We start from the raw sequence: 72,089 nt of genomic DNA, 5'->3' as shown, positions 1-72,089 counted from the left end.
TAAATACGGAGTGCAATTTGTACCCATGGGAATTCCAATATATTGTTGGAATACCTGGTCTCCAAAAACCACATAGATATTTTCAATCAGAAACTCAAGCATCTTCTTGATGTCAACTTCAGAATACTTATGTGTGCAATCAGAATCTGTTTTAACAAAATAATTTTGCAAATGACCAATGACGAGGTAAGTAAATTTACGAGTTCCATTTTTATTGAAGAAGCAGCTGTCCTTGATATCAAAAAGCCTGGATTTTAATTTGTCCTGGGGAATTGTTGTGTATTAAGTTGAAAAGTCGTAAGTTTTTAAGCTGTTGATTTTTGTAATGTCCTGAAATATGTATTTCATGTGTTATTGCATGGTTCATGTTGTGGACGTACTATTTTCTTTTAATGTTTGTTTTATTTGCATTTTGTTTCGTCTCAAGAAAATGCTCAATCCGACTTTCGCTTCCTTTCCAATCTGACCGAAACGAAGAGCCTCGATTTCATTTTCAAAATAACGAATCCGATCCAAAAATTAATAATTATGATGACTTTAAAATATTAGATAAACGTTTTGCTTTTAATCGAATACATTAACCAGTAAATTATCTGAAGGTAAAACTCGTGTTCATTATTACCCTAGGGGCCATGCTTTGACAAATCTTAATTGTGTCATATATTTCTGTGTAAAACTTTGATCATCCTTTGTGGCCTCGCCCTACCCACGGGGATCATGGTTTGAACAAACTTGAATCTACACTACCTGAGCATGCTTCCATATAAATATGATAAATTATGAGGATGTCCCCACATAAGTTTCAACTTTCCTGGCATAGTGCTTCTTAAGAAGAAGATTTTTTTAAACAAGAGGCCCATGGGCCACATCGCTCAGAATGATGTCAGAAGTTTTGACAATTTTGTTCTTTACCAGATTTCCCCCTTGTAATACATATTGAGACCCCACTCTACCATACGATCATAATTAAAATATTTTGAAATTAACACTACCCAGGAATGCTTCCATGTGCACATAAGTTTCAGTTTTTCTGGCCCAGTGGTTCTTGAGGAGAAGGTTTTCAAAGATTATCCGATATATTTCTATGTAAAACTTTGATTCCCCATTGTGGCCCCGCCCTACCCCCGGGGATCAGGAATTGAACAATTCAAATTCTACACTAACCCAAGGATGCTTCCACATAATTTTCAGTTTTTCTGGACCAATGGTTCTTGAGAAGAAGATTTTCAAAGACTTTTCCTATATATTTCTATGTAAAACTTTGATTCCCCATTGTGGCCCCGCCCTTCTCCTGGGGGTCAGAATTTGAACAATTAAAATCTACACTACCTCAGGATGCTTCCACATAAGTTTAAATTTTTCTGGCCAAGTGGTTCTTGAGAAGAATATTTTTTAATGACCCCACCCTATTTTTGTCTTTTCTTGATTATCTCCCCTTGTGAGGGGACTTGGCCCTTCATTTTTACAATTTTAATTTCCTAATTAATGATTTTTCCTATATATTTTTATGTAAAACTTTGATTCCCCATTGTGGCCCCGCCCTACCCCTGGGGATCAGGATTTGAACAACTTAGAATCTACACTACCCCAGAACGCTTCTTCGTAAGTTTCAGCTTTTCTGGCCTAGTGGTTCTTGAGAAGAAGATTTTCAAAGATTTTTCCTATATATTTCTATGTAAAACGTAAATTCCCCATTGTGGCCCCGCCCTACCCCTGGGGATCATGATTGGAACAATTTAGAATTTACACTACTCGAGGATGCTTCCACATAAGTTTAAGCTTTTCTGGACCAGTGGTTCCTGAGAAGATTTTTAAAAAATTTTCATATATATTTCTGTGTAAAACATTGATTCCCCATTGTGGCCCCGCCCTACCCCTGGGGATCATGATTTGAACAATTAAGAATCTACACTACCTCAGGATGCTTCCACATAAGTTAAAGTTTTTCTGGACCAGTGGTTCTTGAGAGGAAGGCGAAAATGTGCAAAATTTACAGACGGACAGCTAGACAGATAGACGAAACGACGGACGACGGACAAAATGTGATCAGAAAAGCTCACTTGAGCCTTCGGTTCAGGTGAGCTAAAAGTAATTAAATTTTCACTATTTCTTAATTGTCTCCCTTGAATTTGGGCATGACCTCTTATTTGAACAAACTTGAATACCCTCTGAGCTTTCAGCTCAGGTGAGTTAAAAATGGATACCTGGATTTGTATGTATTTTTTGGTCTAATTTCATTGAAAATACAAATAATAAATTTCTAGAATATGAAGAAATCGTAAACCTTACACGATGTTCTAAATTCTGCCTCTCTCAGACCATCCTAATTAATCTATACAAATACTTTTCACTTCAAATCCCATTTTTGCGAGACTTTGAATAAAAATTTAAAAATAACGCAATGATCGAACTTTATTCATTTTACTCATTTAAACATGACTCAAGTTGTTATTTTAAATTTTTTGACAATTTGTTTGTATCATCTGTATTTTTAGTTTCTGTTTTTATCATCTGTCCTTAACATAATTTTGAAATCCCCTCAAATGACAAGATTTTCAAAGCTACGTGGTTCTATGTAAGTCAATGATGAATTGAACAAAAGGCCAATGGGCCACATTGCTCACCTGAGCATTGTGGCTAGGAAAAAATAGAAATTGGTTTATTATTATAAAGTTTAAATCCAAAAGTATTCCCATGACCAATCATGGCTTTGCTAAGCGTGAGAAGATTATTTTTAAAAATATTTCTTACATACCCCCGGGCTCATAATTTGAACAAAGTTGAATCTACATTACTTGAGTGTGCTTCCATATAAATATGATCAATTATGGCTTTGCTATTCTTGAGAAGAAGATTTTGTCAGAATTTTCTTATATGTAAATGCTTTAAAATCTTCTATGTAAAATTCTGATCAGTCATTTTGGCCCCGCCCTACCCCCGGGGGTCATGATTTGAACAGACTTGAATCTACACTACTTGAGGATGCTTCCATTTAAATATGATCAATTTTGGCTCTTTGCTATTCTTGAGAAAAAGATTTTTAAAGAATTTTCCTATATATCTCTATGTTAAATTTTTATCGGCCATTGTGGCCCCGCCCTACCCCGGTGGTCATGCTTTGAACAAACTTGAATCTATACTACCCAGTTATCTCCCCTTGATTGAGGTCATGGCCCTTCATTTAAAGAAACTTCAACCCCTTCACCCAAGGATGCTTTGTGGCATGTTTGGTTGAAATTGGCCCAGCAGTTCTTGAGAAGAAGTTGAAAATGTATCAGATAGCCTAGACCATTTTTGACAGTTTCTGTGAATATTTGTAAAAGATACTTCTACTTTAAAATGCGTCTTTTCGGATATGTTCTGGGATTTTGACAAAAAGATCCACACTATCTTCTTCGGGGAGAATATGAATCAAAATATTTCGTTTCATAGATCTTGATTTGAGATCGATTATTTCCATTTGATTTTTAATTAATGTTCTCTCCAGATTAATCAAAATGCATTTTTTTCTCTGAGAGACCTGTTCTTTTTTCCGAGTTGCTCGTCATCTCCATCTGCTTGTTGCTGTTTATTAGTTTGATTCTGTGATCAAACCCATCTTGTTTTCACAAGTCTTTCTTGATCTATGTCACTTATTTCCTCGGTGAAATTTCTTATTGTCTTAAGTGAATCCGTTATTTTTCCGAGGCTAGTTTGAAGACTAGGGAGTGAATGCACAACACTTATATTTCTATGTCAATATATAATTTATTGATTTATGGAATACCGAAGGTAAAGTGTTATCTTTTCTTTTTAAATCAATAACAAACAAGTTGCATAATTTACCTATGATCACCCATGAAAAAAACCAGTCTAAAATCCAGATAAACAGTAATTTAATTCATGCTTCTTGTGTGTGATTCTAATAATACCGGATTACATGTCTAATGCATTGTGGGAGGTCAGTTATTCACAAAGTTTCGACAGAAGAACAAAAAACTGGATTCAATGTTACTTGTTTATTTTATTGTGGTTGAATGCGTGAAGAAGGATACGGAGGTAACGAACAGTATTCAATATCAAAATCCATAAAACAATATAAAATAGAGCAATCACGGACCTCCGAAACATCAGAGTTGGGATCAGGTGCCATGGAGGAGTTAGGAATCCCCTGCTGACCAGTCACACCCGCCGTGTGCTTCTTGTCATGATCAGGAAATAACGGAAAAATCCGTCTTCAATTCAGTGTATAAATAATGGACTAACAATAAGTATGAAAAATGTCAGTCAGCATTTGACTCAATATTTTCTCACAAGGTCACTGTGTCATTGTATTGACCCCAGAGCTTACGAAATGATGACTTCCATTATTATAATACTTCCGTAATTATAAACGAGACTGCTGATATTCTTATTTCACCAACTTCTTGTGTTTCATTTCGTTTGCAAAACTGTTTATAAGTAGAGCATGCTCTTGCGTATCGAATAAACTGAGATATTTAAACTCCGCATTAACAAGAAAGACATCAGTCAGAATTTGGATACACCGTGAATAAGTAAAATTGTGCTGGTATCTGAAAAAAAGAATCTCAAGACTTTGAAAAAAATAAGCTAATTTAGGGAATCGGTATCTCCCGCTTAAGATAAAATAGCATACATGTATGCAGATCATATGCAGATATTTGGGAGGGGGGCTTTAAAAATGGCATGCGCCTGCAAGGTCAAAGGGAGTTATGAAATAAAATTTTATTGCAAAAACTAAAGAAAGTTCTTGAGACTTTCCAAGGAAATGAGACTTTAACACAGAGACAGAATTATGAATTAACAACCTTGACCTTTTGACCTCAAATTCAATATCAGTCTTCCTTACGCAATAAAGAAGTTGTGGTATAAAGTTTCACTGCAAAAGCTCAAAGGTTGCTCGAGACATCGCTTATATATCACAGATAGAATGTTTGAATTTACGGCATTGATCTTTAACCTTTTGACCTCAAAATTAATAGGGGTCTTCCATAGTTCATTTAAAATTGTTTTTAATTTTATTGCACAACCTCCAAAGCCTCTAGAGATCTCGCACGGAAAGGAAAGTGCTACAGTCAGACAGAAGTACATCTAGACAGACAGACCAAAATTAATATCCCCAACTTTCACTAGACTGTTTTCTATAAAAGGGGTGGGGGTCACTAGACTGTTTTCTATAAAAGGGGTGGGGGTCAAAAACAGGAGAGTAATTATCAAGTGAGATAATCTAAAAATAGCATGCAGTACGTCAATACACTAATTTGAAATCATGCCTGATTGCAAAATAGTTTAAAAGTATGTCGACGAACGTTCCTAAAAGTGACTTAATTTTATTCCCTACCCCATTAAGGTGGCTCATTACATCCACAGTTTATTTTAGATTTCAATACAGCACCACCTGTAATGTAGATGTCAAATATCCAGATGGGGGTATTGATATCATAAATATTTTTTTATAGAATTTTTTAGCTTTTGTCTAATTTTAGCGAAATGTTTTATTTCAAGTTTATTATTAACATGCTTTCAGTGTCAAATGATGAGGATCTTCTAAAGACAAGTACACACAGTGAAAATACTTCATAATACCTAATGATAATTTTCTTAGAAAAAATAATTTTCTCCTAAAAAACAATTAATGTCATTATCTTTTTAATCTATGCATAAAACATTAAGAAAATGAGTTCTGAAGAGACAAGAAATGTATTTCAATGAATTACATGAGTCAAATTGAATAAAGAATGTTTAAATGAAACGAAAAATCCAATTTACTAAAAATTTAGTATAAAAAGTCCACTTTCAAGACTTATCTTTCCTAATTATCCAAGACTCAAAACACTGAGGAACATTTGACATTACATCTATAATTCAGAATAAAGCTTTAAATTGTCAGAGTATACATTTAACTCAATAAAGCAAATATATAAATTAACACCAAAAACAGTAAATAGTGCAAGTAAGTAATTTTTATTTCAACAAGGTTGTAAATTTTAACTCGAATTTCTTCCATACATTGTTACGAACATGTCATTGATTGATAGAGCTCACTGCATGCATCGCAATGAAATTGACATTACTTGTTTGGCGAAGATTTGTTTATTCCTGTTTTACTGTAACAACCAAAATTAAATTTCAAAAGAATGCACAATATGATATTTTGTATAGGTAGGACATGATCCACTGGGAATTTCCTATATGCTCTCTTTAGAACCATATCTTTTCGACATAGCTGGATCTGCGCCTCTACGACAGCAAAATGTTAGTAGACGTCAGGAAGTGAAAAATTCATCAAATAATGGTACCCATTAGATTAAAATAAGGAAATCTAAGCCACTGAAAATTTTATATTAATATCCATCCGAAATTAAAAGAAAGAAAAGCAAAATGGTTTATGAAAATTAAACTCAGGAATTTTGATAAACATTATTTTCATTCGGGAACATTCCGTCGGCGAATAAACTATTGGTAAATAGAAATACAAACCTTGATCAGAAAACTTCACTTTTGTAATTCTGCCTAAAAGTCCACTGGTGTGCTATTCAATTGCGCAATGAAATCTTTTTACCTTGCAACATAAGACGATTTTGATGATATTTAAAAGTATCTTTGCTAATGTCATAATTGTCCTGTCGTGCATCTCCTTTATTGTCCCAGGATTAACTAATAATACAAAGGAATCCACAAAATTGTAAAATCTATTATAAAGTTTTTTAAAGGAAACTGACTGAATTATTTTCTTATAAACTATGTCATAGTAACAGAGTGATTGAAAACAGGCTATCCGAAAAAATAAGCCAAAATACATACATATTCATGACCAAACAGTTTGAAAGCTCCCACGCCATTTCTCTTATCTTCCATTGTCAAAAATATTTCTGTTTTATTGATCGCAGAGTACCAAAGATAAAACGTTATCTTTTTTTTACTAGTAAATCAAAATCAAACAAGTTTTATACTTTACCTATAATCACCTATGAAGAGGAAAAACAGTCTAAAATCCAGATAAACAGTAGAAACCAAATAAAATATCAACAATTAAACAGTTATAACAACAACGTAAGGACTGTCCCATTGAGACCATGCTTCTTCCAAATTCATTACTGATCCTGATAATATGCACTTGTAATGTAATGTGGGAGGGAAGTTTTTCAAGATGTTCGACAGAAAAAAACCCGGATTCAATGTTAACTTGAATTCTTAACATTTTTGTCAATCTGTTCCAGAACACTTGGAATATTAACTGTTCTTACACTGAGATTTTTCTTAATTTTTAGTATCTTTACTCTACAGCAATATGAGCTTCAACTTTCAAGTCAGAATATCTGTTGTAAAATTGTGATTAACTAAAGGAAAAAAAAAACATTTATAAACTTCCGTTGTTTATATATTTGCAGTGGAAGAACTATTCATAAGCTTTGCAATTGATTCAAACAAAACTACACTATTGTCATCCTGATCTCTTATAAACTACTTTATAACAATTTCATCAATGAAAAACTGGAAATTATTCATTAAATCAAAGTGATATTCTGTCATAGTGTCAATTCTATCAAAATGAGATCCTTTCACAGTGTAACTTCAGGGGCCCATTTTACAAGCGAACTTAAAGTATACTGATTACTTTCCCTCTTACACGGATTTTCTTTTATAAAAGAATTCAACAAGATATTTTATGGGACGAAATTCTTACAGCATCATTATTTTTGCAAAATTTTAAAAACAACATAAGTATTATACATATCGAGTCAAATACTGACGGACTTTTTTCATACTGATTTACACTTTGAATGGTCTATGAATTTCCTTTTTTAGTATATCAAGGAACACACGGCGGATATGTCCGTTCAGCAGGGGATGCTTACTCATCCATGGCACTGATCTCACCTCTGAAGTTTTAGAGGCCAGCGTTTCCTCTGCTCCCAATTTTTTTTAAATAAACTAAGCCTAAATACTATACAATTATTGCCGTTTTTGAGGTTAATACAATGATTTAGCCATCTTAGGAGTATAATATTGTACTTTGAAGATGACTGAATCATTGTATTGATCGAAAAAAAAAAACCAGCAATAATTATTTTATCATATGATTCATTGATAAAATTATACAGCTCGATACTTATTTGCATTTAATTCAGTCCTAGCCAAATACAAGAGAGAAGCAAAATTAAAATGTATATCAACCTTACTAGTCGTAGCAATTTGAATTTTTTTCATCATTTTTTTTTTTTTTGCCATGAAAATAATTATAATGTCAGTTTTTTTTTATAGGAAAGATTTTGAAATGAAGGAGTATTATCAGGGAAAACTGACGGCCAAAAAGTAAAAATTGTTGTTCAGTAAAAGGGTTGGAGGGGGTCCCTGCATCCCCTCTTACCACCCTCACCGGAAAATATATATTCTCTTATGTTTTGTTCACATTAAAAAAATCATAGCTTTTCAAAACGATTTGCATCAATTTGGAATTTCCCGATTTGTTTTAAGACCAATGTAGGGGAAAATCGTTGTATTCACAAGGAACGTTGCGTAGCATTTTTCTAACATAGTTGAATCTTGAATAAAAGAGATGGAAATTATTCAATCATATAATAATGTTCGTTATCTTCATATCATGAATAAAAATACATATTAACTCTCATTTCTCTCTGCAGACCAACAAGAGCGTCCAAAATATCCCTGTCTGTTTGTCTGTAATGTATAAAGGAGTATATAACGAGCAGTGATCGATCTAAAAAAAACTAGAAACAATCTGGGAACAGAACATAACAGGGACCCATATAAATTCCAGGGGTGGGATGAGGTGCGTAGGAGGATTAAAGATTCCTGCCTTGAACCTTATTTATTGATCAAGTACATGGAACACTCAATAGTCAATTCAGTACAAAGTTCTATCAATTGGATTGAAATAGTCAGCAAAACCACTAGCAAATTAAAGTTTATGCAAGATAACCTTGTCGTTCTACAAATCTATGTAAACTCAGTGTGTTGTTGGGGCATGATCCAATCCAAACAAAAAGATTTTTTTCTCGTCATCCAAACCCAATGGATCAATCATCCCATTTTCTTTTAATGTTAGAACTGACAGGAGATAGCCCTTTTTGTCAATCACGTGTATTGCGTGGTCCGTTTGACTACAGATTAGGATATTTAAGAATATTTACATTTCCAATGTCTTTGTCCGAGATGAAATTACCAAATGGAAATGTACTTTATTTCCCCATCAATGTTTTGTCGGGGTTCCAAAAAAACCACGTGCAGGGCGGGATAAACAGCTAGACAGAAGCAGCACTTGGAGTAAGTGGATTGGCGGAATCAAAGCATGTAAATATAAGGAACGACTGTCAGATTTTTCAATTTCATGAAGATGATCAATCGATTGGCTTGCGTGATAATTTTATGCATAAACGCCTTCGGCGTTTATGCAAATTATCACGCAAGTCAATCGATTGCTCACTTCATGAAATCGAAAAATAAGACAGTTATTCCTTAAATATATCTATACAGATTCCACTTGGAATAAAATATCTTATTAATAAAAAATGATATTTAAATATAAATATGAAAAATAAAATATTTTAATACGTTAATTTTCTTGATTTTTATGAATTTATTTCACAATGAAATGGAAATATAAGGAATCATTGTCTAGTTTTAAGATAAAAAAGCATACATGTATGCAAATCATATGCGGATATTTGGAGATGGGGAGCTTTTTAAAGGGCATGCGCGTGCAAGGCCAAAGGGAGTTATGGAATAAAATTTCATTGCAAAAACTAAAAAAAAAGTTCTTGAGACTTTGCAAGGAAATGAAAGTTTAACACAGAGACAGAATTATGAATTTACGACCTTGACCTTTGACCTCAAATTCAATAAAAGTCTTCCTTACGCAATTAAGAAGTTGTGGTATGAAATTTCACTGCAATAGCTCAAAGGCTGTTCGAAATATCGACTATATATAACACATAGAATGTTTGAATTTACAGCACTGATCTTTAACCTTTTGACCTCAAAATTAATAGGAGTCTTCCTTAGTTCATTTGAAGTTGTTTTTAATTTCTATTGCACAACCTCCAAAGCCTCTAGAGATCTCATGCGGAAACAAAAGTGTTACAGTCAGACAGAAGTACAGCTAGACAGACAGACCAAAATTAATATCCCCAACTTTCACTAGACTGTTTTCTATGAAAGGGGTGGGGGTCAAAAACAGGAGAGTAATTATCAAGTGAGATAGTCTAAAAAAGCATGCAGTACGTCCATACACTAATTTGAAAACATGCCTGATTGCAAAATAATTTAAAAGTTTGTCGACGAACGTTCCTAAAAATGATTTAATTTTAATGCCCTACCCCATTAACTAAACATAAATTTTATTTTCGCTATATTTTCATCAAAGTATGAACTTTTTATTCCTTTTTTCCTGTAACAACCAAAATTAAATTTTAAAAGAATGCACAGTATGATATTTTGTATAGGTAGGACATGATCTACTGGGAATTTCCTATATACTCTCTTTAGAACCATATCTTTTCGACATAGCTGGATCTGCGCCTCTAAGACAGCAAAATGTTAGAAGACGTCAGGAAGTGAAAATTCATCAAATTATGGTACCCATTAGATAAAAATATGCAAATCTAAGCCACTGAAATTTTTATATTTATATCCATCCAAAATTAAAAGAAAGAAAAGCAAAATGGTTTAAGAAAATTAAAGTCAGGAATTTTGATAAACATTTCTATCATTCGGGAACATTCCGTCGGTGTATTAACTATTGGTAAATAGAAATACAAACCTTGAACAGAAAACTTTTTTTTTTTCTATTATTTATTCAATAACATACAATATAACAGTGAGGTAAAACTTCCGCAGAAGCCCTCTGATAATACCTCACCAGGGGTGCCAGGGGCTCCCTGGATCGATATAGTATTATGTAATATATCTCCAAAATTTGAACAGAATTTTTTTCACATTATGCTAATATATCATTATTGACGCTTCATTTTCATACATATCTCAAAGCAAATTAGCACCATTTTTATATATGATAACAAAGTATACGTTTAGCACCATTATACTAATATATGATTATTGACGCTTCATTTTCATACATATACATGAATATCTCAAAGCAAATTAGACCATTTTTATATATAATAACAAAGTATGCATTTAACAGCAATAGAAATATGACCCTTGTTGCAGTGGAGATTGTGTGGAAAAAAAAGAAAGAAGTCTATATCAATCTCACTGTAACTAGTATTTAGGGCCAGGTCACCCTCAAATACGGGTCTTTTTGTGTTTTACAGCCTATAAACAAAATCAATATGCAGAGTTTTGTGATGATAAAATTAGATTATAATAATACATCAAAATGAATGAATTTTAGAAAGACATGAATATTTTTTCCTCACACACATACATGTAGTTTGAATCTGGCATTACACTTTCATTTGATGATCTATTAATTTATTCACTTTGAACATATTTTAAACATAATGTTTCCAGTTACATGAAAAATAACATAGCAAAAAAAAACAAAAATAGTGTATAGTGGACTTAAAAGTGTGAATACATGTATATATAGTTTATCACGGCAGCAGATAATACCGAAAAATAACAAAGCAAAAAAAAAAAAAAAAAAAAAAAAAAAAAAAAAAAAATCCCAGTGTGCCTTATAGTGAATTAATAAATGTGAATACATGTATGTATAGTTTATCACGGCAGCAGATAATGCCAATAACGCTATAACTGCATGGTATTAGAATCCCATAGAATTTTGAAACATATGATTTATTTTCTCTTTGAATTTTGTCAAATCATGTGATTGTAATAGTAAAAAATTCGATTTCATTTCATTTTTGAATGCATTTTTAATACTGTAGTCAGTTATTTTTAAATTATCATATTTAATTTTATTTCTTGTTTTCCATATAACCCATTTATAAATACATATTAAAATGTTAACAACGGTTCTTTGGGTTTGCGGTTCCTTCAAATATCCTAATATTATTGTTTGTTGGTCAATTTGTAAAGTTCCATTTAGTTGTAGTACATTTTCAATTATATTTTCTAGTAACTTGAGTGTTGTTTTCACTTTTGCGCAATGGAAAAAGAGGTGTTGTTGATTTTCTTTATGATTTTTACACAAGTTGCATAAACCATTGGATAGTCCGATTTTACATAATTTATCTTCAGTATACAATATGTTATGCACGCATTTCCATTGGAATTCTTGAATTTTATTTTTAACTTTCAGTTTTGAAATGCTGTCCCAAACTAGGCCCCACTGTATGTTACTTTGATATATATTTTCCCATTTTTCTTGACATTTTGGAATTATTGTCTTGTTTAATATTTTTTCTATGTTCTTTAACTTGATATCTTCAAAGGTTACCACTTTATTACTATCTCTTTTTATGAGTAAATTATTATTCAATTTATAAGAGAGTTTTATTTCGCTATTAAATACTGAGTTGTTATTTTTCAATATTGGATAAAACTGTTTAGGAATTGCTGATTTTATTTTACTATATTCAAATATCCAACATCTTTTGTCTAATAATTCATTAAAAATGGTGTCATTATATTTAAAACAATTTTCCGCATCATTCCAAATGTCTTTAATTTTTAATAAACCACTTTTAATAAATGATTCCACATATAGGCTTTTCCATTGGAATTGTATAAGTTTATTACCAAAGAGTGATAGGTTAAGTATTTCCTCTCGATTCTCTGAACTTCACTTTTGTAATGCTGCCTAAAAGTCCACTGGTATGCTATTCAATTGCACAATGAAATCTTTTCACCTTGCAACATAAGACAATTTTGATGATATTTAAAAGTATCTTTGCTAATGTCATAATTGTCCTTTCATGCATCTCCTTTATTGTCCCAGGATTAACTAATAATACAAAAGAATCCACAAATTGTAAAATCTATTATAAAATTTTCTAAAGGAAACTGACTGAATTATTTTCTTATAAACTATGTCATAGTAACAGAGTGATTGAAAACAGGTTATCCGAAAAAAAAACACCAAAATACATACATGTTCATGACCAAACAGTTTGAAAGCTCTCACGCCATTTCTCTTATCTTCCATTGTCAAAAATATTTCTGTTTTATTGATCGCAGAGTACAAAAGATAAAACATTATCTTTTTTTTTTTAGTAAATCAAAATCAAACAAGTTTTATACTTTACCTATAATCACCTATGAAGAAGGTAATACAGTCTAAAATCCAGATGAACAGTAGAAAGCAAATAAAATATCAACAATTAAACAGTTATAACAACAACGTAAGGACTGTCCCATTGAGACCATGCTTCTTCCAAATTCATTACTGATCCTGATAATATGCACGTGTAATGTAATGTGGGAGGGAAGTTTTTTAAGATGTTCGACAGAAAAAAAACCCGGATTCAATATTAACTTGAATTCCTAACATTTTTGTCAATCAGTTCCTGAACACTTGGAATATTAACTGTTCTTACACTGAGATTTTCTTAATTTTTAGTATCTTTACTCTACAGCAATATGAGCTTCAACTTTCAAGTCAGAATATCTGTTGTAAAATTGTGATTGACTAAAGGAAAAAAAAACATTTATAAACTTCCGTTGTTTATATATTTGCAGTGGAAGAACTATTCATAAGCTTTGCAATTGATTCAAACAAAACTACACTATTGTCATCCTGATTTCTTATAAACTACTTTATTACATTTTCATCAATGAAATACTGTGAATCATTTATTTAATCAAAGTGATATTCTGTCATAGTGTCAAGGATATCAAAATGAGATCCTTTCACAGTGTTATAAAAGAATTTAAAGTATGCTGATTACTTTCTCCTTTACACTGATTTTCTTTTTCTTTTAGAAAAGAATTCAACAAGATATTTTATGGTACGAAATTCTTACGGCATCATTATTTTTGCAAAATTTTAAAAGCAACATAAGTATTATATATATCGAGTCAAATACTGACGGACTTTTTCATATTGATCTACACATTGAATTGTCTACGAACTTCCTTTTTTATTATGTCAAGGAGCACACGGCGGATATGTCCGGTCAGCAGGGGATGCTTACTCCTCTATGGCAGTGATATCACCTCTGAAGTTTAAGAGGCCAGCATTTCTTCTGCTCCCAATTTGTTTTTTTAATAAACTTAGGTTAAATACTATACAATTATTGCCGTTTTTTTTATGTCAATACAATGATTTAGCCATCTGAGGAGTACAATATTGTACTTCGAAGAAGGCTAAATCATTGTATTGATCGTAGAAAAAAACAGCAATTATTATTTTATTATATGATTCATTGATAAAATTATATAGCTCTCATAGTGTGGGGATCCGATCATATTATTCAGACCAATAAGAGCGTCCAAAACATCCTTGTCTGTAATGTATGAAAAAGGTGTATATAACGCGCAGTGATCAATCTAAAACAAAACTAGACACAATGCAATTCTGTGAACAGAGCATAACAGGGACCCATATAAATTACAGGGGTGGGATCAGGTGCCTGGGAGGATAAAGCATCCCTTGTTGACCGGTCATACTTTGCCTTGAACCTTATTTATTGACCAAGTATACGAAACATTCCGTAGTATAATTCAGTAGAAAACAAAGTTATATCAATTGGTTTGAAACAAGTCTGCCAAACCACTAGCAAATTAAAGTTTATGCGAGATAATCTTGTCGTTCTATGAATCTGTATACACTCAGTGTGTTGTTTTGGCCTTATCCCATCAAAACAAGATGATTTTTTTCGTCATATGCCAGACCCAATGGTTCAATTATCCCATCTTGTTTTGTTGATAGAATTGACAGGAGGAGACCATCCTTGTCAATCATCTATATTGTTTGGTCTAATCGACCAGATATCAGGATATTTAAGAATGCATCTACACAAATTCCACAAGGCATAAATATTCCAAACGACAGTCCTTCTGGTGGTCCTGTGTAAGTGAAACGATATTTCCCTTCAGGGTCTGTGACCACCACACCATTTCATACATCATATACAACAATATCCCCTTTCCCGTTTTCCGTGATGTAGACAGGATCATGATATAATGGTTTGCCTGTCCTATGGTATTGGATGGTTTGAATTGGTTGTACAGTTCTATTATACGGAATGACTTTCACATCTGATAATGGTATGACGGGTTTTTTGTATCATATCTCATCATGACCAGCAAATCTCCAGTAGAAGCAGAATGACAGATACACCATGGTTCCCATAGTTCTGTTCTCTTTATAAGTGTCGACTTTGTAGTATTGTCTGCACTTAGTTTGTTAATGTTCAAGTCTTTGTCTGCATAAATCAGCTCTCCTGCGCTGTTTACTGTATGTGCACCACAGTATTCACTTACATCAAATAAACGATGTAGTTTGTTACCTTTAGAATTTGTTAAAATAAGACTGCGTCCATCACTGACCCAAATTTTATCTGGTTTTACAAGAAATATGTGAAGACCTTGAAGTAGGTGCGATACAGCAACATACTTCTTTAAGGTACCTTTCTGCATCAGCTTTAACATTTTTTCCTTTCTTACTTGTCTTTTTTCAGCCTTTATGATTTTGATTTCAACTAATGAATCTAGAACATCCTCTGTTTCTATTACTCCATTTAAGTTATACACTATGGTATCAGGAAGGTTTGTTGTTTTGGGGACAGGGGTTTTCTTTATGAACAATATAAACTTTACAGGCTTGTTTGCTAGTTGCTCGTATCTATGCACACATTCCTTCGTTTTTCTATGCTTCAATACAAAATTCACATAAATATTTATTTCATGTAAATCATTCTGTGCTTTGCCATGTATTTCGATAAGTTTTTTCAAGTTTGCAGCATTCATTGCGAGCTCTTGTTGTATGCTGAAGAGTTTTGCTTTCAATGTTTTTACGTCTCTTTTGACGTCAGATTTGAGACCTGCTAGGATCGCACGATTGTATGGGAGACTCTCACCTCTTATCTGAATAATTCTTTCCCTAAGTTCTTGTCTTCAAATCATGCAGGATAATTTGATATCCAGAATTTCATGTCCTTGATGTTCATCAATTTGATCACAGATGGGACATTCACAAGATTTGCACCAGTTTTTAAATTTGCAGTCTGGATGTTTATAACATAACTCTGGTGTTACATGTATAAAGTCACTATGTTTTAAACGGTAAATAACGACATCATGGTCTTTGGTATCGAGATACACAACGTGCTTCTGCTGACAATACATAGTTACACAGGTTTTCTTTGCATGGCCTGCAGTAGAATTCTACGTCATTCTGACACTGACAGCATTCGAGCACTTTAATTTGTGTTGTGATATCCTTATCCATTGTGTTACTTAAATATGTTTTTTTTTCTTTTAGGTTCAAAATGTCACTTCAGGGGACACACTACAATAAAAAATACAATTTTTTCAGACATTATATTTCATGATTTTTAATCCCCCCCCCCCCCAGTGGAATAAAAAGTTATCCGGGAAAAAGTCAGAATGCAAGTATGTTATAATCAAATAATTTACAAATATTTATGGCATTCAATGTCAAATAAATATTTCTGTTTTTTTTAATTGACCAAATAGGTTTATTATAAACTATTTCATAATAGAACGAGTGTTTGAAAAACAAATTATCCGGAAAAAAATAAGTGAGTACAATAATGCAAGTATGTTCATGATCACATAATTTGAAAACATTTGCGCCATTTTACCTTATATTTCTATATCAGTTAATGTCTCTGTTTTTATTGATTGTAGAGTACCACTGGTAAAGCTTATCTCTTATTTTCACTGGTAAACCAATTACACACAAGTTGCATACTTTACCTATAATCAGCCATGCTAAAGAAAACTGACTAAAATCCAGAAAAACAGTAGAAACCAAATAAAATATTCACAATTAAACATTATACAACAACGTAACGACTGTCCCATTGAATTAACACTTATTCAGAATTATTTACTGATCCTGATAATATACATGTGTAATGTAATGTGGGAAGACAGTTACTCAAGAAAATTCGACAGAAGAAAAAAATCCGGATTTAATATTCGCTTCTACTTTCCCCACATTTTTGTCCAAATGATCCTGACCAATTTTTTGTGGTTGACAAATTAAGTGTCCTAAGACTAAATACTTTCTTTATTTTATAGTTTTGGTATCTTCATAGTAATAACAACTGCAACTTTCAAGTCAATTAACTAAATGTCAGAAAAAAAGGTTAATTAACTTCAATTGTTCATATTTGAAATGAAAGAACTATCTATAAGTTTTGATTGAAGCAAAATTACATTATTCTCATCCTAATTTTATAATACACTATCATATTTTCAACAGTGAAATATTGGCATTCCCTCATTGAATAAAAATGATATTTTGTTACATTGTGAAAGGATATCAAACAAGAGGCCCATGGACCACATCGCTCACCTGAGCACTGTAGCTTGGAAAAAAGCAGAAATCAGTTTATTATTGAAAATTTTAAACCCAAAAGTGGTCCCAACCAATCCTTAAAGGGGAGAGGGTATGATTTGAACAAACTTGAATCTACACTAACTAAGGATGTTTACATATTTCTTTGACTACCTGTGGCTTTATTGCCCTTTACATTTGAACTTACATTATGGCCCCGCCCAACACCGAAGGGGTCATGACTTGGTCAAAATTGAATATGCACTACCTGACAATGCTTCCATATGAATATGATTAATCAATGCTTTGGCATTCTTGAAAAGAAGATTTTTATAATTTTCTACATATTTCTATGTAAAACTTGGATTCCATGTTGTGGCCCCGTCCTACCCACAGGTGTCATGATTTGAACAAACTTGAATCTACACTACCTAAGGATGTTTCCATATAAATATGATAATTCATTCCTTTGCTATTCTTGAGAAGAAGATTTTTAAAGAATTTCCCTATAAATTTCTATGTAAAACTTTGATCGACCCTACCCCCCAGGGGTCATGATTTGAACAAACCTGATTCTTCGCTACCTGAGGATACTTCCATATACATTTCATCTTTCCTGGTACAGTGGTTCTTGAGAAGAAGATTTTTTAAAGAATTTTCCTAAAATTTCTATGTAAAATTTAGATCGGCCATTATGGCCCCGCCCTGCCCCCGGGGGTCATGACTTGAACAAACTTGAATCTACTCTACCTAACAATGCTTCCATATAAGTTTCATCTATCCTAGCACAGTGGTTCTTGAAAAGAAGATTTCTAAAGAATTCTACTATACATTTCTTTGTAAAACTTTGATCGGCCATTGTGGCCCCGCTCTACCCCCGGGGGTCATGATTTGAACAAATTTGAATCTACACTACCTGAGGATGCTTCCATATAAATATGATCATTCATGCCTTTGCTGTTCTTGAGAAGAAGATTTTTAAAGAATTTCCCTATATATTTCTATGTAAAACTTTGATCGGCCATTGTGGCCCCGTCCTTTTCCCAGGGGACATGATTTGAACAAATTTAAATCTACACTACTTGAGGATGCTTCCCTATAAGTTTCAAGTTTTCTGGCACAGTGGTTCTTGAGAAGAAGATTTTCAAAATATACCAGCAAATTTTCACTATTTCTGAATTATCTCCCCTTGAATAAGGGCGTGGCCCTTCATTTGAACAAACTTGAATTCCCTTTACCTAAGGATACTTTGTGGCAAGTTTGGTTGAAATTGGCCCAGTGGTTCTTGAGAAGATGAAAATGTAAAAAGTTTACAACGACGACGACAACGACGAGGACAACGACGACAGACAAATTTTGATCAGAAAAGCTCACTTGAGCCTTCGGCTCAGGTGAGCTGAAAATGAGATCCATTCACAGTGTGACCTGGGACACATTTAAAAAAAAAAGAACAAAATTATAGGATACTGATTACTTTCTTTACTTTGATTTAAAAAGGATTTTTATCTTTTTAAGATGATTCAACAAGATGTTTTGTGTAGGAATTTCTAACAACATAATTAATTTTGCAAAATTTTACAAACAACATAAGTATCATATACTTCGAGTCAAATGCTGATGGAGGTTTTTCATACTAATTTAAAAGCTGAATTGTCTACGAATTTCATCCCCCTTTTTTGCCGATGATGACAATGGGCACACGCAGGTATTACTGGGTGGTAAGAGATGCTCACACCTCCATGGAATTGATCTCACCTCTGAACTTTTAAATGGCAGCGTTTGCTCTGCTCCTGGTTTGTATTCGTTAAATAAAACGATCTTGAAAACTGGTCGTTATTTCTATATCTCATGAATAAAAAGAAATTTTAACGCTCATTGTGTGTAGATTGGTTCATTATTATTCATATTGATAAGCTTGTCCGAAATCACCCTGTCTGTTTGTCTGTGTGTGTGTAAAAGGTTAAGATAACGAACAGTGATCGATGACGCTAAAACTACTCACAATACAATTCTGTGAACAACGCATAAAAGGGATCCCATATGAATTACTGAGGTGGGATCAGGTGCTCTGGAGGTGTAAGTATCCCCTGTTGACAGATTTGTGAACAGCGTATACCGGAAATTACAGTGGAGGGATCAGGTGCCTGGGATATGTAAGCATTCCCTGTTGACCGGTTATAACCTGTCTTGAGCCTTATTTATTGATCAAGTGTACGTATCATTCTGTAGTCAAATTCAGCACAAAAAAGTTCTACCAATTGATTTGAAACAAGTCAGACGAACCACCAGCAAATTAAAGTTTATGCAAGATAATCTTGTCGTTCTATATGTCTGTACACACACAGTCTATTGGTCTTTCCTGATCCCAACCAAACAAGATGATTTTCTTCGTCATATCCCAAACCCAATGGCTCAACCATCCCGTCTTGTTTTGTTGATAGAATTGACAGAAGGAGACCGTCCTTGTTAATCATTTGTATTGTTTGGTCTAATCGACCAGATAATAGGATATTTAACAATGCATCTACACAAATTCCACAAGGCATAAACATTCCAAATGACAATCCTTCTGGTGGTCCTGTGTAAGTGAAACGATATTTTCCTTCACGGTCTGTGACCACCACACCATTCCATATATCAGATACAACAATATCTCCATTCCTGTTCTCCGTGATGTAGACAGGGTCATGATATAATGGTTTGCCTGTCCTATGGTATTGGACGGTTTGGATAGGTTGTAGTGTACTATTATACCGAATGACTTTCACATCTGATAATGTTATGGCAGGGTTTCTTGTATCATATCTCATCATGACCAGCAAATACCTAGAAGATGCTGAGTGACAGATACACCATGGTTCCCACAGATCCGTTCTCTTTATCATTGTCGATTTTGTAGTATTGTCTACACTAAGTTTGTTAATGTTCCAGTCTTTGTCTACGTAAACCAACTCTCCTGCACTGTTTACTGTATGTACACCATAGTATTCACTTGCATCAGATAAATGATGTAGATTGTTACCTTTAGAATTCGTCAAAATAAGACTGCGTCCATCACTGACCCAAAGTCTATCTGACGTCACAAAGGAAATGTGTCCACCGTGATATAAGTTAGTCACATAAACATGCTTAATATTTAGGATAGCCTCTTTTAACAGCCTGAACAAATGCTCATTTCTAACTTGTCTTTTTCCTGCTTCTGTGATTTTGATTTCGACTAATAGATTTAAAATGTCCCTTATACTTATTTCTTTATTAAAGTTACACTTTATGTTATCAGGAAGTTCTATTGTCTTTGGGACAGGGGATTTCTTTATGAACAATAGAAACTTCACAGGCTTGTTTGCCAGTTGTTCGTACCTATGCACATATTCCTTCATTTTTTGATGTTTCAGTATAAAACGTGTATAAATATTTGTTTTATGTAAATCATTTAGTGCTTTTCTATGTATTTCAATAAGTTTTTTCAAGTTTTTAGCTTTAACTGTACGCTCTTGTTCGATGCTGTAGAGTTTTGTTTTGAAGAATTTTACGTCAGATTTGAGACCTGCTAGCATCGCACGATTGTATGGGAGACCCTCGCCTCTAATCTGAATAATTCTTTCCCTGTGTTCCTCTCTTTGAACCGTGTAGGCTAATTTGATATCCAGATTTTCATGTTCTTGATGCTTATTATTTTTATCACAGATGGGACAATCACAGTATTTGCACCAGCTTTTATATTTGCAGTCTAGGTGTATATCACATAACTCGGGTGTTTTGAAGTATCCATGCCTTAAACGGTAAATAACAACATCATGGTCTTTTGTATCGAGATACACAACGTGTTTCTGCTTACATGGCATACAGAAACTTTGTTCACATTGTCTGCAGTAGAATTCTACGTCATTCTGACAATGACAGCATTGAAGCACTTTAATTTGTGTTGTGGTATCCTTATTCATGGTGTTACTTTTATTTGTTTTCTTTTTTAGGTTCAAATTGTTATTTCAGGGGACAGACTACAATAAAAAATATTTTAATACAGTTAATGTTTTACAGTTAAATGTTTCTAAGGAAATATGCACTTAGATCATATTGGATTTCCCGGAAGAAATACTTTTTAAAAGGGCATGAACACAGTTTCAGCTTTTTTTATATTAACAAACACTCATCTAAGGTATTTTTATGATTATGAAAAATCTGAATTTCAGTTGACGAGATACAAGACAGATTTAGCCCCCCAAACCCTTGTTATGAAAACAAAACCCGTGTCATGTTCTTGTTTACATAGGTTAAATATACTAATTATATGTTCGTTCAAAGCAGTTTTGTCAATAAAGAAGTTAATTCTAAATACATTTAAACACTTTATATTGATTTGCTGAATCTCATTTTGTCATAAATATGATATTTTCTTTATGTAAACAAAACTGAGGCAAGAAGCCTTGTTTAAATTATTAAGAGTTTATTAAGTCCCGTTTCCCTTTTGTAAATCAAAAAATTATGTTCAGCTAGGAATTGTAAATATTAAAAGTGGTTTTAAAAACAAAATCGGTTAAAACTGTGTCCATATCTCATTAACTAATAGCTGCAGAACTGTAGCTCTCCAAAAATATATTTTGACAGACCGGAGAGCTACACTGCCACCCATTGGAAAAACTCTACATTTATTGCGCAAAAAAATTTGCACTTGATTCTGGATTATTTCTTTCAAATTCTTACCTCAATTGCAAAAAAAAAAAAAAAAAAAAAAAAGATGCTCTATCAAGTACTTTCGTAGTTGACCTATACACAAAGCGCATAAGGCTGAATTATCTTGCAAACCAAAATGGCGGTATAAATAGACGAAATTTTCGATGATTCCGATTTCAGAGCCAGGAAGGCTATTAACAGCAATTATATGGAATGTTTTGTTGTGGAAACTGAAAACATGTTTTAGGAACACACGGTTAGTAATATTTTGAGATGATAGTTTTAAAGACAAATCGATTAGCAGCGCACTTTTTTGTGCGCAATAAATATACAGTTTTTTTCAATGGGTGGCACTGTTGCTCTCTGGTCAGTCAAAATATGTTTTTCGGAGAGCTACAGTTCTGCAGTTAATTAACGAACTAAAAACTAACAATTCACCAAAGTATACATTTTGTATATTAAATGACATAAAAAGAACAAGGTTTAACATTAATTATATAGTATATTTTAAAAAAAATCATGGAAATAAATTTTGTATATCTGTTCTTTAATAAGTAAAATATAGCTTAGTTTAGCCCAGCTTGAATCAATAATTCACAGTCGTGTTTTATATTTTAATTGCAAAATTGTAAACATCTTCGCTAGCCAAGGGTTTCTCATACGCTACTCTCCTCATAACCCCCTTGATTTCACTTGGAGAGCGGAACGTCTCCATGCGAATTATCTTGGGTGCGAATCAGTGTTCGTCTTACACTTATCAACCCACATTTCCTCAACCTAAAAAAAGATGTTACGGCTAATAATGCAATTTTAAATAATATTTTTCTCTACTTACAATGAAATTCGCTACAGAGCTTCATCTTATCTGTCAGTAAAGGACAAATGTATCCTTCCTAGTCAACAGCGACCAAAAATCACAGCATTTCAGCTGGTGCAGAAAGGTCATCAGCGTAAAGGAATTGTAAAGGAAGTATGGGTCAAATTGACACCCAAGGTCATTAGGCACATTTCTCTGGGTTTTTTAAAATAATTTTTATCCGCCAAAGAAAATCTTTTAAAAAATGGCTAAGTAAAGTTTTTATGTAAAATTGATATGTTTAAGGACTTCAGGGCAATAATGGCATGTGTTTCAGGATACACCAAAGGTTTTTTTTTTTCAAGATTTTTGTCAATTTTGAGATTTTTGGCTACGAAATCAATGCTTAATACTGCTTTATAATGCATGAAAAATTCTTGCTGATTATTAAATGGTTTTCTAATTATCTAACAATAATCAAACATAAACACTAACACATGTGAATGTACAGTTATTGAAGCTTCTGATTTGGTTTGTAACTGCCTGCTTCTGAAAGGAGCAATAAATCACTGTGACCACTTGGGGAATTCTTCACTAGCCACACAGAGGCTATCAGTAATTAAACTACAGGGGCCCAAGATTTAGGGAAGGAGATCTTACAGGTCACTAATGACCATGAAATAGGAGGTGGAGCTTAGCTCTTGCCATTTTGCCGGGAAATCTTTCTGATTCAGAATTGGAACTATTCTACTTCATTAAAAGCACCTAAATAAAGAACAGAACCTCCATTTCTTGTGAATATGCATAGGAAATATGGATAAGTGACAGGTATCCAAAGCTGAATCTCCAAGGTGTCATATATTTCTAGCTTTGGCAGACTTTGTTGTGTAATGGGTTTTTGCCCTCTACTGTAAAGTAAGATCAGAAAGTTGGTGGTATTATTTCAAACGATTCAGCTCCCTTATTTATGGACTAATTTCTCTGAAAATTGGCCAGAATGTGTCTCATATGTGTGTTCAAAAAAACGTATCTCAGATTTTTGATATCTTGCTCAGTTCTCGAATTATTGGGGGAAATGTAGAATTGGGCTAAAAAAACAAAATACACACACACACACACACAAATAAATAAAAATAACAAAATAAAATTAAAAATTAAAAAAGAAAAAGGAAGAAAAACAATCAAACAAAACCAAAAAACTAGAAGTACTCTGAGCAATGAGCTCACTAAATGATATCTTCCGCCTCCCGTATTAATATAATGGTAATGTCCATGTTTTGCATGGCTTGTAGAATGACTTGTAGGAAACCCAATATATGTGTCGAACCAAAAAGTAAAATAGGAGGTGCACAATGAAAATATGTAATAAAGATTCTATGAAAGTCTCATCAAATTTTATTCGGTGGTTTGAGAGGAGTTGCGGATAAGAGCTGGGTACACCAAAGTGTTCCAGACGGACGGACGTATATAAAGACGGACGGACAGACATATCGATTACTACACTGTATATACCTTACCGCTTTTCAAGCAACAACAAAATTTAAAAAAAACAATAAAATTGTGAACACATCATGACATATATCGACAAACAGGAACCAAAACAGGTCAAATGGGTAACTCGGGAGACCTACATTTATTTTCGAAATGTTGCATTAATATTTTAACATTTCTACATTTGCAAATGTTTTCCTTTATATAACACTACTAAAAGCAATGCGTATCTATAACTGTATAAATACTGGTTCGGGGTCAAGTAGTCATAGATGTGGGTATGGATAAACGTTTGACGTACCTTGTCAGTGACGTCATAAAGGGTCGACGCACGTCAAGTGGATTACATACATGCCGTTGGGTTTGAAAAATAATGCATTTCACACATTAAAATTCACAATCAGGCAAATATTAAGTATGAATAAGTCACGAATGTAAATATAAGTAATAAGGTATCATTTTTAAACATCTATCGGGTTATAAATACTGGTTGGTATGAGATTAAATTCATCATAAAACCCTGTGGGCTTTATGGAATTTAATCTCGTGACCAACCCGTATTTATATCTCGAAAGATGTTTAAAAATGGTACATTAGTTCTTTAATAAAACAAATGCGCGATAATGGCTAATTTCCTTTTAATTTCTTAAGGAAGATCGACTGTATATTAGAGGCAGTTGAGGAGACATCAAAAGTAGAATGATGCCACATTGTTTTTGTGCTTATACAGCTCTAAAGAGGCTCGTAGGAAGCACAACATGTATTCAGTGGGAGGGGGCACAGACAACTCTGAAAAATTCCTTGACAAGCAAAAAAAGTCATCATACGATTTTTTTTACTGAGAGGGCACAAACAATTAGTAGCATTATAATACATGTAGCTATTTTTTCTATAGTATTCTATTTATTGCAAAATTATTGCTGGTACCCCCCTTTTCTGGTTCCTACAGCCATACTAAAAGAACATGACCTTAAAAGGCATAAGCACACCAAGCATGATGTAAAATCACAAACTACTGCTATATGAAGAAGGATATGGAGATAACGAACAGTATTCAATCTCAAAGTCCATAAAACAATACAAAACAAGAGCAGAGCAAACACGGACCTCCGAAACATCAGAGGTGGGATCAAGTGCCATTGAGGAGTTAGTATCCTCTGCTGACCGATCACAACCGCCGTGCGCTCATTGTCATGATCTTGAAATAACGGAAAAATCCGTCTTCAATTCAGTATATAAATAATGGACTAACGATTGGAATTGAAAACTTAAGTCAGCATTTGACTCAATGATAAATTGTATTTGCTGACAAGGTCATTGTATCGACCATAGAACTTACGAAATGATGACTTTAAACGAGACTGCTGTTCTTGTTTCATCTTGTTTTGCTTGTCAATAATTTACCTCGTTTTAGAAATTGATCATACGTAGAGCATGCTCTTGCGTATCGAATCAACTGAGATATATACACTCTGTATGCAGGTGATGAAGGTATATTGCAGCATAAGTAAGGGAAGTTGACGATAGAAAAGTTAAAGTCATCTCGTTTATCATATAGCTTGGTTGTTAGGTTACCATTAACGTCTTTTTCAAGTAAAATATCCATATATATAATATCGATCCCTGAGGATTATCCGAAAGATAACAACGAGGGAAAACAAGTAAAATATCCATATATATATAAATAATATGGTCTTATGCGATAAATATTTGGAAAATGTGCATGCACTCGAATCAAGGTTTAACACTGATTGAACTTGGTCCGTTGATTATATGGAGGTCATGTAGGTCATGAAATTGTAAGCTTTGAATTGAATTTCATAGACATGATTCTGAATAATAAATTTGTGTTGGTGTCTCATTTTATTTTGAATAATTTTGTCTTTTATTTCTTATCTTACTCTTTGTTATGTAGTCATTTTCAGAACTGATACCCCATTCAAATGTTAGAAGAAAAAAATTCCCTCGCTTTCACTGAAAGGGAGGTACCTACGGGACACGGGACACGAAACCTACGTTTTTAAGGTCATACCCGAAAGACCCGTGACTTTCACTTCTGGTGCAAAGAGCTTGGCAAAGGAACAGTCACTACCTATTTTTGCTTCTTAGGTTTGACGAGATCGAAACCGGGCTTCCCGGTCACAAAGCGAACGCTTTACTACTAGGCTACCGTGAACGGTCGCTAGGAAACGAATGAAAGTGTGGAAGACAGACAGAAAGACGGACGGACGGACAGTCCCAAATTAATATAACACCCATTTCTACTGAAAGCGGGATACTTTCTTGCATTAAACTTCATCATGACCAGAAGATCTCAAGTGAAAGGTGCATAACAGATACACCATGACATGGTTCTCATAGTTCTAGTCTCTTGTCTGTTCTTGTCTGCACTTAGTTTGTTTATGTTCAAGTTTTTGTCTACATAAATCAGTTCTCCTGCATTGTTAACCGTATGTACTCTATAGTGATTTTTAACATCAAATAAATGATGTAGATTCTTACCTTCAGAATTTCTCAAAATAAGACTGCGTCCATTACTGACTCAAATCCTATCTGGTGTCACAAAAGAAATGTGAGCACAATGAATTAAGTCAGTCACAGCAATGTACTTCTTTAAGATAACATTTTGCATCAAGATTAACATTTGTTCATTTGTAACTTTTCTTTTTCCTGTCTCTGTGATTTTGATCTCCAATAAGAAGTCAATCATGTCTCCTATATTGAGGTATACGATTTTGGGGACAGGGGTTTTCTTTATGAACAACATAAACATTACAGCTTTGTTTGCCAGTTGCTCATATCTATGCACATACTCCTCCATTTTGTTATGCTTCAACACAAGACTCGTATAAATACTTGTTTTTATATAAATCATTCAGTGCCTTACTACGTGTATCGATTATTTCTTTCAGCTTTAACCGCAAGCTTTTGTTGGATGCTGGAGAATTTTGCTTTCAAAGCCTTTTTATCTCTTTTGACGTCAGATTTGAAATATGTTAGGATAGCACGATGGTATGGGAGATTCTCACCTCTAGTCTGAATAATTCTTTCCCTGTATTCCTCTCTTTGAACCGTGCAGGCTTATTCAATATCCAGATTTTCATGTTCTTGATGCTTATAATTTCTTTCACAACATGCACATTTACAAGATTTGCACCAATTTAGATATTTTCAATGTGGGTGTCTGTCACATGACTCTGTAATTACAATGTCTCCTTGCTTTAAACGGTAAATAACAACATCATGGTCTTTGGTATCAAGATACACAACGTGTTTCTGCTTACACGCTAAACACAGATTTTGTTTACATGGCCTGCAGCAGAATTCCACATCAGTCGGACAATGAGAGCATTGAAGCACTTTAAGTTGTGTTGTGATATCCATATTCATGGTGTTACTTTGATTTGTTTTCTTTTCTAGGTTCAAAGTGTCATGGGACAGTCTACAACTAAAAATTATTGATATAAAATTACTTTTTCTAAAGTAAAATGTTTCTAAGGAAATACGCACTAAATTGAACTAGGTTAGGAACAAACAGACATTATACCAACAACTAACAAAAGAAATGCTGAATCTATTAAAACATAAAAAAAACTCTTTAAAAAAACTCAGAATAATAGTTTTATCTAACGTATTTTTCGTGTTTAACTTGGAATTGTAAAACATTTTTCAAAACAATCATTTCACTTAAAGTACTAGTAAAAGTAATACATTTTGTGTTTTATTGACATGACATATCGTTATATATACATGCATGGAATGCCAAAATTATATATATTCAAATATTTGAACCTATCTTCAAATAACTGTACCTATCTTAAAACAGTTAGTATTGAACCCATCTTCAATTGAATTTAAGATAAGTCTAATTGAATATATGTCTAAATGAATTAAAGATAGGTGTAAATAATTAAAGCTATCTCTGAATAATTAATCCCTAGTTTCAAATAAATTATACTTATCTTCAATTCAATTGAAGATAGGTTCAATCGAATTATTTACAGTTAAAGAAATACCTAGTCAATCTAACTAGTCTGCCTCGGAAATCGTCCGTCGTTATCAGTGATTATTCTAAGTACTGGCTAAGAAAGTGGGTAGTATGTGTCTCATTGAAGGAGATCGTATTGTTACCAGAAAACATAGTGAAAGTTACTCTTAAATTCTATATTTACTAATATTATTTAGTAAATTTACCAAGTACCAAGTAAAACCACTTTTGAGGTAGTGATTGTATTGACAGTAAATTTATTAGTATTCATCGTGACTTTAATGTAATTTATTCAGTTTATATTTATCTTTTAAAGAAAGGTACAATTAAATTTAGATACAATTGATTTGATGATAGGCACAGCTGAAAAAAATTCACATAAGAATTCAAGATACTAGGTACAGTTCAATTGTACAAAAGTATAATAAGTTTTCTGTCCTTGAAAATAAGGAAATTCCCCCATGACAGTAATTTAAACACAGAGAGAACTGTGCAAAGTATTTTTGTTGGGAGTAGTTATATTGTCATTATCTTAATAATTAAAGACAGATTCAAATTTTTTTTAAAATCAACTTTACCTCTCTTTAAGTGAATTAAAGATAGGTATATGTAAAGTAAACCTATATTTAAAATATCTACGATAAGGTATAATTGATTCAAAGATAGCTTTAGGTACAGTTGATTTGAAATTAGGTACTATCAAATGAAGATAGGTATAAATATTTGAATTGATGTTAATTTGATGTTCCATATAAATAAATATGAATCTAAGAACTCTTTTCCAGTCCTTTTCAATCTTCGATTCATTACATTGGTTTATAGACATTTTTTTTTCAAAAATGATGAAAATGAATTTTAAAACATAGAGGTAAATAAGTTTTGCCACCTGAAAGTTTTACTTTAAATTAGAATTGTCAGTAGTGTTTTATTACAAGTCTTCAAAAATTTAAAGATTTGTAAATTAACTGCCCCGGTGAACTTCTTGCGATATTTTTAAGTAAACAGTACAGGCATTAGAAACAAATAAATATCAGCAAAATATTCAACGTGAGTTGAACTTGATATCAACAGGAAAAACTTATTCTTCTCACGTGATAGTTAGTAGTTGAGGAGGATTTGATTGAGAAGATCGGAAGTTCTCAACGCAAATAATCTTGGGGGCGAATCATTGTGTTGATGCAAAGCTTCAGTCCATATTTCTTTAACATGAGAAAAATATCTAAAATGTTTAGGCTTACATAACAGTTTTAAATATTTTTTTTCTACTTCCGAAATAATCTGTGACAGTGTTCTATCTTGTCAAAAAAGACGATGCATTCCTTAAAATCAACAAAAGAGACACTGTATTAAACCTGGTGATTAACGCATATCAATAATCAAAGGAGTGTGGGTCAAGTTGGCACCGTTCGAAAGATAAGATAATATTTGAACTTTAAGCTCGTATAGAGGGAAGGATACAGCAAAGAAAAAAATGACAACTTATTTTGATATAACGGTGACAAGTTATAAAAAAAAAACCCCATTATATTCCAAACACGAAATAATATTAATTGTGCGTTTGTGCATATTGGGGGAGGAGGAATTTATTTCAAAAACAAAAATTTACAGATAAAATTTTCAGTAGTAACAAGCAGAGCAAACATGGACATCAAAAACATCAGAGGTGGGATTAGATGCCCTGGGGGAGTGAGTATCCCCTGCCGACCGGTCACACCAGCCGTGTGCTCCTTTTTATGATGGGAAAATAACGGAAAAATCTGTCACCAATACTTGATATCGCGATTACTTAACTTAGCGGAACTCTTTCGCAAAGGAGGTAGGAATCGTCTGTTGGGTGGGGGCAATGTGCTATTCAATACAATGCAAGATCAGTCATTGTAGCATTTATAAGGACAGATAAGTAAAAAATCATGGTGGAATACCTCCCTAAACAATCGCTGAACCAGCCTAATATATTTTTGAGAGGAGCCAATCCTAAATTGTCACATTTTAACGATATCTTTAATTAAGCCAACTATTCTCGTTAAATTTTCATTGAAAATCGTCACATTTTAAGCAGACAAAATATTTTAAACTTTCCTTATTTGACAATCTACTATTTGGAGTTCAATATCTGGCAAAACATCGTGATGTTGGCATTAAATTGTTCGTATCATTCGATTGTCACTACTGTAAACAATGTCATTTGCCCAAGAAATTTAGACTTTTCTCGACTCCCCCGCAAATGAGCGGTAGTAAGTTAGATAACTGCGAGGTACTCATTGGTAGTCGCGATATTACGTATTCAGGGAATAATTAATGGACTAACAATTTGTATGTAAAACGTTGGTCAGCATTTCATTATATGATTAACTATCCAAATATAAAATATATAAAAATATCAAATCTCATGGTACTTGGAAAAAGTTTTCAAGCTATCCCCAAAGATAGTCATTTGAGGAAATCAAAGCTTTACATGTTCACATAAAGTAAAAAGATCTTTTCAGAAATCACTGGGAAAAGTATTGGAATCTTACTTGGAAGTTTCATAAGAATGTGTGGAATCAAATTGTTTTTCATAAAACATTACTCCTACCATTTTATACAATTTAATGAGAAAGAATAATTTAACAAAGATTCATAATAAATTAATAATTTATGTTTATCCTCTTTGATTTTTTGAAAAGTGTTGCTATATTTACTTCAATAGATACAAATGATCCTCGTTTTCACATAGATAGGGCAAATATTAAAGTTTTAGACAGCTGCTGATTTGAGAAACCTTGATATTATATCTAACCACAATTTGTCACCAAGATAAAAACGAAAATTCTGAAATATTATTGCACATCTACAGGATATTATCAACCATCTCCGAAAAGATAAATATACTACTGTGTAAAAAGAAGAGGATTTATGGGAGCCATGGGATATTTGGACAAAAAGAAATATCATTTTTTGATCCCTGGGATAAAATTGAAAATTCTGAGATATTATTGCACATCTACAGGGCACTGCCAACCATGTCCAACAGATGATTAGTCCACTGTGTAAAATGAAAGATGAGTTCAGACAACCAGGGGCTTTTTGCATAAAAAAATTATTTTTTCGACCCCCATTTGACCCCTAGGATGAAAATGAAAATTCCAAAACATTATTGCATTTTACAGGACTCCAACATCTATCTCCAAAAAGATGAATAGACTGCTGTGTAAAAAAAATCACAATACATGTATTGACATGTCCAGCAGCACTTTTCTTATAGGGTGAAAAGGATTGTATATGATTGTATATGTTGTTTTACATTCTTTTTGGAATCTTTCATTTACTATTTGCCGGTTTAGAGCTACAAATCTTGTCCTTTACTCTGCACTTAGGGCCATTGAGCAGTGAGGGATCTTTTTCGTGCCAGCACCTAAAGGAACACGGGACCTCGGTTCAAATGGTCTCATCCAAAATACCGGTCTCCATGTCGCACAGTTTGATTCGAACCCGCAACGTAAATGTTTTATTCATATAGTGGGATGAGGTGCCTAAGAGAAGTAAACATCACTTGCTCTGTTGACCACTAACAACAATAGTTCTGATGTTATTAATTACTTAACCTATGAGAATCTATCAGTGTGTAGTTAGCGTAGTACTCCAGGGCATCAAAATTAATGGGAAACGTGGGGTAATTTGCATAAAGGGCAAAGTCCGTCATGCAAAAATGTGCATAAATTTATTATGCAAACTATGCATTAATTTGCATAACGGGTGAAAGCATGCTCCGTGAAGCAAGTTTTATCAAAATAAAAAAGCTGTATATTTTTTTAATAATTACTGGAGAGCAAAAATTTCTTGTATATTTATTGGAAAAAAGGTAAAGATTCTATCGGGAAAGTTTGACCGGTTTCGTGGAAATAGTGCGCTCACAATTGAACTTGTCCGCGAACTTTTCTAACACCCCTCGTACTTAAAGCTTAAAGTCATATTTATCAGGAAATACGGAGGTAACAAACAATAATCAAACTATCAAGTCCATCGAAACGATACAAATATGGAACAAAACAAACATTAACATATGAAAATTTGGAAGGTCGGATGAGGTGCCATACAGATTAGTTTTAAGTTTGCCCTTATCGTCTACAATCAGTAAAATATTCAAATATGAAACAGATAAGGCAAACTCTATGTTGTCTTTTATTTTGAGTTAACTGGGATATATCGAATCGACATGTGATTCTTCTAATTATTATTTAATAAAGGTAAAATTTATTTGCACTATATAATCAAAATTATCAAAAAAGAAATATAATTCATATTCATGATATCGAATGATTGAAACATTATAGTAAATGGCTGGTGCATTATACAACATTAAGAGAAAGTTTGCAACATAGATTATAATTATAGAATACAATGGAACATTATATAATCTGTGATGTATATTTCTGACAAAATATACATTCGTCTGTGGGTGAATCTAATATCACAATTTATTCTGAAAGGATCATGTTATAATTTATATCTTCAGTTAGTCTCAATTTAATTATTTCATAACTTTGATAAGTAATTCTTTCTATTAATGTATCTGTATAAATGCATTTTATCTACATATGATCCAACCCATAAAAGGTGGTTTGTGTTATCATAGGCTAGGCTCCATGGCATCCTTATGTTTGGAAATGTGAATATTAGTAACAGACAATGTCCGTCTTTGTCAATGACTTGAATGGAGCCTGTGTCGCCACAACACACCAGGATGTTTGATAGTACGTCTGTACAAATCCCACAAGGTAAAATTCGTAGTCCTCCTGTAGGGGGTCCGATGTAGGAGAATCGATATCCTCCTCCACTGTCTGTTACAACCAAAGCACCACTGTGTGAAGTTCTAAAATCTGACACAATAACATCTCCATTCCTATTCTCTGTTATGTATGCAGGGCAATTATAAAGTGTCTGGCCATCGCCTTTGTATTGGATAGTTTGGGGCAGTGATCCTTTATTGTTGTATCGGGTTACTTTTGCTTCTGTATGATAGTCTTTACCTATATCATATTTACCAGAACCTACCAGTAAATCTCCATTTAACAGGGAACTGTAGATACAATGTGGTCTCCATGGATCTGATCTCTTTACTAGTGTTGACTCTGTTGTGTTGTCTTGTGAAAGTTTGCAGATGTTACCATTTTGATTCATGTAAATGAGTTCTTTTTCTCTGGTCACTGTGTGTACACCAGCACCATTATTTGTAACTGCCAGCTGATGCAGTATGTCACCATTTGCACTGGTCAAGATTAAGCTATTTTTATCACTTACCCAGATTTTGTTTGGTAATCCAAGGGAAATATGACGATACTCTGTGATACCTGTCACAACTAAAGATTTGTGAAACTCAGGTCTGATCATTTTCAGGAGAGAATCGTTTCTTACTTGCCTTCTCCCTATCCTTTTCTGTTTTATTTTCCCCATTAAACAAATCACCTCTTCCTTAATTTCATTCATTTTAGGAATTTGAAACTTCTTTTGCCATAAAAGGAATACTACTGGTCTATTTGCGGACTGTTCAAATTGATCTTCATATCTCATCATGTTTTCAATATGCTTTTTTCGATGTTGGAATTTCGATGAGATTAATTGAGACATTAATTCAGTAAATTCCTTTCGCATTTCTTTATCGATAAATTCCTTCAGTCTCTGACTTTTTCTTGTCATCTGCAACCTGATTTTGGATGTTTCCCTTTGAATCATTTTAATTTCTGTTTTCTTGTCAGATTTTATATCCGCTAGGATAGCCACATTATAAGGAAGTATATCACCTCGGAGGTGAATAATCCTGTCATTGCTCTCTTCTCTGCACACCATGCAACATGATTCTATATTCTGTGTTTCATGTTGTTGGTGTTCATTACACTTGACACAGATAGGATTTTCACAAGACAGACACCAGCGGTCATATTTTCTGCCTTTGTGTCTTTTACACGCTTCTGATATCATAACTCCATTCTTTAACTGACGTATTACTACATCATGATAAATAGTGTCCAGATCTATTACATGTTTCTCCTTACAAGGAACACAAAGGTATCTTTTACATGTGTTGCAGTAGAATTCTATCTTCCAGTGAAATGGATCACAAATTGGTAGCTTTGATATTGGTATATTATGTATATTCACAATGCTCATTTTTGTTTCAGGCTTTATGTTTGGAGATAACAAACACTGATCATGCCTAAAAGTCCACTTACACAATACAAATTATGAGCAGAGCGAACATTGATCTTTAAATCAGAAGTGGCACCAGCTTACATCATCGGAGAAACGGAAAATTCTGATGAAAAATGAAGATCTGATGTAACATATGGAGATAATGAACAGCATTCAAAATCAGAACCAATACAAAATAGTACCAGAGCAAACAAGGAACTCCAAATCATCAGAAGTGGGATCAGGTGCCATGGAGAAGTGAGCCTCCCCTGCTGACCGATTACACCCTCAGTGTGCTCCCTGTCGTTATTGGGGAATAACGGACAAATTCGTCGTCAATTCAATTTATAAATCGGTGGAGTAGTTAGTTTGAAAAACGTCGGTCAGCAGTAATTAACTCAATATTTGCTGACAAGGTCATTGTATCGACCACGGAGCTTACGAAATGATAACTTTAAATGAGAAATTCTTGTCTCATCAACTTGTTTGTAAATTATTTACCTCGTTCGAGAAATTGTTCATACGTAGAGCATGCTATTGCGTATCGAATAAACTGAGATATATAAACTTCGTATTAACATGCAAGACATCAGTCAGCATTTGGTTACACCGTGAATTAGTAAAATTGCGCTGGTATCTGAAAATAGAAAAATAAGAATCTCAGGACATTGAAAAAATAAGCTATTTCTGAGAATCTATGTCCCCCGCTTAAGATAAAAATAGCATGTGCGGATCATGCGAATCTTGGGGGTGGAGAGGGGGCGGAGGGGGGAGAATGGCGGGCTGGGCCATGGGAGGTTTTAAAATAAAATTTAATTGCAAAAAATCAAAAGCTTCTTGAAATTTGTCTGAAAATGAAAGCTTTACACGAATACAGAATGTATGGAATTACAACTTAACATTTGACCTTTTGACCTCAAATTCTCCATTAGGAAGTTGTGGTTTAAAATTTCACTGCAAATACTCAAAGGCTTCTCGAGATATCGCCTGGAAATGAAAGTTTAAGATACACATACAATGTCTGAATTTACGTCATTGATCTTTGACCTTTTGATCTGGAAATTAATAGGTTTTCCTTAGTTCATTTTGATTTGTGTTTAATTGTATTGCAAAAAACCTTAAGCTTCTAGAGATGTCACGCTTAAACGAAAGTGTGACAGTCCGGCAGAAGTACAGCTAGACAGACAGTCAGACCAAAGTCAGTATCTCCCACTTTCACCTTCATCAATGAAGGGGGGGGGGAGAAACAGGAAAGTTCACAATAAGTGAGTCTACATATAGCATGCGGTACATCTATACACTAATTTGAAAACATGCCTGATTGCAATAAAATGTAATGTAAATGTAAATGAAATGTAAGTCGACGAACGTTTAGAAGTGACATTATTTTCATTTAGGAATTTTCTGTGAGTAAAGAGAAATACAAACCTTGAACATAAAACTTCACTTTTTTTATTTTACCTATAGGTCCACTGGTGTGTTATTCAGTTGAGAGATGAAATCTTTTCTCATTGCAACATAAGACAATTTTGATGATTTTTAAAGATTCCTAACTTCACCATCTTTGATGATGTCATAATTGTCCTGTCATGCATTTCCTTAAATGTCCGAGGATCAACTAATAAATGATACCAAACAATCCAAAACTTCACACTGGTGAAATTTTCAAAAGGAAACTGGCTAAATTCTTTTCTTATAAACTAGGTCATACAGAAGGGTGTTTGAAAACAGGTTATCCCCCCCCCCCCAAAAAAAGTCAAAATACATGTTCATGATCAAATAATTTGAAAACATTTGCTCCATTTTTTCCTATCTTTCTATGTCAACAAGTAGTTCTGTTTTTATTGATCGTAAAGGAAAAAAAATGTTTTCTTTTCTCTACCAGTAAATCAATATCATACAATTTGCATACTTTACCTATAATCACACATGAGAAAGAAAACTTTCAAAATCCAGATAAACAGTAGAAACCAAAGAAAATATCAACAATTAAACTGTTATACAACAACGTAAGGACCGTTCCATTGAGCCCATGCTTCTTCCGAGTCCATTACAGATCCTGATAATATACATGTGTAATGTAATTTGGGAGGGCAGTTATTCAAGAAGGTTCTACAGAAGAAAAAATCCCGGTTTTAATATCAGCTTAAATATCTTCATATTTCTGTTCCTGAACACTTTATTGTGGTGAATTATTTAGTCTCCCTTGACTTAATTTTATTTTGAATTTTAACTCTGCGGTATTTGAGCTTCAACTTTCAAGTCAGAATTTTTGTTGTAAAATTGTAATTAACTAAAGGACAAAAACGTTTAAAACCATCCGTTTGCAATGGAAGAACTATTCATAAGCTTTGCAACTAATTCAAACAAAACTAGGGCTAATTGTAACGGGAACCGTTACAGATGTTCCCCAAACGCTTCCCAACTCCCTTTTGGTGCCATACTCCCTTTAAGCTTCATTAAAAACGACAAACTCTATGCATTTTACACTTTAACAACGTTTCCCTGAAGTATACCGAGTATATTCAAATTTTAGCATTTGCACGCGTGCACATGTAAATGCATGTGCGTAATGACCATATTCTCTTGTCTACACTATCTATATACATTAATATAATAAAATTATAAAGCATTTAATCCAAAAGTATTAAAAAATACGCTTCATCAAGTGTATTTTTGATTTTATCCATCTCATGTGCATGCACGTGCATGCATGTGCATGATGACCTTACCTTTTTGTAGGAATCCACTATGTCTATCTATGTTCTAAATCCCATCCTGTTTGGTTGAAAATCAAAGGAGTTATACCCATTTAAAGTTTAAGCCAATCAGATTGCAGCGCACGTGCATGCGCGTGTTTTCATGATACCTGCTATATATTATATTGTAGTATATCCTAATGCATGACTATGTTTAAAATTTCAAAGCATTTCGTCAAAAAACAAAAGAGATATTGAAATCTTTGTTTCGGCCAATCAGAGGGAAGCGCACGTGCATGCACGTGAGTTCGTGCTAATTTGACCATGTCATATTATCTAGACTTTTAATATATCCTTACAGAATGAGTTTCAAAGCATTTCAATAAAAAATGTAAAAGTTATGGCTATAATAAGTATGTCAGTCATTTCACTCATTTCACGCGCACGCACGTGCATGCGTATGCGCACAAAATGACCTTCGTTGTGCACACCTACACTTGACACCTATTAACCCTAAAAAGGTTTTAACTTAGTTGGGTGAACAGTTTCTGAGAACACTCGCGGACAAAAAAAGTACCGGAGAACAAAGAAGAAAAAAAAGAATAACTAGTGCTAATTGTAACGGGGACCGTTACAGATGTTCCCCAAACGCTCCCCAACTCCCTTTTGGTGCCATATTCCCTGTAAGCTCTATTAAATGACATACTTTATGCATTTTTCTTAAACGTTTTCACAGAAGAATACAAAATATATTTATATTTTAGCATTGCAAGCGTGCGCATGTGAATGCATGTGCGTAATGAGCACATCATCTCGTCTACACTATCTATATATTTTAATATACTTCATATCAAAGCATTTAATCCAAAAGTATTAAAAAATACATTCATTCAAACGTATTTTCAATTTTACTCATTTCACGTGCACACACGTGCAAGCATGTGCATTAGACCATACATTCTTGTAGCAGTTCATTATGTCTATCTATATTCTAAATCCCGTCCTGTTTGGTTCGAAACCAAAAGAGTTATAACCATTTAAAATTTAAGCCAATCAGATTGCAGCGCACGTGCATGCACGTGATTTCATGAAAATACTATGTATCATATTGTAGGATATCTTAATGCATAACTATGTTTAAAATTTCAAAACATTTCCTCCTCAAAAAACAAAAAAGAGATAGATATATTTGTTTCAGCCAATCAGAGCAAAGTGCACGTGCACGCACGTGCATGATGACCATACCTTCTTGTAGAAGTCCATTATGTCTGTCTATGTTTTAAATCCCATTCTGTTTGGTTGAAAAACAAGGGAGTTATAGCTATTTAAAGTTTAAGCCAATCAGATTACAGCACACGTGCATGCGCGTGTTCTCATGACAATTGTTATATATCATTTTGTAGGACATCCCAAAGTATGCCTATGTTTTAAATTTCATAGCATTTCGTCAAAAAACAGAACAGATATTAAGATTTTTGTTTCAGCCAATCAGAGGGAAGCGCACGTGCATGCGCGTGAGTTCGTGCTAATTTGACACTTCCATATTATCTACACTATTAATATATCCTTATATAATGAGTTTCAAAGCATTTCATTAAAAAATGTAAAAGTTATGGCTATATTAAGTATATCAGTAAATTCACACATTTCACGCGCACGCACGTGCAGGCGTATGCGCGCAAAATGACCTTCGTTCCGCACACCTACACTACACACCTATTAACCCTAAAAAGGTTTTAACTTAGTTGGGTGAACAGTTTCTGAGAACACTCGCGGACAAAAAAAGTACCGGAGAACAAAGAAGAAAAAAAAGAATAATAACTAGAGCAAAGCTCGTTGCAAAGCAACGAGTAGGTCTTCCGTCCGGTTTTGACCGGAAGTGCCGGAATTGACAGAACAAAAGAAAGCAATGAGCTAAAAAGTCTCCAGTGACTTTATAATTTCAATTTTGCATGAAAACCTTCAAAATAAGCCATTTTTTGCTACTTCCGGTTTGACCGGAAGTGACGACGACGGACCGAAAAATTACTTTTAATGCTCCCAGAGACATATGTAACCACAAAACTTGTCAAGAACGGCAAAAAAACGCGTTTTCCGACTACTTCCGGTTTGGCCGGAAGTGACGACGCCGGACGTATTTAGAGACGCCAGTAGATTAAGCTTGACATTTTGAACAACTTTGCTTCTTTGACCTCTTACAAATTCTTAATACTTTTTGACTTATGAAAGAAAAACTTTCGGCCCCTCTAGACCCTTAAATTTAGGGGCCAGCCCTTTTTTTAAGATATCATTTGAAAGAACTTGAAATTTTACACTTTTTTTGTTCTATATGTTTTAACAAAATGTTTACAGGTAAAAAGAAATCGTAGAAAAGGTGTTAAAAATTTTGAAATTTGCGAATTGTCATTTTTCGAGCCATAGCCAGCGCCGACGTACTGCACTTCCGGTAAAAAGGAAAGACGTTACGCATATCTATAGACTTTGGTCTATCATATCTGAAAGTTTCATGTTTCTATCTAGAGCCATTATTGAGAAAGTCTGGAGACAACCTGACCCTTTAAAATTCATAAAATCGGCAATATTTCCAAACCGGAAGTGACGTCATCAAAACGGAAAAAAATGCATTAGGATCAAGTAATGTTACATAAGTCCTGAAAGTTTCGTTGAAATCCATCGAGCCGTTTTCGAGAAATCGCGTGCACAAAATCGGTAAGAAAAAAAAGAATAATAATAATAACTAGAGCAAAGCTCGTTGCAAAGCAACGAGTAGGTCTTCCGTCCGGTTTTGACCGGAAGTGCCGAAAGTGACAGAAATAAAGAAAGCAATGAGCTAAAAAGTCTCCAGTGACTTTATAATTTCAATTTTGCTTCAAAACCTTCAAAATAAGCCATTTTTTGCTACTTCCGGTTTGACCGGAAGTGACGACGACGGACGGAAAAATTACTTTTTATGCTTCCAGAGACTTATGTAACCACAAAACTTGTTAAGAACGGCAAAAAACGCGTTTTCCAACTACTTCCGTTTTTGCCGGAAGTGACGATGCCGGACGTATTTTGACAACGCCAGTAGATTAAGGTTGACATTATGAACAACTTTGCTTCATTGACCTTTTACAAATTCTTAATACTTTTTGACTTATGAAAGAAAAACTTTCGGCCCCTCTAGGCCCTTAAATTTAGGGGCCAGCCCTTTTTTAAAGATATCACTTGAAAGATCTTGAAATTTTACACTTCTTTTGTTCTATATCTTTAAACAAAATGTTTACAGGTAAAAAGATATCGTAGAAAAGGTGTTAAAAATTTTGAAATTTGCGATTTGTCATTTTTCGAGCCATAGCCAGCGCCGACGTACTGCACTTCTGGTAAAAACGAAAGACGTTACGCATATCTATAGACTTTGGTCTATCATACCTGAAAGTTTCATGTTTCTATCTAGAGCCATTATTGAGAAAGTCTGGAGACAACCTGACCCTTTAAAATTCATAAAATCGGCAACATTTCCAAACCGGAAGTGACGTCATCAAAACGGAAAAAAAGGCATAAGGTTCAAGTAATGTTACATAAGTCCTGAAAGTTTCGTTGAAATCCATCCAGCCGTTTTCGAGAAATTGCGTGCACAAAATCGGTAAGAAAAAAAAGAATAATAATAATAATAATAAAAGTGAAAAAGAAACCTAAGAATAACAAGAAGGTCTTCCGCTGAAGACGGAAGACCTTAATAATAATAGTAAGAAACAGAGTAAAAACAATATGTTCCCAAACTCCGTTTGGGGAACATAATAACTAGAGCCGAGCTCGTTGCAAAGCAACGAGTAGGTCTTCCGTCCTGTTTGACCGGAAGTAGCTTTCATTTTTAACAAAAATGAGAAATAACGTCTAAAAATGGTTTGAATCCTCCAAAGCTATGTTCATTAATGCAAAAATATACGAATTTTTGCTACTTCCGGTTTAACCGGAAGTGATGACGACGGACGGAAAATTAATTTTTATGCTCCCAGAGACATATATTACCCAAAAACTTGACAAGAACGGCAAAAATTCGCGTTTTTGACTACTTCCGGTTTGACCGGAAGTGACGACGCCGGACGTATTTTGACGACACAAATAGATTAAGCTTGACATTTTGAATAACTTTGCTTTTTTGACGTATTACAAATTCTCAATACTTTTTGAGATATCAATTAAAAACATTTGGCCCCTCTAGATCCCTTATTTAAGGAGTCAGCCCTTTTTTCGAGATATCAATTGAAAGATCTCGAAATTCTTCACAACTTTTGTTCTATATGTTTTAACAAAATATTTACAAGTAAAATGATATAATAGAAAAAGTGTTAGAAATTTTGAAACGCTCGATATGACTTTTTCAGTCCATACCAAGCGTTAACGTGCAGTACTTCCGGTGAAAGTTAACAACACAATGTAAATCTACAAATGTTGCTCTATCTTCCTGAAAAGGTTTCATCTTCCTGTGATGAGCGGTTTTAAAGAAGAGCGACGGACAAATTGACCCTTAAAAATCACAAAACTGCAAAAATCTCCGAACCGGAAGTGACATCATAAAAAAAAAAGGGTTTCGAGAATTTTTAATGTTCTATCAGACCTGAAAGTTTTATAAAAATCTAACCAGCCGTTTTCGAGAAATCGCGTGCACAAAATCGGTAAGAAAAAAAATAATAAGAAAAACAGTGGAAAAGAAACAAACGAATAACAAGAAGGTCTTCCGCTGAAGACGGAAGACCTTAATAAGAAACAATAGAATAACAGTAGGGTCTTCCGAAGGAAGCGGAAGACCCTAATTACAAATTGTCGCATAGGTTCACGTCAGAATATGGCCGACGCAAAATAATTCCTGAATTTTCCTCTTTAACTCGAGCATTCCTGCATTGGACAGGTCTGATGTTTGATATGAGATGATAAAGCATGTGTAAACTTTCTTAGTTTAGCGGAATCATGAACATTTTCGGCGTGATGAATGAATTGTTTACAGTAGCGATGAGGCCACCGCGCAGCTGCGAGCGGATCCAAGGATTTATGAATGAATTAAAAAAGATGGAAATAGAGTTCGGTTTCTTTTATTTTATTTAATGACATTATTCATATGCAAGTAAAAGATATACAAGAAAATGCGAGATGCTAATAAATGCAGCTGACAATCTTTATTTTCTCAAGATAAAATTTTTTCTCAATGAAATAATTATAAATTCTACAGACAAAACATAGGAAGAATGAATGATAGCAAATTATCAGATGACATAAGGGGAACTAATTTTTTTTATGAATGAAACTTTTAAAACGTTACTTATAAGTTGTATATGTTATATCTGCGAATTCTACCTGGCTGCGCGCTTCCGAAGGGGGGGGGGGCTGTCTTCAATATAGACTTGTAAATTACCATTATTTTGTAGATAGAATTTAGCCTTATCATTTTCTTAACTTTAAGAAGAGTGCCTTGTTATATAAATGTCAAGGTCATTTTATGTAGAATGTAAAACATTAAAGCGGAATTAGCATTCATTTCAATAAGTGAGAAAGGCGGGGGCTAGGTTTCTTACAGTTTTCAAAAAAAAAAAAAAAATGGGGGCGGGGTATAAGATGCACACACATGATACATGTTTCATACATTTTATTTGCTAAAAAACTCGACTCTGTGGAACCAGAGAAGGTTTTCTACAGGTCCATTCCCCATCACGGGGAAGACCTTACCTGCACAACGGCACCATGTGTATTACCCGCGCAGCCTATTTATGAGAAAATGAAATGAATATTTTTTAGTGTTTAAGAAAACGTTGAACCTACGCTTGCAAAAGTTCTAAGACATTCAAAGATATTTAATTTCTTCTTTATCAAATCAAGAAACTGGTTATACGTTAAATCAGCAAATAGGGGCCTTTACTTATGCCATGAATATCACAGAAAAAGATAGAAAGAAAGACAAAGAAATTTAAAAAATCGACTTTTAATCCCCTTTTTCGCGACGACCGGAAGAATTGACGACGGACAAAATGTCGTTCGACACATCTTCAAGTCATGATCTATGATATCCGACACAGTAAACTTTCATATCTTAAGCTGTTCGGGAGAAATGGACCGGACAAAGGTCATTTCCAGAAGTTGGTCAATACGAAAATAGTAAGAATACTAGATGCGTTCTTGTTGCTAAGGCAACAAGCAGGTCTTCCGCCCGACTTTTCGTTAGAAATCTCTGCTCCGTCAGGCCATGAAATAGATTTCAGAATGTATTTTTATCGTTTACTTTCATTGACAGCAGTCTTTCAACATAGATCGTGATTATTACAGTTATTCCACAAAATATCTCAAAATATAGCTTTTAAAAATCGACAAAATCTTCCATACATTATAAAAAAGAAAGAAAAGTCATATGCAACTGAAAAAAGACAGAAACAAAGAAAAAATTTTTGCAACACCCCCAGCGGGATTCGAACCCCCGACAATGAGACAAAGTTTGGATCGATCATATCTTTGCAACAAATGAAAGCATGAAAATGTTGAAAACATATTTAGAGTTCTTTAAAGATACTCTGTCAACCCTGTGATTTCCAAAGAAAAATAGTGAAAAACAAAAAAGTTGAAAAATTAGACTTTTAGAATTCACTTCCGTTTGCGACCGGAAGTCAGAACGACGAAAAATGAAGGTTGATCAACACATCTACATTCGATGTTCTATCACGTCCGTAAGTTTCAGTTTTATATCTGTTACTATTCTTGAGAATTTTTTGGGACAAAATTCCATTTAAAAAATACAAATTTCCCCAAAAAACGCGAACGGAAGTAAATTTCGAAAAAGTGAGGGACACCCCTAGAGATATTAACATGATGCACCATCCCTGAGAAAATCGTTCAAATTGAACCACGCACAGCGGAGATATGACCTGTACTATGAAAAGTGGAATAATAATAATAACTAGATGCGTTCTTGTTGCTGGGGCAACAAGCAGGTCTTCCGACCGACTTCTCTTTTGCAGTCTTTGCTGTGTCATCCCATGAAATAGATTTCATAAAGTATTTTTTTCGTTTACGTTCATTTACATTAGGTTCTCAACACAGATCGTGATTGTTCCAGGTATTTCACAAAATATCTCCAAATATAGCTTTTAAAATCGACAAAATCTTCCAAACATGTTATAAAAGAGTGAAACGTAATTTGCATCTGAAAAAAGACAAAAACAAAGAAAAAATTTGGGGAACGCCCCGAGCGGGATTCGAACCCCCGACAGTAAGACAAATTTTGGTTCGGTCATATCTTTGCAATAAACGCACGCATGAAGAAAATGAAAACATATATAGAAATCTTTGAAGACGCTCTATAAACCCTGTAAATTCAAAAGAAAAATATTGAAAAACAAAAAAGTTGAAAAATTAGACTTTTTGAATTCACTTCCGTTTGCGACCGGAAGTCAAATCGACGAAAAATGAAGGTCGATCAACACATCTACAATCGATGTTCTATCACCTCAGCAAGTTTTAGTTTCATATCTTTTGCCGTTCTCGAGAATTTTTTGCGACAAAATTCCATTTAAAAAATACAAATTTCCCCAAAAATCGCAAACGGAGAAAAATTTCAAAAAAGTGAGGGACACCCCTGGAGATATTCATAAGATGCATCATCCCTGAAAAAATCGTTAAAATTCGTCCACGCACAGCTGAGATATGACCTGTACTATGAAAAGTGGAATAATAATAATAATAAAAAACAGAAGGAAAACAATAAGGTCTTCCGAAGGAAGTCGGAAGACCTTAATAATAACTAGAGCAAAGCTCGTTGCAAAGCAACGAGTAGGTCTTCCGTCCGGTTTTGACCGGAAGTGCCGGAATTGACAGAACAAAAGAAAGCAATGAGCTAAAAAGTCTCCAGTGACTTTATAATTTCAATTTTGCATCAAAACCTTCAAAATAAGCCATTTTTTGCTACTTCCGGTTTGACCGGAAGTGACGACGATGGACGGATAAATTACTTTTAATGCTCCCAGAGACATAAGTAACCACAAAACTTGTCAAGAACGGCAAAAAAAACGCGTTTTCCGACTACTTCCGGTTAGGCCGGAAGTGACGACGCCGGACGTATTTAGACGACGCCAGGAGTGCATTCGATTAAGCGACCCGAGTTACACGGGTTTTACTCCTGACAAATCGAATGCCGAGAGTTGGCGTCACGTGTCAAACACGACCAACGCGAGTATACTCTCCAATTTAGCAGGAGTACAAGAGTCGAAAGATGGCGGTCAACACGAACGAGCAGTAAGTCAGCATGTTGAAAATTAACTATTTTGAGCATAATATGACTTTTACATAAAAGTTTGTTAGCGAATTGAGAAAATATTTATATTCTATACCAAATGATAGTAGTTTACACTTTGAATTGCGGTGACAAATGAAATAAATGAATAAATGTTAGTCGCGTTGTTATATCCCGATAATCTGATAATGTAATTTTTTTTTATTTGCATAGCCGTCGGAAGCAAAAAAAAAGGGGGGGGCTAAGTGTAAGAAAAAAATTTTTTTAGACCTCAAAAAAAAACCTGGCAAGCAAAAAAAAACTTAAGCTAAAACGAACTTCAGTACCAAAACTTTTTTCCCTATTCTGCAACGTGTCTGTGGAAAGTGAGGGGGGGGGGGGGGGGGGGGCTAAACCTATACGCAGCAATGTTCAATGTTTATAGTAAGTCTATCTTTGGGAAAAAGTGGGGGCTAACCCCACCCTACCCTGGCCACCCGGTTCCGGCGCCTACGATTTGTTGTTTATAATTAATATATATTCATATTTTATGAAGCCAAATCCATTTTATTCATAACGCGTATTAACCCCGTAAATTTTAAGTGGTTTTCAACATTCCATTTAAATCAACATTATCTTTTTTTTTAGATTTTTGATATCAATGAAAATTGATGGGAAAGATGTTCAGATCCTAGGAGACTGCCATCTTGTAGAATCACTTAACTCAGACGGTAAGTATATTTATTTTGTTTATTGTATGTGCTATTTTGTAAGTTTAGTAGGTATTACTCAGCATTTAGAGCAATGATTAAATATTTGTTTTAATATTAACAGACCAAAGAAAAAGAGACATGGCACTACAACTCATACGAGCAACTTGTAATATGGGTAAGCAGTTATATATCCATAAGCATTTTTTTCTGTGTGTCAGTGTTTGGTATTGGTGATGCACTACAAATGTATTTTCCAGGAACACCTATTACATTATGTATAAGTATTTAAAATATCTTATATCTTAAATATATATATGATTAAACAATTAAAATATGCTGTATAGTGAGAAAACCTTTTTCCATTACTTTTAATTTCTAAAATGGTTAGGCAGAAAATCTACGAAACAGGTCATAATTTTGAATCCAGCATTGTTTTACATTTTATATATTAAAAGTCAGAAAACTGTAAAATTGCAGATTATGCTCCAATGATATAAAATTAATATTTGAAACTGTTATTTTATCATAAATATATAAACACCTGCATATACATACTTCAACCGCATATCAAATACTCTCAAGTTTAATGTACTTGCTTATTTTTCAGATGACTGCGTAGAATCCTCTGATGCAAAATCATGCAGTGCAGTGCCGTGCAGTGCAGATGTAGAATCTGAGTCACTGGACCAAAAAATGTGGAATAAACAAGACACTAAAACATTATTCGATATAAGAAGTAGAATGGAGAAAGACTTTAACAGCAACAAAGTGCACAAGAGTCTTTGGGAAACCATTGCCAAGGAATTATCTGCTGTTGGTGTTACAGCATCAGCAACACAGTGCATGAATAAGTGGAAGGCGCTTAAAAGGGAATACAAGAAAACGGTGGACAATAATGCACAGACAGGATCAGAGAAAAAAACATGCCATTTTTTTTAACAATTTTCTGAACTCTATGGAAACAAAAGTGGTACGAGACCAGCATTTACACTGTCTTCAAGAGTGCGACAAAACAACAAGACAGAAAATAACAAAGATAATGATGAAGATGTTGAAGAAGAGGACTCCAGAGATTCTAATTCGTCAGATAGCAGCACTCCACAACCGAAGAAATCCCTCAAACGTAGGAATACGAATCAGTCTGCATTACTTGCTTTGGAAGAGTACACAAAAAGACAAGAGGAATACAGGAAAGAAAGGTTGGAGGTTTCAAAAAAACAACACGAGGAAAAAATGAATCTTATGGGAAAGTTAATCGATTGTCTGCAACCAAAAATTCCTAAAAATGATCAGTAAAATTAATAGTGAAGAATTTGTAAACAATTACTATGTTTGTGTCTTTGTAGATTATTTGAAAGATTTGGATACAACTTAGTTGAATTTTATGAGTTTACCAAGAACATTGAGGATTGCTACAAGGACTTGCATATGTTTATTTTTCAATCACCAAAAGCAACAGAGTGCTTTGATTCACCTTTTTCATATTGTTCATATTGCTCTGCTTCGCCTGAATCTCAGTTCTCTTGTGAAATGTCTACAAAGTGTTTTACGCCAGACACTTTGCTTAAAGAGACATGTTTCAATGTAGAATCAGACTCTAGCAATATACAAATAGGGAACAATGTATTTGTCCCCACATTAGAATTCCATGACATGGTTAACACTTCATTAGAGAAATGGATTGACAATATTTAATGCTTTAATTTTTTCCTTTTTTTAAAGATTAATTTACATTTGTGATATGCCAAATAGGCCCTGTCAATTTTTTTTTAAAGTTGTTTATTGAAAACAATACATGGTTATAAAGTTTAACTTCTAATTTTATTAAACTTTTAAGATTAATTTACATTTGTGATATGCCAAATAGGCCCTGTCATTTTTTTTTTAAAAGTTGTTTATTGAAAACAATACATGGTTATAAAGTTTAACTTCTAATTTTATTAAACTTTCATTTTCAAATACAATCTTGTCTCTAATCATTGTCTTTTCTCTTATGCACAATATTTAGATTTTACAATGTTTGTAGATACTGAACTATCTGATTGCGAAAGTTTATACCAAGGGGTGCATTTCCATATAATGGTCCATAGTTGTTGACATTATTGTTTGGAGGGAGGTCATCCAGCATGTCATTAACAGAGTCATTTGATAGAATGCAAAGGTTGTGAAGAACACAGCATGCAGTTATTACTTTGCAAGCACGTTCTATATCCAAGCAGGGTAGGCTTGTGAGCCTTCTGAATCTACACTTTAGTAGGCCAATGGCTCTTTCAACATTCTGACGTGATGTTGATAACTTTCTATTATAATGTCTCTGGGGGGCAGTTAACCTTCCATTATCACGGAAAGGGGTCATCAGGTAAGGCTTCAGTGGGTAGGCAGAATCTCCTGTAATGTTTTGAAAAACTAAACTAAGTTTCTTGTAAATGTATACATTAAAATTTATTAAAATAGGAAAACCATGCATATTAACCTACTTATACAGTTACTATTTCTTTTGTTAACCCCAATAAGTTTGACAAAAAGAACAAAGATCTAGAGGTATCCTTGTTGAAATCTTAATTAATGTGCTTTAATTTTGAAACATTTTACTCAGTTAAAATTTTCTTACCAATTATGAAAAAGTGTGGATTTAAAATTCCATTTTCCAACTCATTAAAGATATCCGAGTTTCTGAAAACTCGGGCATCGTGGGTACACCCTGGCCATCCAACAAAGCTATCTGTAATAAGTAACATATGGTCTACAATAACTTGCAACTGGAGTGAGGGATACCCTTTCCTGTTGATGTAGTCTTGATCTCCATTGGGAATGTTTGTAAGAGTAATGTGACTGCCATCAATTATCCCTATGATTCCTGGTATTTTACATTCGGCCTCAAAGTGATCAGAAATTTCTTGCTGACGCTGGGGACCTGGCCAAGATATAACTCGATCCCGAACTGAGCATAATGCATCACAAAAGTCATGAACACAGTCAAAAACTGTGGACTGTGAAATTCCAAACAGTAAAGAAATTTCTCTCATGGAAGTTGTATTACATAAATACCATAGGCCTACCATGGCACGTTTCTCCGTCAATATCGGCTGTTTGCCCTGTGTCCGAATATCCTTGGCTAGATTTGGTTCTATCTCTTGGAATAAGCGTGTGAACGTTTGCCTTGTTAGCCTAAAATGCTTACTAAAGTCAAGAGAAGAGAAATCTGGCAACACATCTTCGTAAAATATTCTTACAGATGGGACACGCTCTCTTCTGATAGAGTTAACAAAAAAATATGGGACAATATCATCGTCATCATCGTCTATGTCCTCTTCATCAAGAAAATAATCGACCGCAAACACTAATCCGACGTTGTCAGCCATATTTGTTTACATTGGAGCTCGACTCGAGGCATTCGATTACATACTCTATTGCGCATGCTCAACAATGACACTAGTGTCTGAAGAGTTCTTATAATCGAATGCACCCCAGTAGATTAGGCTTGACATTTTGAACAACTTTGCTTCTTTGACCTCTTACAAATTCTTAATACTTTTTGACTTATGAAAGAAAAACTTTCGGCCCCTCTAGACCCTTAAATTTAGGGGCCAGCCCTTTTTTTAAGATATCATTTGAAAGATCTTGAAATTTTACACTTCTTTTGTTCTATATGTTTTAACAAAATGTTTACAGGTAAAAAGATATCGTAGAAAAGGTGTTAAAAATTTTGAAATTTGCGATTTGTCATTTTTCGAGCCATAGCCAGCGCCGACGTACTGCACTTCCGGTAAAAACGAAAGACGTTACGCATATCTATAGACTTTGGTCTATCATATCTGAAAGTTTCATGTTTCTATCTAGAGCCATTATTGAGAAAGTCTGGAGACAACCTGACCCTTTAAAATTCATAAAATCGGCATTATTTCCAAACCGGAAGTGACGTCATCAAAACGGAAAAAAAGGCATAAGGTTCAAGTAATGTTATATAAGTCCTGAAAGTTTCGTTGAAATCCATCGAGCCGTTTTTGAGAAATCGCGTGCACAAAATCGGTAAGAAAAAAAAGAATAATAATAATAATAACTAGAAACGATCTCGTTGCGAGCAACGAGAGGTCTTCCGTCCGATTCTCTGTTATTGTATCATTGAATGAGAATTATTGTTTCAAGTTCATATTAGTCCAACAAAGCTATAGATTCACAGGGTCAAACATAGCCCTAAGTGAGCCTTGTTCTTTGGTGGCATCAATATATATATATATATATATGAGGAAAATCTTCTCAAGTTGAACAAAGCCACGATTAGTCATTTTGATGTACAACTGATGGTCATACATGTATTTAGAGATTCTAATGCAGGTAGATTTACGCTTTTTTAAAATAATGACTCCAAAGGATAGAGGGGGGGGGGGGGGGCGCAGTAGGCGTCCCGAGTTTTACATAAAGTATATACATGTAGTAAAATAATCTTTACAATAGTCCGAACTTCAGGCGTTGGGTATTTGATACCTGCAATAATGTAGCCCTGTGTGATTTTTTTAAAATCTGGTGTTTTTCTGCTCCCGTTGCACAATACTGTGGAGATCCTATAAGGAGTTGTAGCCCTCTCCCAAAAAAGGGGAGAGGGCTACATTATTGCACCAAGGTTTTTGATATCAATATATTGCTTATAAAAGTGTCTCCGAATTCTCAAGGTAGTGTGTAATTAAGGACGGTAATTCTTACTTCATCTTAAATGTTAAAGTCATTTATGGCGTTTATTTGATAAGTTCATACTAGCTGAAATAGAATTAAAAAGATCTTTCTATTTCTTTCTTCTTTCTTTTTTTTTTTTTTTAATTTTTTTACTTTATTTAAAGATGGAATTTCCCTGCAAATTACAGTTTAAATCAATCGCGTTTCATAAATATCAGGTATTTAAAACAGTAACCGATTTATTTACCGACTCGGAATTAAAAAAAAACATATAGAGAAGTTGGATATTAAAAAAAAAATTAATTTTAACTGACATTTAATTTAAATAGCAAATATGTAAATCTACACGAAATTTCGTTATTTCTATTTTTTAGCTCAGATAAGCCATTTATAGGTTCAATGATATATTAAATAGGAAAAGTAGTAAATCTCAAATAATTTGTTCAGGAAATGTTTTTGAAAATATTTACTTTGCCTTTTCTTTTGAAAACTGAGCATCTGGTCTACAAAGTTACATTTTATAAGATTAAAAAAATATTGTAATGCTAGCTTTTGAAGAGAATTGCATGATTTTTATGTTTATACAATACTTTAATTTCTTCTATTAAATTCTATCATTTAACAATGCATAGTAAATAAAGCATTTCTGATCATTTCCAAACATCATTAAAATATAATTTCATTTCATGCTTTTGTCCGACTTGCAAGAAACATTTCCAGTACGATCTGTTAAATCATGCGTTTAAGATGCTTGCGGTAAAAAGGGTAACCAAAGGTTGCAGAAAGCAACTCCGGATTTCCTTCTTGTGGACTTCCCATCTTATATACTTTTTCGACATATATTTTGAATTCTTTGAAGACACAATTTTTAAGATCAGTTTGATATAGCAGTTATAATGTTGTAGTAATTCCACAACTGTGAAACATACTACATTATTTGGTTTGAGGAAATGAAAATATTAATTTTTGTTGTATTGAACAAGATCTTTTAATTAGACTGTGGTACTGTTTATTGCCGATACATAAATTTTAATGTATAAAATATTTCTTAGGCATGTTAGAGCATTAGTGAATGAAAATGTCTTTAAAATTCGAAATCTTAGATTTCCGGTATTCGGCTTCCGCCAAAACTATGTTTATCAACTGCTTGGTGAGACTGACGTCATTCTTTGTTTACGCCGCCTGCTGTTAGCATCGAAACTACGAAGTCAGAAGTCAACATTTACGCATACTTTATTTCGGCATCTGTTGAACAACCTGTCGTAAAGATCAAGATATATCAAGTCTAAATCGAGGAAAAGTATACTGTGTCAGTTTATTTGAGAGTCGTAAGTATCTGAACGTGTTTTAACGTTACATGATTGTAATAATAATTGCTGTTTGGTTATCAGGTCCAGTCCAAAGACTATTTCTACCTACGTAGCTATTAATAGGTACGTAAGTAGTAATCATTGTTTGGCCAAAATTTTGTCGCATTCATCAACACGTATTCAACTACTTAGTTATTAATAGCTACGTAGGTATTTAAACCTACCCAAACCTACTTTTTGTATTACCTACATTTTGTGGCGAAAGGACTGAACGGCGCAACATGATGAATACCATATTTTTTATACAGTCACACTGTTGATGAATACGACAAAATTTTGCCCAAAAAATGATTACTTACTGAAGTGGCAATTTTACATTAGTTTCTATGCAAAATTGATAATATGGGAAGTAATCATTTTTTGGCCAAATTTTTGTCCTATCCATCATCAGTGTGACTGTATCAAGAAATTCAGTGCTCACCATGTTGCACCGTTCTGTGTTTGGCCACAAAATGCAATTAAAGCAGAAAGTTGGTAAAAATAGCTACTTTGGGTAGGTTTAAATACCTACGTAGCTATTAATAGCTACATAGGTAGAAATAGTCTTTGGAATGGACCAGATTATAATGTCCTTTTAACTTGTCGCGCCATTTATGAAATCGATGCCGGGTAGGATACCCCAGTGTATGTATTGACTGTTGTTGTTGAAAGAAGAACATTTGATTCCAAAGATATGAATAAAGAGTTTTAAAACTACTGCATGTCTTTGTTTAAAATAAAAGCTTATCATGCCTTATCTTGAACTGAGTGTTTCCGATGTATGCGTGTTGGCTGTTACGATAACCCAAGATATTTTCCATGCATATACATGTATATTGCTTTGAGTTGTCACAGTTTATTATGAGGAATTAGTTCACCATAAAGTTTATGGTAAACCCAGACAGTAAATTTGAAAAAGTGGCATCCAATTTGACTAATAGGCCTCTATTTTTATATTATTTTAATATTTTTTTGACAATGACACTAAAATTGTCCATATGGATTTCTAAATTTGTTTGGAGGTAGTCCATAAACTAAAATATTGCTTTGTTTCATGTTTTTTGAATTTCTGTATATATCCGGTCCATTAATTATTAACAGTTCATAAAATTTATATACCTTTGCAAATGTTTTCCTTTATATCAGTTGTGGGCATGATGATGTGGACATCTACGGTATATGTCTTTCATTTTTTTGTGCAAAACTGTAGATTTTTGTGAAAGAATAAGTGAAGTGGGTTAAGTATAAAATAATTGATATGTTACAATTGTTGTATTCAAACTTGTGATTTTTTAAGATAGATGACTTTCTTCCTTGAACTTGAACCATTTCTGTTTTCTTAATATCCAAAGATAGCATGGATAAAGCTTTTCATATACCAGTATCTTGAGTAAGGTAGAAAAAAATGAAGAGTAAAGTATTAATAACCAATTATTGACCAAAAACAAAATCAGAAAAAGATAAACCAAAATAATGACATTAAATAACTTAAAGTTTCAAATAGAAAATATATAGAAAAATATCATTCAAAAACTTCTTCTCGAGAACAGGAAACCCTTGATTATTCATATTTATGTGGAAGCATCTTTAGTTGGTGTAGATTCAAGTTTGTCCACATCATGACCCCTATAGGGTAGTGTGGGGTCACAATGGATGATTAAAATTTTTACATAGGGAAATTCTTTAAAACTCTTCTTACTTAGATCAGCAAAGCCTTGATTGTTCAAATTTATATATGGAAGCTTCCACAGGTAGTGTAAACCCAAGTTATTTAAATCATGACCCTCGGATAGGGTGGGGCCACAGAGGGGGATTAGAATTTTACATAAACATACAAGTTTAGAAAAATACAATTAAAAATCTCCTCAAGAATAGCAAAGCCATGTCATGATTAATCATATTTATATGGAAGCATATAAATGTGGAGTACACTCACGTTTATTCAAATCATGACCCTTGGGGGTAGGGTAGGGTCACAATAGGTTATCAAAGTTTAACATAAAAATTAAATAAAAAGAAAAATTCTTTAAAATTCTTCTTTCTAAAAACAGAAAAGCCATGATTGGTCATTTCTTAATGGAAGCATGCTCAGGTAGTGTTGATTCAGGTTTGTTCAATTCATGACCCCTGGGGTAGGGTTTGGCAACAATGAGGGATCAAAGTTTTTTAAAGAATATATACATTGTACCGTAGGTATTTTTTTCATGAATAGAAAAGCCATGATCAGTCATATTCATATGGTGGCATTCTAAGGTAGTGTAAAATCAAATTGGTTTAGATTAGGGCCCAATGGGTTAGGTCTTGACCATAATGGGTGTCAAATATTTGTAAATGAAAAGGTAAGGGAAAAAATCTCTTTTTTTTCAAGAATATCAAAGATTTGTCATATTGATATGGAAGGATCACCAGGTAGATTAAAATTCAAGACCCTCCTACCCCAATGTAAACAAGAGCTATGTGGCCCATGGCCCTCTTGTCAAAATTTATATGATGATTTATATTGATAATCATGATAAAGGCTATTCAACTGCAGCAACATATGTGACCTTTCATTGACCTACTTTTTAGCTCGATCACCTCGATGAAGGTGAGATGAACTTTTGCTATACCATAGGCGTTTGTATTGCTGATTGGTCAAAGTTTTAGGAGCAGATCCATTCCCAAGTAAATACAAGTCCTACCTCAACCAAACTTGCATGGATATTCTAATCATTAGCTTGACTACAAATATGCAATTAACTATTTGCAATATGAAATTTTGGCTGCCTGTGGATGCATTCGTGGTGGTATGATGCATCTAGTTTAACCTTGACTTTTCCTCTGACCTTATCTTACTTTACTGTATGCATTTATCTCAATTTGAAAGAAAATATTTTTATTAAATTTCATAATGCAGATACAAGTGTATCAGAAACTTTTGACCGTGAACTTTTCTGTGACCTCCACCTCAGTATTCTTAAATTTGCATTTTGCCCAGTTTTACACAAATATACTTGAATATTTTTAAGAAAGTATATGCTGTGATATATAATTTAGTGAGAATTAATCAATTATTTTCTTTTTAACCTGACTTTTCAGTGACCTTTGACTAATTGTTTATTGTCAGTAAAACTTTGATTTAAACAAATTCCAAAATATTGTCAATTTCTTTTATTAACTAAAAATCTTTATATTGCATTACTCCTGAATCTTGGGTGGGGTTTTCATGTCCTTTGGACATGTTTCTAATTATTTTTGTCTGAAATGCTTTATTAACACAGAAATTTGTGTTCTTTAAACTGTAACTCCTGAAGGACTGATTTATTAAAAGAAGACTTTATTAGGATACTTATAATTATATGTTAATTGATTTTTGTCCCATGTGTTACATAACAAGTTACATATAGATTGGTGTGAAGTTCTTAAAAAATTGTTAACCCATTTTAGCTCATCTGAGCCAAAGAATGCTATGGCCATTTGTGCGGTGTGTGTTAACGTTTTAGATTATGGGCCAGGATTAGTCATACTGGGCAATCATTGTCAAATTTGTCATATGACACGTGTGATAACTAAAAAATCTTCTCAAGAACCAACAGGCAGAAATTTTAAGGCTATATTTGAATAAATATCTCAGGTACTTAGTGGCTTAGAATCATTAAACTTTGTCAGTATATGCATGTTGGGTTTTTGTAGAATGTTCAACAAAGAATTAGGTCACAGTGACCTACTTTTTGAAATTAAATTATTTCAGGTTTTCATTGGCTTATAATCTACAGTTTTTAGTTCACCTGAGCCGAAGGCTCAAGTGAGCTTCTCTGATCACATTTTGTCCGTAGTCTGTCCGTCTGTAAACACTTAACTTATTTAGCTTCTTCTCAAGAGCCAGTGGGCCAATTTTAACCAAACTTGGTACAAAGCATCTTTTGGTGATGTGGAGTTTAAATTTTAAAATAAATTGCCAATTCCCCTTCTAAGGGGAGATAATCAAGAAAAGACAAAAATAGGGTGGGGTCATTCAAAAATCTTCATTCAAGAACCAGTGGGCCAGGAAAGCTGAAACTTATGTGGAAGCATCCTGGGGTAGTGTAGATTCTAAATTTTAAAAATCATGACCCCCTGGGGTAGAATGGGGCCACAATAGGAAATCCAAGTTTTATATAGAAATATATAGGAAAAATCTTTAAAAATCTTCTTCTCAAGAACCATTGGGCCAGAAAAACTGAAACATGTGAAAGCATCCTGGGTTAGTGTAGATTCTAAAATGTAAAAATCATGACCCTCAGTGGTAGGGCAGGGCCACAATAGGGAATCCCAAGTTTTACGTACAAATATATAGGAAAATTATTTAAAAATCTTTTTCTCATGAACCAGTACAAGGCCGTAAAAGCTGAAAGTTACGTGAAAGCATCCTGGGGTAGTGTCAATTCTAAATTGTTCAAATCATGATCCTCGAGTGTTGGATGGGGCCACAATAGGGAATCAAAGTTTAATATAGAAATATGTTTGATGTTTGAAAAATCTTCTCAAGAACCACTGGGCCAGAAAATCTGAAACTTGCGTGAAAGCATTCTGGGGTAGTGTAGATTCAAAAATGTTCAAACCATGACCCCCGGGGTCATAATAGGGAATCAAAGTTTTGCATCGAAATATATAGGAAACAATCTTTAAAAATCTTCTTCTCAAGAAATACTGGGCCAGGAAAGCTGAAACTTTATGTGAAAGCATCCTGGAGTAATGTAGATTCTAAAACCATGACCCTAGGGGGTTGGGCAAGGCCACAATAGGGAATAAATTTTTTACATTATTGAAAATACCTTTAAAAATCTTCTTCTCAAGAACCCCTGATGCATAAAAGCTCAAATTTATGTGGAAGCATCCTGGGGTAGTGTAGATTCTAAATTATTAAAGTAAAGGAGGGGGGGGGTCATAATACATATAAGAAGAGGCAAAATGTGATAAAAGAATTGCATCACCAAAGCTACTCAGGTGAGCGATGTAGTCCATTGTCTCTTCTTGTGTGTATATTGAGAAGGGGGGGGGGGCAGGGGGTAAGGTGGGGCCACAATAGGGAATCCAAGTTTTACATTCAAGTATATGCCTGGGAAAAAAAGTTTAAAAATCTTCTCAAGAACCACAGAGCCAGAAAAGTTGAAACTTATGTGGAAGCATCCTGGGGTAGTGTAGATTCTTATGTGTACAAATCATGACTTCCAGTGGTAGGGCATGGCCAGTCCAGGCCCAATAGATAATCCAAATTTTACACAGATACAGACAGGGAAAAAACTAAATTCTTTTTTCACAAGAATACCGTAAAAGTAGAAATTTTAGTGAGGATTTAATTTTGGCATTATTAGCGAGGCTGTTGAGATCGCTAAAATTGAATATCGCTAAGAATAAATTGTGTGTTATTTGTACTAGGTTCTTAAGTGAGCAATTTAAAATTGCTGAAATTACTTCTCTGAAAATAAAATACCAGTTTTTAAGGAGAAATTGGTAAATTTGCGTCTTGCTGAAAGAATGAGTGCACTTAAGCTATGAGAGTTGGATCCCGATGTTTTGCGTAAAATAAAATTCCAAAATTCATTAAATTTATGTTTTATAGGTATAAACAATGTCTTTAGAGCAGGTTTTGGTATATTATATTACATGAAAGTATTAAATAATGCCGAACGACAATAGCTTTTGAGACGGGGGTCTAACAGTTTTGTCTCATTTCTATTGTTATTCATATGCATACCAGTTTTCAACGACTTTGTTTATATCGAGCCGCAACTTGGCCATTTTTCTTATTTGCACAGAATATGTATTTTAACTTAAACTTATACATATCCAAAGGACAATGTTGGCCAAGTTGCGGCTCATATCTAATTTTCAAAAAAATGTCCCCAAACTAGGGTTGAGATAGCTACTAAATTAACCGGTCACTGAGCAACAACGATTGATATTATAATCACATTTCTCACGTGACCTTCTGCTGTTCGATACGTTAACGCTTTCATTGAAAAATTCTTTGCGTTTAAGTCACTGTTGTGACAGTATCTATCGTACTTCCAACTTCAAACTTTGGGAGATTTTTGCGCAAATTTTAATAGGGTTTGAAGATAATATGTCTCTTAATTATCTTTATGCTTTTCATTAGGGGTGTTTTGAAAGAATTCTGGTATTGACAGTGTCATTAGTAAGTACATGTATAGGATTATGTCACCTCTGTATTATGGTCTGCACAGCGAGACATTTACCCTATCCCTTAACATTAGAATCATTTAATAATTGTGCATCATAAAAAACACGATCTCTCTCTCTTCTCCATTTCAATTCGTAGTGCGAAAAAATCATATGTGCTAATGTTTACATTCCACAACCATGCGGTTTAAATGTCTCTGCCTATTTGCAGATACCTTAGATTATAAAGTGGTCCCCTTCAAATTTCCGGAATTTAAGGCTTTTACATGTTCTTTTCAATTACATTTTCTGTAATTATAGAAATATGTATGACAAAAAATTCTAGAAATAAATATCAAGAGCATATGCTTGCACATTAATCATAGATTAATTTTGCGATATATTGTAATGTTAAGCTTAAAATGGGTAGCCGAAAAGGTTCCAAATGACGTACTTAAGTGCACTCATTCTTTCCAATTGTACAGTATTTAGACTAATGAAGCTGAAACTTATATGAAAGCATCCTGGGGTAGTGTAGATTCTAACTTGTTAAAATCATGAGCCCTGGGAGTAGGGCTGGTTGCATTAGGGAATATACAAATTTTACATAAAAGCATATGGGAAAAAAACTTTAAAAATTTTCTTTTCAAGAACAAGTGGATGAATAGGGCTGAAACTTATGTTGAAGCATCCTGGGGTAGTGTTAATTCTAAATTTTTGGAATCATGACCAATTAGGATTGTGAAGGTCAAGGTAGATATTACAAAACGGGAAATCTATTCAGGGTTCGACACTAACATTTTTAGGCTTTGGTCCGGCCGGACTAGTGCTTCTTTACTTTTACTAGTCCGCGGTCAATTTTATTAGTCCGTCAAAAATAAAAATAATTAAATAGAATTAATGTTGCAATGTACTTTTATAATTTTTCCAAATAAACAAAGCATTTACATGAAATGTTTATACCAAGAATTTGTTGAAACCCTGCAATCAGGAACTACGATCGTATTCCCGACCTCATTCGTTTTTCTCTATACATGATTACATCATCTAAACATCCGACATCTTTCTTTATGTGTCATACTAAATCATGATCGCTAAAATGTTTAATTTCATTCCAACGAGTCCTTAAATTAAGCACCGAATTGACTCAGAATTACCAAACTTCCCGCCAAGAAGCTGCAAAGTTAAAAATAATTACGGGGTTTTCCAGTGAAAGTTGTCGAAAATTTGAACATCGGTAAATTCTTTTTTTCCCCCAGAAAACTTTATTAGTCCGTTCGGACTAATTAGCTGCAATTTTTATTAGTCCGAATGAAAATGTGTTAGTCTGAGACTAACGGACTAACGTTAATGTCGAACCCTGCTATTAGATGAATGGCTAAAGTTGTTCAGGTGAGTGATGTGGCCCATGGGCCTCTTGATTACAAAAAGTGGCACTGTAGCTCTCAGGCCTGTCTATGTTTTTTTTTTCTGGAGAGCTACAGTTCTGCAGATAATGATGTATGTATACATTATATATGGCACAAAAAGTCTGAACATTAATGAAAGATTTTCAAGGACCAATCTTCTTTTGGGGGATGCCCCCTAAGTTTAGTTTTTAGGTTGATGGCTTTTTCTTTGAGCTAAATTGATGGTAGATGTCTGTCTTTTATGATTGCGAGTTTTTGAAATGAAATAAAGCTATATGAAACAATTGATACTTGTTTTGTTTTGAATGAAAGTGACATTGATATGGTGTTTATGTGAGCTTAAGTGAGCTTTTTTGATCACATTTTGTCCTGCATCTGTCTGTAGACATTTCAGATTTTTGACTTTTTATCGAAAACCACTCCTACAAAGCATCCTTGACAAGGTCCATGTGTTCAAGTTTGTTCAAATGAAGGGCCTCACCCTATTCAAGGGGAGATAATTCTGAAATAGTGAAATGGTGGCATGTTTTAAAACATTTTATCAAGAACCACTGTGCAAGGAAAAATGAAATCATGGAATCATCCTCAGGTAGTGTACATTCTAGCTTGTTCAAATCATGGCCCCTGGTGATAGGGTGGGGTTACAATGGCCGATCAAAGTTTTCACATAGGAATATATAGGAAAAATCTTTTAATAAAAATCTTCTTCTCAAGAGCCATTGGGACAGGAAAGATGAAACTCATGTTGAATCATCCTCAGATAATGTACATGCAAGTGTGTTCAAATCATGGCTCCTGGGGGTAGGGTGGAGCCACAATGGCCGATAAAGTTTTACATAGGAATGTATAGGGAAATCTTAAAAAAAATTCTTCTCAGGTACTGCAAAGCCATGATTAATGATATTTTTATGGAAGCATCCTCAGATCATGCAGATACTGTAGATTCTAGTTTATTCAATTTAAAACCCCCAGGGATAGGGTGGGGCAACAATGGGGGATCCAAGTTTTACATTTAAATATATTTAAAAATCTTTTTCTAAAGAATACCAAAGCCATAATTAGTGATAATTATATGGAAGCATCCTCATGTAGTGTACAATTAAATTTGTACAAATGGTAACATCCAAGGGTAGGGAAGGGTCTCAATGGTGGATCAAAGTTTTACATAGGGAAAAAAGGGAAAAATCTTAGTAACAGAAAAGCTATGTTGAGTCGTATTGACATGTAAGCATTCTCATGTATTGAAGATTTTTTTTTTTAATCAAGAGTACCCATTGGGGTAGGGAGGGAAATGATGGGGAGTCAAATTCAAATTATTACAAAGTAATATACAAACAAAATGTTTAAAAAAATCTATAAAAATATTTTTTCTCAAGCAGTTTTTTGCAGAATTGATATAGAGGCATTCTCAAGTAGTATTAGAATTCAACCGCCTCCCCCCCTTCATAAACTTTTCAGTTCTGATCTGATCATTTGTGCATACTCCTAGCCGATATGCTCAGGTGAGCGATGTGGCCACTGGGCCTCTTGTTGAATTTTGTAGGCTTTTGTTTTCAGATTATTTAAAATTTTGAATACTTTCAGACCTATGATCATCAGACTGCCAGTTGATGCATCTTGGGTATGCAGAAAACGCTGATGAAAAAGTAGGTCACTGTGACCTACTTTTGACATTTTATGGGTATATTCGAGTATCTTAGGTGTTTATTGGCTTAGAATCATCAAACTTTGTCAGTTGATGCATCTTGGGTTTTCAGAGAAAGTCTACCAAAAAGTAAATCACGAGGACCAACTTGTGACATTTTATGGCTATAAATAGGTATCTTGGGCTCTTTTTGGCTTAGTATCATTAAACTTTGTAGATGCATCTTTGGTTTTCGGAGAATGTTGATCAAAATGTAGCTCATGGTGACCTAATTTTGAAAATCTCAGGTAATTATAGGTTTAATATTGTCAAACTTTTTCAGTTGATGCATCTTGAGTTATCAGAGAAATTGTCAACCAAAAAGTAAATCACAGTGACCTACTTATGGAATTTTATAGCTATATTGAAATATTCTTCAGTCCCAACTGGCTAAGAATCATCAAACTTTGTCAGTCGATGCCTTTTGGGTCTTATGATACTTAGAGTTAGAAGCTTCAAATAGAAGTGATAGATTGTACAATTTATCAGAAGAGTGATACAAGGCCTTCAGTCCTGTTGTTTGCTATTTATTTTGTGGATTAATATTTGATTAACAAAAAATATGTGAATTCTCTAATTTAATAAACGTTGTTTGGAAAGGTACTAATAGGGATGCTCTTTCAGTTTTAGGAACATATTACAGTTACTGTTTCATCATGTTCATTTTGGGTGGAAAATGTTCTGTTTTATTTTTGTAGATGCCAAGGAAAAAGACCTTGTGTGGTAGGGAGAATCGTGATAAAGCTAAGTTACGTATGAGGGAAAAGAGGCAGCAACGGTCCCTTCCCTTGTCAGATGTCCTACCAGATGACACCAAAGCAGTATCTGATGTCCCTTGCAGGACAGAAGATGGGGTTGTTACAGCTCCACCCGGTAATCTTCCGGGGCAAGGCTTTATAGGGTTGCCGCCTTTTGAGGGAAAACCCTTGGCCAGGATGCAGGCCTCTCTTCGTGAGAAAATGCATCCAACTGCCCTGAGTAATGCATCTTCTCAGGGAAGTCGTCTGTGTGCCCGAAACGGAGGCATGGCACCGTCCCCTGACTCCCCACCGTGGGTTTGTACCTCGCCGAGGGTACCTGAGCCGGACACCGTGCATGTGTCTGGCTCAGCAGGTCAGGCGCAGCTGGATATGTCATCTTCCAAGGGGGATGAGTCCAGCAGGAGATTGATTGATGCAAACCAGAGTAAAAGAACGAGATCTAAAAGGAATACTAAAAGGAATTTACATGATGAAAATGAGAATTTAGAAAATGAGAATTTGTACAATTTGTATGAGAACAGTAAATCAGAATGTAGAATTCAAAGACATTGTAATGGTGGACCAGTTGATGCTGATGCTTGTATTGGTGATAGCGGACCAGTAACAACAATCAAGGTATCTGTTCAAGGTTCTTTTCATCAGGGTAACTTGATGTTTGGCGAAAATGCAGGAACACAATGTGTCGCAAACTCCTTAGCAGCATTAGCATATCATAAAATAAAAAACTCAAAACAATGGCAAACTTCAGATATGAATAAAGTGTTGGAAACAGGCGATGAGCTTTACACATACTTGCAGCGTAGTTCAACCATTGTTAGTAGATATCTTTTAGTTGATGAGTTGCCGCAATTTTTTGAGTGTTTTGATACAATGTTTGAGTTCAAAGCACATGAACCTTTATGCAGTCTGATAAATTTGTCTGATGTAGAGCCCAATTATGATGAATTTAATGCGCATTCATTGTTAGATGCACTGCAAATTGCTCTTGGAGAATCAAGTGGGTGTTTTGTGTGTTTCAGGGGAAATACATTTTTGGTGGGGAAAACAGAAGATGGTTATTTTACATTTGATTCACATTCAAGAACATCATCAGGGTGTATGAGTTCAAATGGAAAGAGTACAAGGATACTATATCAATCAGTTTACAACATTTGCAATCACATTTTGTCATTAGCATTATCAATGGGATTTTCTGGAATTACTCAATGTGAAATAACAAGGGTGGATTGTTCAGTTAGGCACTTTGCATCTACTGATAAAACTGAGCACTTAGAAATCGCTCAGAAAAATGAAGACCCAAATATGGCATTCCAAGAAAACGCAAACATTTCTATTGTACATACTGAGTCAGTTGAGGATGATGATGTTGAATTTGTTTACTACAGTGAAAGTCAAAATATTACATTTTTTCCAATATCTCAAAGTATAAAAGAACAGCTTTGTCAGATTATGGGAATACCACATTCAAATAGAATTGATAATGATGTACAAAATTGTCATGTTCGAGAGGTGGGTGCACCTATTGAGTGTGTTGAAATTCAAAGGGATGGTAATTGTTTCTTCAGAGCTATTTCATTTTGTTTGACTGGATTGGAGGATTATCACTATGCAATTCGATCAATAGTGTGTCGACACCTTCTCCGCAATAGTATATTGTTCAAACCTTTTGTTAGACAGGCAGAAAGTTCTGTAGAAAATCATTTTTCTCTAACAAACATGTCAAATGATGGTTCGTGGGCAACTGAACTAGAAATACTTGCTGTTTGTCATCTATTGAGCATTGATATACACACATATACAGAAAATCATTGGATTACATACTCAAGACAATTGATGGAACCTACTACGAATATTCAGTCTATAGGGTCAATTTATCTAGATCATGAGAATCTGAATCATTATAATGTAGTGCTGACAGTTGCTGAGAATGAAAAAATTGGTCCCATAAAAACACATACTGGTAAAGAGGAATACAGGAAAAGATGCAGAAATCGAAACCGCATGAGGAATGTACGTGTCATTTCATCAACAAACAAATTAGGGAAAGATCATGAATTCAAACTGAAGAATGTAAATTGTAAGGAAAAGAGATTAAGATCAAAAAATCTTAAGTACAAGAATGACTTGGAATTTAGATTAAAGGCAATCGCAGATGGAAAATATAGATATAGATGTAATGAAATTTACCAAGCAAAAGCAAAAGAAAGGAGTGTGGAAAAATACTCTTTGGATGCAGAACACAAGTCGACACTGAAGGAGGCAAGCAAAAGAAAGTATAAAACTGATGAAGATCATAAACAATATATGAAGAAAAGAAGCATTGAGAAATATAGTTCAGATGTAGTGCATAGAGAGAGTGTAAAAGAAAGAAGTACAGAAAAATACAAGTGTGATGAAGTACACAGAATGAATGCTAAACAAAGAAGTACAGAGAAGTACAAGAATGATGAAGTTCACCAAATGGATGTTAGACAAAGAAGTACAGAGAAGTACAAGAATGATGAAGTACACCGAATGGATGTTAGGCTAAGAAGTACAGAGAAGTACAAGAAGGATGAAGTACACCGAATGGATGTTAGGCACAGAAGTACAGAGAAGTACAAGAATGATGAAGTACACCGAATGGATGTTAGGCACAGAAGTACAGAGAAGTACAAGAATGATGAAGTATATAAACAGAAGGTAAAGACAGATAATAAAATAAAATATCATTTTAGTGCTGATGAGAAAAAGAAGAAAAAGAGACAGTTTTTAATCAGAGAAGAGCACTGAAAGAAAAGCTTGAAGATGAAGAAGAAGTTTTGGCATTTTTCAGAGAAAGTGTAAGAAATGGTCCAGAATACACATGTTGCTGTTGTCATCGTTTATTGTTTCAACACCAAGTTCAAGGATGTACTCTTGAAATGTACAAAGAAAGAAATCAAGCACGTGAAATAGCAAAGGAATGTATACAAAAGCAATATTGTCATGAGTGTACATTGTCTTGTCCAATGCATTGTGCACAGTCATCATTGTGGATATGTTTTACTTGTCATAGGAAAATATTAAGTGGTAATATTCCAGCAGAAGCAGCTGTTAATAAAATGTCACTGGAGGAAATTCCTAATGATTTAGGTAATTTAAACAGTTTGGAGCAGCATTTAATTGCTTTGCATATCCCTTTTATGAAAGTTATGGCTCTTCCAAAAGGGGGTCAAAGAAATGTACATGGGCCTGTTGTTTGTGTGCCATCAAATATAAAAAAGGCAACGAGTTTACCAAGAAGTCACGATGACAATCTCTTGTTAAGAGTTAAACTGAAACGCAAACTAGCTTACAAGGAATATTATGAATACCAATTTGTCAATCCAAATCACATAAACATGGCTCTTGATTATTTAAAGAAAAAGAACAAATGGTATCAGGATGTTAAAATCAATACCAATTGGGAGGAAAATAGTGACCAAAATGATTTGCTACCTGATGAGACTACTGAATATGAAGACGAGGAAATGAAAGAAGGTGAGATTGATCAGACTTCAGAGGTTGTTACTGATACATGCTTACAGCCTGTGGATGTTGCGCAAGAAGTTCTCGATCATTACTTTGACGATATTTATAATATAGCACCAAGTGAAGGAAAAAATCCAATTCGAATGTTGCAAGAAGAAGGTAACGAAGCAAAGACTTTTCCACATTTATTTCCAAGTGGAAACTTTTCCTGGAATGAAAATCGAGATGTAAAGATAACTCTATCAAGATATTTTAACAACAGACTTATGAATGCAGATAACAGATTTGCTAAAGACACAAATTACATCTTCTTCTCTCAATACATGTCAGAATTAAACCAAGTAATTGAGAAAACACAAATTTCAATCCGAAAGTCTTTATCAAAGCTTGATACTGGAAAAGCAATGACATCTGAAATGTTACAGAATCCAGATGTTCTGTCTAATCTTCTGAAGAATAATGAGGCTTTACGCTTTATGCAACCTATTCGAGGAACACCTGCATATTGGTCAGCTACTCAGAAAGATCTTTTTGCAATGCTTCGACAGCTAGGTATTCCAACTTGGTTTTGTTCATTTTCGGCGGCTGAGTTCAGATGGGATGAAATTATTGGATCAATTTTGCATCATGATAATGATCCTAGATCCCCGTCTGATTTAGATTGGTCAGAAAAAAGTGAAATTTTGAGAAGCAATCCAGTTACTGTGGCAAGAATGTTTGAACATAGATTCCATATGTTTCAAAGGCATGTAATTTTATCACCATCAAAACCAATAGGGAATGTTATTGACTATTTTGTGAGAGTAGAATTTCAACAAAGGGGTTCTCCACACATGCACTGTTTGTACTGGGTTGAGAATGCACCCAAAATTGATGAAGACACTGAGGAAACTGTTTGTGATTTCATTGATAGATATATCACATGCGCTTTACCTTGTGAAAATGATGACGCAGAGCTTCGAAGAATTGTTCTAGGTGTTCAACAACACAGCAAGAGTCACTCAAAATCATGTAGGAAAAAGGGAACAGATTGTAGGTTTCACTTTCCAAGACCACCATCAGAAAGAACATTTATCACAAGGCAAAGTGAAAAAGATATTGAGGAGTTGGAGGATGGCAAAGGTTTGTCTAAATCTCAAGCAAAAGATATTTTGTTGCGTGTTTGGGATGAAGTTCTTGATGATATGAATGGATGCAAGACAACAGAGGAAATATTCTCCAATATACAGTTATCTCAAGATGTTTATGAAGAAGCACATAGGGTATTATCTGCAAAATCAACTACTATCTTGAAACGAAATCCAGATGAAATGTGGACAAACCAATATAACGCATGTCTTCTCAAATGCTGGGATGCAAATATGGACATACAGTATATCTTTGATCCATTCAGCTGCATTGTATATATAATTTCATACATTTCAAAGTCAGAAAGGGAAATGGGAATGCTGCTGAAACAAACGCAAGTAGAATCTGCAGAAGGAAACTTAAGTGCACGTCAAACGATGAAGAGAATTGGATCAGCTTATCTCAATCATAGAGAAGTAAGTGCCCAAGAAGCAGTATACAGAATTTGCAATCTAAAAATGAAAGAGAGTTCAAGAAAAGTTGTTTTTGTTCCTATTGGTGAAAATCCAACTCGACTGAGTAAACCTCTTTCACAAATAAAAAGTGTACAAAATAGTGAAATTGATTTGGAAGATGATGACGACAGCATTTGGATGACAAATATAGTGGAAAGATATGAAAATCGTCCAGATCTACCTCCTTTCCCTGAAATGTGTCTTGCAGAATTTTGCTCCGAGTATCGTGTTCTTGCAAAATCTCAGATTCCCCAGGGAGAAAAAGAAGGTGTTTATGAACTAAAGAAAGGTCATGGTTACATTCAGAAAAGAACTAGAGCTAAGCCAGCTGTAGTAAGATATCCTAGATTCAATCAAGAAAATGCACCAGAAAAGTATTTTCAATCAATACTGCAACTTTTCCTTCCTTATTGGACTCAAGATCAACTGAAACCACCTGGATTTGACTTTTATCAGACATTTTTTGAAAATGGGTTTGTGAGAATAGGAAGTGAAAACAGATTGCAATCTGTCAGAAATGTAGTTGAAAAAAATAGGGTTATATTCTCACAGAATGAGGATGCCCTTGAAAATGCCCAAGAAGCTTTAGAAATTTATGGCGAACCTGAAGATGCTTGGGCTAACCTGTGTCCAGAAACTGAAAAGAATCGTGAAGAATGCCTTAACAAAAAGAGACGAACAGAAAAATCAGAAAATAGAGAACCAGAAGTCACTCATGAAATTGAACATGAGAACTCTTCAGATATGATATATCATATTAGGGAAAATTCTACCTCAAGACAAGAAATCCTTCCTTTTTTGCGAAGTTTGAATGAAAAACAAAAGCAGGTTTTCTACTTGGTTCGTGAATGGTGTTTGAAAAAAGTCGCTGGGAAGAAAGTAGAACCATTACATATTTTTGTGACTGGAGGTGCAGGGACAGGAAAAAGCCATTTGATTAAAACTATACAGTATGAAGCCTCCAGACTTTTCGAGAAAACAATTTCGTCTCCTTCAGATTTGTCTGTTCTTCTGACAGCTTTTACAGGAACTGCAGCTTTTAATATTGGGGGAAGCACAATTCATCACGTTTTTTCCTTAACTAAAGCTCTACGCATTCCATATGAACCGCTGCAAGAACAAAGTTTAAGTGCAATGAGGTCAAGGTTAGCTTCTTTGCAGATTTTAATCATTGATGAAGTATCGATGGTTTACAAGCGACTTTTGTACTACATTCATGAACGCCTGGTGCAAATCAAAAAATGCAAGGAACCCTTTGGTGGTATTTCAGTCATAGCTGTTGGAGATTTTTACCAACTGCCTCCTGTGAAACAACGAAAGGTTGAAATATTGTATGAAGAAAATGGTGAATATCCTGTAGATTACTGGTTAGACTTCTTCAAAATCGTTGAGTTGGAGGAAATTATGAGACAACGCGACGACGCTGCATTTGCTTCAGTTTTGAATTCACTGCGGATTCGAACACTAGAGGAACCACTATCGCAAGAGGCAATATCAATGTTTAAAGAATGCATTAGGGAAGGACCAGATGAAGCACTCCATGTATATCCTATAAATGAAGAAACAAATGAACATAATCTGAAAATGCTGCGATTAAATTGTGGAGAATTGATCGAGATTACTGCTGAAGATTATCAGAAAGACAATACTACAGGAAAGCTGACTCTACGTGAGAAACCTTTCATAAGGACAAGAACAGATGGGCTCTCTGCTTCTTTACTTTTTTCAGTAAATGCTAGAGTGATGTTGACGAGAAATATCAATGTTGAAGATGGACTTGTAAATGGTGCAATGGGGCATATTTCAGGTTTTGAGTATGGAGACTCTCAGCAAATAAACAGAGTAGAAGGAATTAGAATAACTTTTGATAGTAAGGATGTTGGAAAATTGCAAGGAAAAAGGACAAGACATGGAAATGAGGTATTGATTCAAAGATTACAAGAAGATATTAAGGAGAAAAATACAAAGAATGTTATTCGTCACCAGTTTCCTTTGAAACTCGCATGGGCATGTACAGCACATAAAGTTCAAGGCATGACCATAAGCAAAGTTGTTGTAAATTTAGACCGTACTTTCGCCCCAGGACAGGCATATGTTGCAATAAGCCGTGTCACTTCACAAAATGGTTTATTCATAGAAACAAGAGATGAAAATGCATTGCTAAAAAAGGTTTACGCTAACCCAGACATAAAATCAGCACTGCTAAAAATGGAGAAATTAATCCCCAAAGAAGATTATCTACAATGCTGCACTGAAGATGGAAGTTACAAAAGGATTCTCCTTCTTAATGTGCAGAGTTTAAGGGGACATATTCTAGACCTAAAAAGTGATACCAGATTTCTCCATGCAGACTTTATATGTCTTACAGAAACATGGCTGACAGACAATGAAAGTGTGAAGGACTTTGAAATTCATGACTTTGAATTCAACCACACCACAAGAAAGCAGTCATATGATGAAAGTATGGATGGTTTTGCTAAACTTCGATCAGCCAAAGGAGGAGGTGTTGGTATTTACAAAAAGAAAAAGGAAAAAGCTGTAGTTCGTGATTTATCTCGAAAAAATATTGAGGGAATGGCTATAGAGCTACATGAGGAAAACACTGTAATCATAGTTGTATATCGACCAAGTGTCCTCAGTGTCAGATGCTTTCTTGATGGCCTAAAAAAGATTGTAGACATTTTTAAGGTTCAGTATTCCCACTGCATTGTACTTGGAGATTTCAATGAAGATTTGAAATGCAATGGACCGATTCAAAGAATGTTTGAGACTAGTGGATTTAGGCAGAAAGTAAGTTTTGCAACAACAGAGGGTGATACTATACTAGATCATGTTTATATCACTGAACAGATGGAAACAATTGTAGAGGTCATGCCAGTATATTATAGTTATCATAAAGCTGTGGCAGTGGATTTAAAACAACACTAAATGAAATCTGTTGGGATTTTATATAGGTAGAAATATGTATGTTTTCAGTATTTGATATACGATCTCTGAATCAGAATTTTATCATCAGTAATCTAATATGTGATAAAATATTTGAAATCAAGACATTTTTAAGGTATTTCCAAACTCACAATTTTAATGGTTCAAAGTACCAAAATTCAAAAATTGAAATTATTTTCATTCAATAAAGTTTATAAATTTACCAAATATTGCCAAAAATATATAGGTCGCCATATTATTTAAAATGGGAGATGTAAATAAACAGAAACATATAATTATGTCAACATAAAAAATCGTACATTTTTTGTAAACAGTATCATAAATATTATGTAAAAACAGATTAAAATGCATAATTTTGCTGCTAAAAGTTTGTAAATTACTAATGCTACATATAAGATACTTTTCTATTGTGAATATCAGGGAAATTATTTTACATTAAACATACAATAAAGAAAATGCCTGCATGAAGCTACCTGTGCAGGAGTCATTGCCCTTGTCAACATTTTTTAAAGATTGAATAATTGATTAAATAAAGAAAGTATGCATTTTTTAAATTCTTTGACTTAACAATATTTATCATTACACTTATGGAAAATCATTCTTCCAAAATATATTAATTGTTCTATTGGGTATGAGTTTAATTAAATAACAGTTTTTGCAAAAACATATGATATCATAGGAGGGTGGAATTACCTTAAATGACCTCACATACTCCGTTTCTCCATGGAATAGATTACAGAATTGATAAGTTAAGGAATTAACTTGATTTCTTCAATTAAATTTCTGGTTTCTCAGATTTATGAAATTTGAAACAATGATTTTAAAATTGACGTGTATTGATACTTGATATACCACAATTAATTTAATGCAATCATCCAGATTTAAGATTATATTTGTACATGAAACTTATTGATGTAGTGTTTCTGATATAGCTATTACATATTGAATACTGAATAGGAACTCATGTATTGGGAAAACCTTAAACGTACAGCATGTACAGGTTGAGGACACTGAATATGCAGAAGTATTACGATATCATAGTTGCACATCCAAACTAATGATATTATAAATAATTTGAAAATACAGTAAAACTTGGTTATAACGAAGTCACTGGGACCTATGAAATTACTTTGCTATATCCGTAATTTGTTATAATCGTATAAGAAATTAATTAAATTTATATAGCTGGGGATCCATGTTGACTTCCCTATATCCGTATATTCGCAATATCCATGTTCGTACTAAACGAGTTTTGCTGTAATATCCTAAATTCTTGCACCAGAGTTGACATACTTGTTCCCGGTTTCGGAATTTTCTTTTTGATCCAGGAATTCAAATGGGGGGTTGAAAAATGATGTTTTTTATATGCAAAAACCCACTTCTTCCCTGAACTCCAATGACATTTTACACAGTAGCCTTATCACCTTTTGGGACATGGTTGGTGGTGTCATGTAGATGTGCAGTAAGGTTTTGGAATTTTCATTTTTCCTCAGGGGGTCAAATAAGGGTAAAAAAGTTATGTTTTTTTTATGTAAAAAGCGGCTAGTTCCTGGACTCCTAGTATATTTTAGACATGTAGTGGCCTACTCATCTTTTGGGAGAGTTAAGAGCCATTCTCTGTAATGATTTGAAATTTTATATAGAAGCTGTGGCATGCATAGTCTTAGAATTTCTCCAAACTCTTTATGATAAAAGTCATTGATACCCTAAACTGAAATCAGGCAAAAATAGGTTGCTATGCTTTATAGTTACCATGGCAATATGTCTTAAAGTTCAAAAAATGGCATTTTTTAACATGTTAAGAGCCCGGGCCCATAGTTAACATTTGCGGCAAAGCAAACAATTGGCAATGACTGTTTCCAAAAGTTGAAGGTC

At 34.0% G+C, this 72,089-nt stretch overlaps 6 protein-coding genes across 6 annotated transcripts; 2 read left to right on the top strand and 4 right to left on the bottom strand.

Moving 5' to 3' along the window:
- Window positions 1-15,141: 15,141 nt before the first annotated feature.
- LOC134258874 (uncharacterized) lies at window positions 15,142-15,858 on the bottom strand. Its single transcript, XM_062741464.1, has one exon. It carries the CDS (start codon window positions 15,856-15,858, stop codon window positions 15,142-15,144), a length of 717 nt encoding a protein of 238 aa, XP_062597448.1.
- Window positions 15,859-19,716: 3,858 nt separating this feature from the next.
- On the bottom strand, window positions 19,717-21,360 carry LOC134258873 (uncharacterized). The gene has a single exon (XM_062741463.1). It carries the CDS (start codon window positions 21,358-21,360, stop codon window positions 19,717-19,719), a length of 1,644 nt encoding a protein of 547 aa, XP_062597447.1.
- Window positions 21,361-32,880: 11,520 nt separating this feature from the next.
- LOC134258872 (uncharacterized) lies at window positions 32,881-34,512 on the bottom strand. Its single transcript, XM_062741462.1, has one exon. It carries the CDS (start codon window positions 34,510-34,512, stop codon window positions 32,881-32,883), a length of 1,632 nt encoding a protein of 543 aa, XP_062597446.1.
- A 10,953-nt stretch (window positions 34,513-45,465) lies between these two features.
- Window positions 45,466-47,808, top strand: LOC134258871 (uncharacterized). The gene is made up of 5 exons (XM_062741461.1): window positions 45,466-45,488; window positions 46,114-46,196; window positions 46,300-46,353; window positions 46,786-47,377; window positions 47,525-47,808. The coding sequence occupies exons 1-4, from the start codon at window positions 45,466-45,468 to the stop codon at window positions 47,115-47,117; spliced, it is 492 nt and encodes a 163-aa protein (XP_062597445.1). The 3' UTR covers window positions 47,118-47,377; window positions 47,525-47,808.
- On the bottom strand, window positions 47,693-49,540 carry LOC134258870 (putative nuclease HARBI1). Its single transcript, XM_062741460.1, has 3 exons — window positions 48,790-49,540; window positions 48,237-48,566; window positions 47,693-47,775 (listed from the first exon to the last, which is right to left on the bottom strand). Exons 1-3 carry the CDS (start codon window positions 49,538-49,540, stop codon window positions 47,693-47,695), a joined length of 1,164 nt encoding a protein of 387 aa, XP_062597444.1.
- Window positions 49,541-65,276: 15,736 nt separating this feature from the next.
- Window positions 65,277-70,196, top strand: LOC134258869 (uncharacterized). The gene has a single exon (XM_062741459.1). It carries the CDS (start codon window positions 65,277-65,279, stop codon window positions 70,194-70,196), a length of 4,920 nt encoding a protein of 1,639 aa, XP_062597443.1.
- Window positions 70,197-72,089: the final 1,893 nt, after the last annotated feature.

Source organism: Saccostrea cucullata, unplaced genomic scaffold, assembly GCF_032062105.1.
Source record: "Saccostrea cucullata isolate Sc308-1 unplaced genomic scaffold, CSIRO_AGI_Scuc_v1 ctg1943, whole genome shotgun sequence".
Taxonomy (NCBI): domain Eukaryota; kingdom Metazoa; phylum Mollusca; class Bivalvia; order Ostreida; family Ostreidae; genus Saccostrea; species Saccostrea cuccullata.
This window is presented reverse-complemented; position numbering and strand designations above follow the sequence as displayed.

What these genes read in the sequence shown, in the direction of transcription:
- LOC134258874 (XM_062741464.1), bottom strand. Translation starts at nt 15,858, where the DNA reads ATGAATGCTGCAAACTTGAAAAAACTTATCGAAATACATGGCAAAGCA.
- LOC134258873 (XM_062741463.1), bottom strand. Translation starts at nt 21,360, where the DNA reads ATGAATAAGGATACCACAACACAAATTAAAGTGCTTCAATGCTGTCAT.
- LOC134258872 (XM_062741462.1), bottom strand. Translation starts at nt 34,512, where the DNA reads ATGAGCATTGTGAATATACATAATATACCAATATCAAAGCTACCAATT.
- LOC134258871 (XM_062741461.1), top strand. Translation starts at nt 45,466, where the DNA reads ATGGCGGTCAACACGAACGAGCA. An exon ending in AGAATCACTTAACTCAGACG is followed by an intron (nt 46,197 to 46,299) that starts GTAAGTATATTT and finishes TAATATTAACAG; the next exon opens with ACCAAAGAAAAAGAGACATG. An exon ending in ACGAGCAACTTGTAATATGG is followed by an intron (nt 46,354 to 46,785) that starts GTAAGCAGTTAT and finishes CTTATTTTTCAG; the next exon opens with ATGACTGCGTAGAATCCTCT.
- LOC134258870 (XM_062741460.1), bottom strand. Translation starts at nt 49,540, where the DNA reads ATGGCTGACAACGTCGGATTAGTGTTTGCGGTCGATTATTTTCTTGAT. An exon ending in TCCACACTTTTTCATAATTG is followed by an intron (nt 48,567 to 48,789) that starts GTAAGAAAATTT and finishes AAAACATTACAG; the next exon opens with GAGATTCTGCCTACCCACTG. An exon ending in ATATGGAAATGCACCCCTTG is followed by an intron (nt 47,776 to 48,236) that starts GTATAAACTTTC and finishes GTATATTGCTAG; the next exon opens with AGTCTGATTCTACATTGAAA.
- LOC134258869 (XM_062741459.1), top strand. Translation starts at nt 65,277, where the DNA reads ATGTCACTGGAGGAAATTCCTAATGATTTAGGTAATTTAAACAGTTTG.